The sequence below is a fragment of the Gadus morhua genome, chromosome 13, assembly GCF_902167405.1.
Source record: "Gadus morhua chromosome 13, gadMor3.0, whole genome shotgun sequence".
Classification (NCBI taxonomy): Eukaryota; Metazoa; Chordata; class Actinopteri; order Gadiformes; family Gadidae; genus Gadus; species Gadus morhua.
The window spans coordinates 27,556,603-27,617,550 of NC_044060.1; the positions used below are offsets into that span (position 1 = coordinate 27,556,603).

Consider the following 60,948-nt stretch of genomic DNA (forward strand, 5'->3'; position numbering starts at 1 on the left):
GTTGCACCCAGTACCGCGGGAAGTAGGGGTGCTGGGGGTGCTGCAACACCCCCTGTCCGAGGCCCTGTCTTATCACAGAAAACGATGATTTCTAAAAACTCCGGCCAAAGTGGAGATTTTTGAAAACGCCGGTTATGTGTTGTCGTGTCAACGGGGAGAAACGGGATTTTAGGTTCTGAAGCGTCACATTATGCACCAGGAAATGCTTAATGTCATGTGAGCGCCCGCTGTACCGTATTGGTCCGAATATAAACACAAACCCCATTGTAAGACGACCTATATTTGGAAAAAAGATTTGAAGACCAGATCCGTTTTTTATGAATAAATAAATTGTATTCATTGAAATAATATACGAAAATAAAAAGGCATCGAATAAAACACTGCATTGCCACTAAACAGTAGTGCAAATAGGCCGTACTGATGTGTACACCAAAGACTATTCCTGACACTCCTCTGCCCCGCTGTGTTCGCTCTGGCTGTGGTCGCTCCGAACTGTTTCGGCCCGTGGCAAAGCGAGGCATCCTCGCTGCTGTCCAAGGCATTTTGAGACGCAGCATTTATTTAATGCTCATATGACCTAGTGCTGAAAAAAGGTTATATGAAAAAGTGTGAGGGTAGCGGTGGTGCGCTAAACTTGTTCTGTGAGCAGCTGGATGTGAACGATCGATTTTCAACTGTCCGCGCATGCACTGGTGTAATTGAGCTGCGCTGCTATACATCTTTTTTTATCAATGTAACGAGTTGCGAGTCTAGTGCAGGCTGAGTTTTTTTTTTCCCCAGCACCCCCTGCTGAGAATACGTTCTCGCTGCAATGGTTGGACCAGATGTTATAAACATTAAACGGTCACATAAATCATTACTATTTTTAGAAAATGTATGTTTGTTTCATATAATTGTATTGGAAGTCCTGGTTTTCACTAGGGTTGCCGCGGTGTGGACATTTTCACACCGAGTAATACACTCGTCTCCACACCGGTATTACCGAGTATAAACGGTATAAACTTTGAAACTAGTCAACCGCCACACAAGCATCGGTTTTTAGACCCTTCTCGTCCTTCAGTTGCCGCCAACGTTCGAAAGCAGCGCCTAGGATTATTCTTGATTTCAGTTTTTCTCTTTCAGCGTTTTTATTATCAATTACTCTCTGAAAAGAGTTTTCCTTCTCTTTGCTGGTGGTGGTGGTGGTGGTGGTGGGGATGGTGGCGTCTTGTCTGCCATGGAAATTGTCTTCTACTGCTAGGTCCAAATGTGGATTAACTAGTTCCAGTAGCTACCGCAGGATAACAACAAACAGGAGCTTGCTCTGGGTCACGAGTACTGCACGAAGGGGTCGCGCGCGGGGCGCGGGGGAGGGGGAGTGCAGTACGACCGTTTGATTGACGTACTTACTGTCCAATGCAACTCGGTGGCAATGGAAATGATTGGCTGGAGTTTTTCGAGCCCTGCCCGTTCCACAGATGATTGACTTGTTTAATTTTCATGTCAGTACTTCTAACTCAGTGGCTGTAAGCGGGTTATGATAAGGATTTCAAGTAATTTTGCAAAAATGGCCAAAAAAGCAAATCACCTATACAACCTTTAAATACCTAGTTGGGCGTGGCCTATGTGACGTATAGCCTTGGCTTCCTCAGCTGTCTAAAGGTGCTGCCTTCTGTGGATGGAGTAGCTATTACAGCCTTCAGTAAGGTCCTGCTCCCCTTGTGGCTATGTACAGTATTTACGGCTTATATGTTCGGTCCTGTTTCCTTGTGGCTATGTGAGGGTAATACAGCTTGTGAGTTTGAATCTGCTTCCTAGAGGCTATGTGGGGGCAGCTTATGTTCTTAAAATACGTAACACTAATTAATGTATACGCACCGAACAGAGAAGCGGAAAAAAGGTTACTTTTTATCTCTCTTGGTTTGCTCTGCAATAGGAATTGTGTTCTCGTGGGTGATTTTAATGTGTTTTGTAGCAACTGGATGTTTATAGGGGAGATAGTTTTAGACAGGATTCGGCCCGGAAGGGTTTGTTAAAAATGATTGAGGATGGGGGTTTGGTGGATGTGTGGAGGGTTAGTATTGCTGCATTCTTCGAAGAAAATAGTCCAATCCCGGGTTGCTTTTAACTCACTTTATTTGTTATAAAGTAGGCATGTTTCGGTATGGTAACTATGAAGCTTAAGGGAGGGAATTGTATCTAACGCGTGGAGAGGAAAATACCGTGATCTACTTCAAGCCCCCCCGGTGGCTCTCTGCCGTCTACCTATTGATCTCTGGGCTCCTAGCTTCGAATCACCCGCTAGGGGACGTCAAGTGGCCGTGTCCTATGTAGTGGGCGTGGCCGGGGTGACGTAATGGCTTCGGCTTCTTCCCCTAACTAAAGGTGATGCCTTCTGTGGAGGGAGCAGCCTTCAATAAGGTCTTGCTCCCCTTGTGGCTATGTATAGTATTTACGGCTCATCTGTTTGGTCCTGCTTCCTAGAGGTTATGTGAGGGTAATGCAGCTTCTTAAAATACTTAACATTAGAAATGCTGCCAAGAGGGAATTTTCTAGGAGGCAGATAGTGAACGGGATGCTAAAGCAAAGTAGGATCGATTTATGTTTAGCACGGCAGGACATCGCTGATACTTTGAGCAGTGTACAGTATAAATTCACTGGTTATAGTGATCATGCAGCAATAATCTTTCAGATGGGTGACAGAAGTAGAGGGACAGGGGGGGAGTTTGGTGTTTGAATACAAGTGTGTTGGAAGAGAGCGAGTATATTGAGATGGGATCAGAGGGTGTGTTAAGGAGCAAATGAATTTTGTGGGGTATGATGCAGACGTGTGTGAATGGTGGGAATGTGTGAAGATAAAGGTGAAAATGTTGAGTATAAAATATTGTAAAAAGCGGAGTCAAGTAAAGAGGAGGACGGAATGTGTATTGAGAGAGCGAATGGCTGAGGAATTGAGGAGGTTAGATGACGTTGTGAATAGGGATTTAGCTGACTACATAGGCATTAAAGGGGAATTAGAATCTTATGAAAGGGAGAGGTGTAAAGGGGCGATAGTTAGGAGTCGGGCGCAGCATGTGTGGATGGGGAGAAATGTACGTCTTTCTTTTTGGGGCTGGAAAAACGGAAACAGGGTAGAACATACATAGCTCAGATAGAGGATGAGAGAGGGGAAGTGGTAAATGATTTTGTGGGGGTGTTGGAGAGAGTGCAGGGGTTTTACAGTGATTTATTTAGCAAAGGCAATGTAGATAAGGATAGTGTGGACAAGATATTAGGGATGGTTGAGCATGTGTTATCGGATAGTGATAGGGAAGTATGTGAGTGTGAGTTAGTAGAGTCGGAGGTGATGGCGGCCATCAGCAGCCTGTCCAATAACAAGAGTCCTGGCTCTGATGGATTGCCGGCAGTTTTACAAGTGCTTTAGTGAGTTGTTCTGTCCGATTTTATTAAAGGTATATTGGGAAATGGAAAGGTTAGGGACGGTTAGTAAGTCGATGTCGACGGGGTTGATAGCGGTAGTGTACAAGAATAGTCGTAAATTGCAGTTAGGGAATTACAGAGGGTTGAGTCTGTTGAACACTGACTATAAGGTACTGGCCAAAACTTTAGCTAATCGGATTAAGTCGGTAGTAGGGACCATAGTTTCATCAACGCAAGCTTACAGTATTCCAAGGAGAGATATAGCGGACACGATAGGGTCAGTTAGGGATGTAGTGAGGCATATGAAAGAAGAGGAAGGTGTAGTTTTGAGTGTCGATTTTAACAAAGCTTTTGATAGGGTAGAACATGAGTTTATGTTAAGGGCGCTAGAGAGATTTGGTTTTGGGGATAGGTTAGTGAAGTGGATTAGATTATTGTATAGTACTGAAAAGAGTAGGGTTAAGTGTAACGGGGTATTGACGGATAGTTTTAGATTAGACAGGTCAGTTAGGCAGGGTTGTCCGTTATCTGCATTATTGTACAGTATAACGGCTGAACCATTAGCCACCATGCTGAAAAAGGATCAGCACATACAAGGCATCAATATCCCTGGAGGAGGTAGGAGTTTAATCCATCAATACGCAGATGACACAAGCATTACAGTTAGGAATTTGGCCAGTGTGAAAAGGGTAATTGAGTTATTGGGAATATATGGGAGTGCATCGGGGGGAAAAAATTAACCTGGAAAAGTCAGAGATCCTTTGTGTAGGGGCAGTGGATATGAGCGAGTGTGACATTCCGCTGACTGTTTCTAAGGGGATGATAAAGGTATAAGGTGTGAATGTGGGTGTGGATGAAAATGAGGCAAGGGATGTCAAGTGGACAGGGGTTCTGAATAAAGTGAAGCAGAATTTGAATTTATGGAAGATGAGGAAGTTGAGACTGAGGGGCAAGGTGATTGTGGTGAATTGCTTGATGATGTCACGGGTGAATCATGTGCTGAGCACCCTGGATCTACCATTGTGGGTAGTAAAGGATTTTAATGGGGCTGTTAACATTTTTTTGGGATGGGAAACCGGCCAAAATTGCGCACAAGGCCTTGACGAATGGGTATGAGGATGGAGGACTGAAATTGATAGATGTGGAGGTGAAGAAAAGGGCGTTACAAGTGAAAACAATTAAGAAATATTTATTTGGTAAGGAGGAGTATTGTTGGATGTTTTTTTTTTAGGACTATTTGCACAGGTATGGTGGTTGTGGTGTCAATGGTCTTTTTATGATGTTTAACAAACCCAGGTGTCAAGGGATGTCGTATTTCTAAAGAGAGGTTTTTGAGGCATGGGGGAAATATGGAGTATATAGGGAGTATGTGAAGTATGAGTGTGTAGACAGAGCCGAGGTTCTGAATCAGCCAATCTTTCAGAACCCAAAAATACTTCACAATAACAGAATACTGGTCAGTAAACATTTTGAGAAAGCCGGTATGAAACAGGCCAAGCATTTAATGTTGGAGGGTGGAAGCGTTTTTAAGGCGGAACAGGTGATCATACAAGATACAATATCGTTTATTGTCATATACACAATGGAAACATAGTTTACACTGGGCAATGAAATTCTTAATTTGCAAGTTCCCTAGACACAAAATATACTTCAAATAAAAGTAGATAAATAAACTAAACTACTAAAAATCTGTACAAAGAGCAGAGTTTAGTTAAACAAAACAGTTAAAAATAAGGTGCTGTTTAGCATGTGCAATGTTCGCATACAGCAGAAGGCCCTGAAAGACATTATCATAAGGGATGTAAGGAGGGTTAATAGAGACGTGAGGGAGGCTGTGATTGTTGGGATGTATAGAAGAGTAAGGGAAAGTATTGGTACAGGGTGGATGACACTGCTGTTAGGACAGGGAGGGATGGGCGAGGAGAACAGGATGTTCGAGTTGGGGGTGGAGAGGGGAGGTAAGAGAGTTAAGTTTGAGGATGTCAGTACAAAAAGTGTGTATATGGATTTGATGGGTGGTGGGATGAAGAGGCCAGCGTCAGAGAAGGTGTGGGGAAGGTTTTTTGAGGGGTTTGACGCAAAGAAAATGTGGGGCAACTTGAATGTGAAGTATAACTCTATTGAATATGAGCACAACTATTGTAAGATCAGGCACAATAGGGTTTTCACGAATGTTGTTTTGCACCAAATTGATAGGAATGTGGGTAGAGTCTGCAATGTTTGTAAAGAGGTGGATGAGACCTTTGATAATTATTTCATTGAATGTTCAATGTTGTTTGTCTTTTTTGAGAAGGTGAAGGATTTGTTGAGTGTACACTGGGATCAAGGTTGGGAATGATGTTGAATGGAAGAAATTGTTGTTGTTTGGTGTGGTTGGAAAGGTGAAAGATATGAATGTAAATTTGGTGAACTTTACGTTGAGCACTGTCCGTCATGCAATTGTGTGTAGGAGGAATGTTGCGCAATATGAGGGGAGGGTGATACGGGTATGGGAGTTGTTTGTGGCAACTTTTAAAAAGAATGTAAGGTTGGTCCACACGCTTAGGAGGGAGGATTTTCACAAGTATTTTGTTAGGAACAGCACTTTAGTCATGGTAACGGAATCAGGGATGTTAGGATGTAGTGTGTAGTGTTGGCACTTTTTTTCTTGCTTGTTAAGGCCTGGCAGACTACTCCGCCGCACATGTTTGTTGTGTATGGTTAGGGTTGGTTGGTATCTGCCCTCCTAAGCGTATGGACTAACCTCTCTATGTGATTGTTGTATACATTTGTGATTATCCACTATCGGTATCTCTTGTGTGTGTCATACTGTCTGTTTAGTTATGACTGGAAAAGATTGTAAATTACTGTAAATACTGAATTTGAATATAAATTGTAAACTCTTTTTTGTTAAAGAATTTTTGATTGAGAATTTAAGCAACATACAGACACTGACAACGTCTCTCCAAACTCTATTTGTGAAACATGTGGACAGTGTAGTGACGCTGCTAGCAGGGAGCAGCAGAGAGCTGCAATGACGGCGGTCCACTGTAGACCATCCCAGGTTTTGCAACGCTACGTTTCTTCAAAAGATCACGCAAACGATGACGCCCAAGCAGTGTAATGCATTGCGTTCAAATATGGAACTCTGAGTCTGGAATAACATATTCATTCATTCATTAATTTATATCATTCATTATGGATCTAATCATTGTTTCTGTACACGTCCCGTCTCTGGTCAAGGTAGAACTCTCACTCCTTACGTGCTCCTCCTGTATAAAAGCTAATATGGTCCCGACAAAAATTCCTTACGGCCATACCACCCTGAAACACCCCCGATCTCGTCAGATCTCGGAAGCTAAGCAGGATCGGGCTTGGTTAGTACTTGGATGGGAGACCTCCTCGGAAGACCAGGTGCTGTAAGTAGTGACGGGATAAAAAATAAAAAGTACGCCTGATCACGTTTGGTCTGATACCGTTCAGGTGTGCGAAGAGTAAGACTGCACAGAGCAGTGTAGTGTTTGTTGGATCGTTTGTGCTTGAGAAGGTACTTTATTTATTTTTTTCTCTATACATCTCCCAGATCTCCCATTGTTTTGGCAAGGATTATCCCGTGGACGGACAAAATGTCAACGAAAAAGGCTTGAATGGAGTTTTTTGAATTGAATTGAAAAAGTTTTTATTTCAAACAAGTAAACAATAATAAAAAATAATAATAATAAACAATCAAATAAATGAAACAAGTGGACAGTTACAATAAAATAATGTTTACTCACAATGAAAACCACAAAAGAAGAAACTGTCTTACACTTGCTTTACCTGTTCGAAAAGGGGTGAGAAGAAGAAAACTTATTTAATCTCACCCCTTCTTCCTAATTTATTTATCTATAATGATTAGCTTCCTTATATAATAATCATCAAAAAATAATTGTATATTAATATACATTAGTTTACAATATGATACAATTCATTACTACCTGCGTATTTATCTAATAATATTGTCAAGTTATCTTTTAATAATATCTAATTAAACATTCAATATTCTAAAGTGATTGTCCAATATATACATACATGAAAACATATACACTATGTTAGACACCTTCTTCATCCCTGTACCGTGTAAAAATCAATTCTTTGTATTTTACTTTAAACTGATTAATGTTTGGACATTCCTTGATCTCCCCACTCAAACTGTTCCACAGTCTTACACCACATATTGAAATACAAAACATTTTCCTGGTCGTACGGACGCTGTTCACTTTGAAATTTAATTTTCCCCTTAAATTATAGCCCCCCTCACGATCACTGAATAATTTTTGTATGTTTAAGGGTAATATGTTGATTTTAGCCTTAAACATTATCTGTGTGGTTTGAAATTCCACCAGATCTGTGAATTTTAATAATTTTGACAGTATGAATAGTGGGTTAGTGTGATCCAGATATCTCACATTGTGAATAATGCGAATGGCTTTTTTTTGGAGAATAGTAAGTGAATGTAATGAAGTTTTGTACGTGTTGCCCCAGACTTCCGTACAGTAATTGAGGTATGGTAAGACTAGTGAACAGTAGAGAATACGGAGTGATTTTTGATCTAGAACCAATTTTACTTTGTTTAATACATAAATGCTTCTTGATAGTTTTGATTGTACGTGTGTAATGTGTGATTTCCAACTGAATCGTCCGTCGATTATATTCCCAAGAAATTTATTTTCGTAAACTCTTTCAATTTCAACTCCATTTATATTTATATGTATTTCTGTGTTTTTTCTGCAGTTACCAAATAACATTAATTTTGTTTTGCTTAAGTTTAATGATAGTTTGTTTGTATCAAACCATGTTTTTATTTTGCTCATTTCCTTAGTGATGATTTTTTCTAGTTGTTTTAAATTCTCCCCAGAACAGAAAATATTAGTGTCATCAGCAAACAAAACCAACCTCAAGACATTTGAAACATTACAAATATCATTAATATACAATATGAACAGCTTAGGACCCAACACTGACCCCTGAGGGACGCCACAAGCAATGTCCAAACATGTTGAAGAACAATTCCCCAACTTCACAAACTGCTGTCTTTTGCTCAAATAGCTTTTAACCCAATCCAATACTATCCCCCTTATTCCATACCTTTCCAATTTATCAAATAAAATGTCATGATTGATTGTATCGAAAGCTTTTCTGATATCAATAAATACCCCTACTGCATATTTTTTCTGTTCAATGGCGTTTGTTATTTCCTCAACTGATTCTATTACTGCAAGTGATGTTGATCTGTTGGTTCTGAATCCATATTGACTGTCATTAATTAATTTGTGCTTTTCTAAGAATGTATCTAGTCTATTGTTGAAGATTTTTTCTAATATTTTTGAGAACTGTGGAAGTAGCGAGACTGGTCTGTAGTTTGTGAAGTGATGCTTGTTCCCAGTTTTGTACAGTGGTATAACTTTTGCTGTTTTCATTTTGTTTGGAAATTTACCAGTTTGAAATGATAAATTACAGATAAACGTCAATGGTTTTGAAATCCCCTCAATGACTTTCTTGACCAATGTCATGTCGAGGTCATTAAGATCAGTAGACTTTTTGTTTTTAAATTTTGTAACAATATCCAATATTTCTTTCTCCTCTACTGCTTTGAGAAACATTGAGTAGGGATTTCTCTCCAATAATGTACTATAATCTTCACCAGATGTCCCTGGATCAGGAATTTTTTCTGCCAGTTCAGGTCCAACATTTACAAATAATTGATTAAAACTGTTAGCTACGTCATCCATATTATAATTTGCATTATCCTTATCAATAAAATACTTAGGATAACTTATTTGCCTAGGGCTATTTCTTACAATACTGTTTAGTATATTCCATATTCCTTTAATATTGTTCTTGTTATCATTTAATATTTTCTTATAGTATTCTTTCTTGCTTGTTCTTATAATATTAATTAATTTATTTTTATATATTTTATATTTATTCTCTGCATCTTTAGTTCTGTGTCTTAGGAAATCTCTGTAAAGTGTGTTTTTCTTTTTACAGGCATTTCGTAATCCCTTTGTGATCCATGGACACTTGGTATATTTTAGTTGTATAATAAAAACTGTCCAATTGAATTGGACAGTTTTTATCATATAATGACCTAAATATTCGTAGAAAATTTTCCAATTTTCATGTCAATGTCATTTGCTTGGTGTATTATTTCCCAGTTCAGAGCCACTAAGTCGTTTTTTAGGGCGTTGATGGATTCTTCTGACTTTACTCGTTTGTAATCTGTTTGTTTATCTAGCTTATTCTTGTAATTGCAGTCATAGATTGTAAAGACTGGCAAGTGGTCACTAATATATTAATCAATAATCCACTTATTGTGTTGTTTTTGATTTCATTCTACTGGGTCTGATGATTTTCGGAATTAGTCTCATACTGTACATTGTATTGACAAATTCCTCTGTAATGTTGTGTTTGTTAGGATTTAACAGGTCGATATTGAAATCTCCACAGATAAAAACTATTTTGCTATTTATTTGAGAAAACATGCCCTCTATCCATTCATTAAATATTTCAATGCTAGACCCAGGAGCCCTATATATACAGCTAATTATGACATTTTTGTGTTTTTCTTTACAGATTTCAATTGTTATACATTCCAGTAAGTTATCAACCACAGTTGTCATACAATCCAATACCCTAAAGTTTAACGACACATCCACATATATTGCTACTCCTCCTCCACCCTTGTTTTTTCTATTATTATACCTGAGTTCATAACCATTTAGTTCGAAGTCTATCCCTTTGTCCGTGTTGATCCATGTTTCAGATATGGCAATTATGTTGAATGGTTGTGTGAATGTATTTACATATTCCTTGATATTATTGAAATTTGCATACATACTCCTGCTATTAAAGTGTATAATTGATAGTTTGCCCTTTGAAGTAATGTCCCGGTTATACTGGTCATCTGTGTAGTAGCAGCATTTGTTGTCATTGTTAATATTCAAGAAGAAATTATTGTCCGGGTCTATGTCATGTTCCAAATCAGGTAGATTGTGATCAGAGTACTCGCATGTTTTTAACTCCAGTTGGTCTTGCTCGATTATCCTCTGATATATTTCGGTGTTAATTCCAGGTGTATTTGACTGCATTCCGTCAGTGTGTGTCATGATTGTGTGTGTGTCTGCATGTTACCTCATATTCCAATTGTTGATTATTGGTATTTGACCAGCTCTGCGACATCTCTAATTACCAGCACTTTAGCTTCCTCCGGTGGCCCGTTGAGTTTGATGAAAATCTTGCAGTTTGTGGTCCAGGTGTTTTGTATTTTTTTCTGTTTCTTGAGGTAGTGTGCGTTTTTGGCTATTTCGGCGTTACGTTTGGTGAGATGCTCGTTTAGGTATACATCCGTTCCCTTCAGACGTCTACCTTCTCTCAGCAGAGCGATCTTATGCTTTCTATTGACAAACCGGATGATTATGGCCGGTTTGTCACTGCTATTTCTCCTTGGCAGAGGGTGGCATACCTCGATATTATTGCAGTTCAGGTGTATCCCTTTGGACTGCAGGAAGGCAGCCACCTGTTGCTCCGTTGAGCCAACATCCAGTTCACCGTGCCCCCCCTCGCTGTCAGCTGTCACCGCCCGGGCGTATGACCGGGGTTTGACTTGCAGCCCGGAGACAATCACATTATTGATCCTGGTGTACTGTTCTAGCTCTTCTACTTTATTCTCCAGGTCGGCAAGAAAGTAAGTAAAGTTTTTACCTCTTTTACGAGGTCCAGAAAACTGCTCTGAAGCTTTCTGACAGCAGTAACTTCCTCCGTCAGGAAGTTGAGCGACTTCTTTATGTCCTCAACATCCTCCTCCATCTGTAAATTCTTTTTAGGTCCCATAACCTGATATCCCGATTGACTCTTGATTTATTTATTTTTCATTTTCGTAATTCGAAAATAGCCTAGATAGCTTAGCTACCGTCCGGTGGCGTCTGCGACTCTGTTCTTACAACTACGGAAGCCCATGAAAGACTAGTAGATCACAGAAAGAAAGACCAGAGGGGAGAAGAGGCTGGAGATAAAGAAAATACATATACTAAAGAACTGACAGTGAGTGTGGAACTGATCGGTGAAGACACAGTAACAATGATGGAAGTGATGAAAGCTACGAAGGAGCTGATGGCTTGCCGCAAAATTGGACTGAAAAAATATGAATTAACAATAATAATAATAATAATAATACATTTAATTTAGAGGCGCCTTTCAAAACACCCAAGGTCACCTTACAGAGCATATAGTCATCATACATTTTTTAAAAAATAAATAAATAAATAAATAAATAAACATAAGCAATAAGAAATAAATAAAACAAAAACAAGACAAAACAAAACAAAAAAACAATCAAAACAGTGATCAGTTAGACGTTGTGTGCGAGTTTGAACAGGTGAGTTTTGAGTTGTGACTTGAAGGTTGTAATGGTGTCTGACTGTTTTATGTGTGGGGGGAGGGAGTTCCAGAGCCTGGGTGCTGAACAGCTGAATGACCGGGCACCCATTGAAGTGAGTCGTGATGTGGGGATACATAGTAGTCCAGCAGAGGTTGAGCGGAGGGAGCGGGAGGGAGTGTATTCTTGGAGGAGGTCGCAGAGATAACTGGGGGCTAGGTTGTGGAGAGCTTTGTAGGTGAGGAGTAGGGTTTTGTATTGGATGCGGTAGTGTACTGGGAGCCAGTGAAGTTGGATGAGGACAGGGGTGATGTGGTCAGATGATTTGGTGCGGGTGATGATCCGGGCGGCTGAGTTCTGAATGATCTGCAGTCTGTTGATGAGTTTGGTGGGGAGTCCGGTGAGGAGGGCGTTGCAGTAGTCTATGCGTGATGTGACAAATGAGTGAACTAGGATTTCAACAAAACATCTCAATGTCAATGGGACATCTCAGTGGGAAAAAGAATTGATGGACGGTTTCAAAATAAGAGGGATTAGTGTAATTGCGAAAGAGCTCACTAATGACGAAACGGTGGTTTCGTTTTTGGAGCTGCCGCATACACCTCGGACAGGGACATTATCAGGAAACTACAAGGGTGGGGGGTCTCAGCTGTATCACCTATTAAAAGGAGAATGTGGGCCGGTACCAAAATAGCAGACGGGACCAGGTTTCTTAAAGTTAAATTTAATGATTTAGTGAGGTCACTGCCGTACTCAACGAAGTTCAACACTGCTACGGGCCCCAAATATTTCCGGGTGATCCACGATAAACAGGAGAAGGTGTGAAGGATGTGTATCCAACCGGGGCATATTCTGAGGGATTGCCCAGATTTCAGATGCCACAGGTGCCATAAACAGGGGCACTACGCAAGAGTGCAGAACAGAAGAGGAACAGAGGCAACAAGGAGGAGAAGGCGGGAGCCAGGAGATGGATGTCGGCGAGGAGGAGGAGCGACCGAGAGGAGAGGGAGAGAAGGAGGAAGCGGAGCTGAGGCGAATGGAGCGGAAGAGAGTGACGTGGGAGTCGGCGGGGAAGGAGAGCAGATGGATGAGGATGAGGAGCAGGAAGGAATGGGAGAGGACGAGACGGCAGCGGAAGAGACAACGGAGACGGGAGGAGAGAAGGAAAGGGAGGAGATCGGCAGCAGCGTGGACAGTGCTGCGAGAGGGACGGACGAGCGAAAGGAGGCGCGGCGGAGGGAGCTAAAGGAGGGGAGAAGAACAGGGAAAAGAGTGGAATGACTGTGGGGGGACATGAAGAGGGAAGTGAGGGGACAAGGGAGATTACGGGGGAGAGGCACTTAGGGTGGAAGTGGGCGACTTCGGACATAACAGACAGTGATGGGGAAAACTTGGAGGAGGTGGCTGCAAATAGGAAAAGACCACTGGGGAGGAAGCAGAGACAAGGTAAGGGGAAGAAAAGTGCAAATGATAACATAACATGTGGAATCTTTTCTCATTTATACTTGTAATGATCAAGATATCTTCTTTTAATGCTAATGGGCTAAGGGACAGGGGCACCCTCAAAGCGCTTCAGTTCTGACTTGCTCCCACAATACCTTGCGAGAAAACGGAAAATCAAGAAATATCCTAGACAAGATGGAGGGCGAAAAGATGCGACAGGATTTGAAAAACACAAATTTAAGTGTTTTCTCTGTAATTAACAATTAATTATTTTATTAATTATACTCTGCAGCCCGGCCGCGGGCTTCAAAGCCCGGCCGCGGACTCTCGGAAGATCTGGATATCATACGACATGAGCCCGGCAGCTCCCCGACCCTGGGCCGCCCGACCCCGGTCCACGGCCCCGGGGGAGCTGCCGGGCTGCAGGGGGAGCTGCCGGGCTCATGCCGGGCTCAAGCCCGGGGGAGCTGCCGGGCTCATGCCGGGCTCAAGCCCGGGGGAGCTGCCGGGCTCATGTCGTATGATATCCAGATCGTCCATGTTCTAGCGACTCCAGGTTAAAAATAAGCTTTACTAATATATTATATTATATTAGTAATATTATATAAGTGATGTTATATTTATCCCCTGCCAAGTAATGCAATAATTCGTTTTAAAAATGCTGGTGGATCAATGTGAGAATGTGTGTTCCTTTTATAAACCGGTGTTAACCGGTACAAACCATTTGAGAAACATTCTCGGCGAGATGGCAGCATGCGGGAAGGCACCGAGCCACAAATGTAAGTAATTCCTTCGTTAATAAAGATAATACAATTCTGATAACCATTGCATTATCGAAATGTAGTTTCAATGCATTATAGACATTCGTTATAACCAGATACATAACCGCCGCGGGTTGAATTGTCATGCACTAATCGCTAGTTAGCGAATTAGCTCGCGATCACCGCAACATGGATAGTTCCATGTCAACACTTGCCCTATTTTCATGTCCCATTTCGCCCATTTGATTGCATGTTTAGCGTGATCTGGATATCATACGATCCATTTATCGTTCCAGGGTCTCCTCAGGAAGTGAGGACATTGATAACGTTCAGGACCACCATCGACGCAAAGTTTCTCCTGTCCAAAAGTGCGTCGAAAGCACTTTGGGAGTGAGTAAAGTTGCTTTACCGCACACAACAGTCAGTGTTTTTTTGTCTTTTTCATTAATTATATAACTAACCCTTAATTGTTTTTATGACACAGGCAATTGGTAAAATAACTGGATTTGGAGGGACGTGTAACCCCACAGCAGGCCTCAAAGAAGTGGGAGAACCTGAAGAAACGCTACAAGGTAATTGTCTAATTGTTTTGAGGAGATGCATAACTTAATTTGACCATGATCTAAACCTTTTTTTCCAATCACAATTAACTGGAGGTGGTTTATCTTTGTTGCAGGACCTGAAGAATCCCAAAACGGGATCCGGGACAGGTGGGGGAGAGATGACTGCTGCCTCATGGCAGTTTTACGGCGACATGCATGAGGTGTTGGGGTCCAGGCCCTCATAGACCCTGGGGTGATAGTGGCCTCATTCAGTGAGGATCCCACAACAATGGTACGTTATCATATTAGCTACAATCACATTTGCCAAGTAATGCAAAATGAAAATGGAGAAAGGCACAGGACGCAATAACAAGAGGGGCAAAAGACGGGCGAACCTCCAGGGCACGGAAAAGGGTCGACCTCCATCGGGTCTTCATCATTCCGAACGCCCGTTCAATGATGCTGCGCCCTCTTGAATGGTAATAGTTAAAACGCCCCTGTACCTCTCCACAAACGGGCTCCTTGTAAGGGGTTATTAGGCAGATGGGCGTATTTAAACAGGGATAACCACCATCACCCAGAAGAATGTAACCAGGGGGAGGGTACCGTTTTGCCGTGTAAAAACTGCTGTTTTTCATTATTCGTGTGTCATGAACTGACCCCGGGTAGCCAACAAATATGTCAAGAAATCGACCATCTGAATTACAAATGGCCTGCATATTTAACGAAAAGAACCCTATATAATTCAAATAGTCGATTCTGTGCTGTAGAGGGGGTTTGATCCTGATGTGGCAGCCATCTATTGCGCCCACAACATTGCCAAAGGCTGGGCTCCCTGAAATCTGGGCAAATCCTTGCCCAATTGCCTGAAGCTCTCCTGCGTGTGGGAAACGATGGCTTGCTTCAGGTTGACCCATATGCTGCGTGCCACTCTGTGGATGATCCGATGGATTGTGGATCTTGGCACATTGAACACACTGGCTACAACCCGATAGGACAGTCCATGAGCCAGCCAGTACACATAGATCAGGACTTCCAGGTCCTGACCCCAACCATGGTCCTGGTCCCTCCTTAGAAGCCTCTGCATACCATTCATGGCTCGTCTAGTGAGGCGGAAGTCCCGCTTCAGCTCAAGCTCGACGTTGAACCACAACCGCAGTATGGGCACGTTCTGATTCAGCTTGCAGTACTGCGGACCCTCGGTCTGGAAAATGAAATAAGTTCACATAATTTACTCTGAAAATGGGTTTTTACGACTTGCAACTGCGGGGAAAACAATTCCAGATATACATGGCGTTTCCTTCCCCATCCCCAAACGATCCAAATAGTTTGGAGATCGTTTGGGGGGGGGGGATGAACCACAAACGCATTAGTAGTTACATACAATGCATGTGTCGCTATTCAGACAGTCTTTTTTCTTTAAAATTGCATGATGTATTACAATGGGGTTGAGCCAAGAAATTTACGTCAGTATTTAGCATGTTGTGGCTAGGATAACTACAACTAAACTTGTTGCACAGTCTGTTCTACATACCTCAAACCGAGCCACAAGCATTCCCATGCGTCGAAGACATCCTTGGTAAACTCTTCTTCTTCTTCTTGGATTGCTCCGATTGGCGTTCAAACTCAGAAAGATGTTTAACACCCAAGCTAAAGAAAACACTGCAGCTGAAGAAGGCATTGTGAAATGAACCGGCGTAATACTCGTCGCGTCTGTATATCCTCGTGGTCGACGACTAATGATGACGTCACAGGTTAGGGTTTGATGACGTCACAGGGTAGGGTTGTCCCATTTGGTAGGGGATCGGTTAGGGGGAGCAATGAGGGGGAGCAATGAGGGGGAGCAAAGAGGGTTAGGGTTCAGACAGAGCAAAGAAACGGGATTGGGCCTTAGTCTTGAGCACAAAGGGCATAGCAGGTAGGATAGGGAGAGTTGATTATAAGGTTACCGCACTCAACGATCACATGGTGTTAGGGTTTAACTTAGGTCAGGGGTTTGAGAGAGAGGGAGGGGCGTGTGGTGTATGAATGGTGAGTTGCTGAGAGAAAAAGTACAAAAAGAAAGTGAGAGAATGTATATTGAGGAGGAAGAATGAGAGAATGTATGAGGAGGACATTGGGAGGTGGTGGGAGAGTTTGAAAGAAGAGATAAAGGAATTGAGTATAGGTTATAGTAGAGGCAGGAATATGAAACAGAGAGAGAGAGAGAGGTTAAAGGAAGATTTAGCTAGAGAGGCAAAGAGAGCGGATGAGGTGGTAGGTTATGATTTGGGGAAGTATATTAGAATTAAAGATGAACTGAAGGAGATAGAACAGTGGAGGTGTATGGGAGCAATAGTCAGAAGTAGGGCTATATATGTGATTGAGGGAGATAAATGTACATGGTTCTTTTTAGGGTTAGAAAAGATGAAGCAGAAGAAGAATTATTTAGAAAAGGTGGAAGGAAAGGAAGGAGAGATGATTACAGATTTTGTAGGGATAGCTGAAAGAGTAGAAGGAAATTTAGGAAAGAAGAAGTTGATGAGGAGAGTAAGAGTCAGGTGTTGGATAGTGTGAAATATAGGGTGAGCGATGATGATAGGGAGATGTGTGAGAGAGGAATAGGGACGGGAGAAATAAATGAAGCTATAGGAGGGTTAGGCAGAAATAAGAGTCCAGGGATAGATGGGTTAATTGGAGAATTTTACGTTGAGTTTAGATAGGAATTAGTGCCAGTGCTAGATAGATTATTTAGATGGATAGAGGAGAAGGGTGAGATGCCGCTTAGCATGTCGATAGGGTTAGTTACTATGATATATAAGAAAGGGAGTAGGGATAGACTACAGAATTATAGGCCACTTAGTATGCTGAATAGTGATTATAAAGTTTTAGCAAGGGTGTTAGCCAATAGGGTCAAACAAGTAATAGGGAGGTGGTGGGAAGCACACAGGCATATAGCATACCAGGTAGGACATAACAGACACAATAAGCTGTATCAGGGACATAATAGAATATATGAAGAGAGATAAAGGGGTGTGGTGAATGGAGAAGGAGAGATAGAAATATGTGGGGTGAGTCTGAAGAGTTTGAAAACGAGAGATAATAATATAGATGTTTAAGAGGGAAAGAAGTGAGGAGACCGGCTGCGGAGAAAGTATGGGTAAGAGTGATGATTGATATGGATGTTAGGGGGGAATATGGAGGAATTTAAGAGTGAAATGGAACTGTATTGAATGCGAAAATTTTGACTTCCTTTACGGCACAATAGGGTGTTTAACAATTTAATAATAAGCAGGTTTGATGTGAATGTGAAGAAGGAATGTGATGTGTGCGGGGTGGGGGTGGAACGTGTATGCATGAGTTTGTTGAATGCTGTGAGTTGGAGGGATACTTTGTGAAAATTAAATAATTAATAAACAGATGTTTGGGGAGGAGGGTTTGTGGAGAGAATGGAATGGAGAGAGTTGTGGCTGTTTGGTGTGACAAGTAGGGTGGAAGGTTGTAATGTTAATCTGTTAAATTATGTTTTAAGCCATGCAAGGTTTGCTGTCAAGCACAGAAGAAATGTAGCCCATTATGAAAAGAAGCGAGTTGAAGTGTGGAGTGTTTTATGAGTATAATGAGAAGAGATGTAAATATGGTGTATAGTTATGTTTGGGAAGATGATTTCCTTAGAGCAGGGGTTCTCAAAGGTTTGACAACTGAGGGCCATTTAGGAACCCCAAATTTGACTGAGGGCCGCCAAGGAAAAAAAAATTGGCAGGAAAACGCCGTCAGCATCCCAGTGGTCAAAAAAAAACATTGCACCGTGGACCTCCGGGAGTGAGGTCAAGTGAGGTCTAAATCCACGAAACTGAGGTTCACCCTTTCAAAATAATGTACAGTCGGATTAAAACTAACAAATGTAAAAGGATTTAATTGAAAGCTAGAGAGAGTCGAATTTTCTCTTTATTTTTTTTATAACTTACATAATTATTTATGTATGTCATTGCGGGCCGCCAGGAATGATTCCGCGGGCCGCACTTTGAGAACCAATGCCTTGGGGCAGTGATCCTCACTATTTTTTTGACAAGAGCTACATTGGCATTGCAAAATCAAAAGGAGAGCCACTTTTATGACAACATGCTAAGTCACCTTTGCAAATGTGCATTTCTTCATATTAATTGGTGTTACGTCCCAGACTTAAGGGGATGAGGGGAGTAATAAAATTATGTTATTCCAGGACCTGGTCAGCGAAAGAGAGGACAAAGAGACATGTGCCTTGTTAAAAAACAGGAGTTTTATTTTATTTAACAAAATAAACAACAACACCGTCAGGTTGAACTCAAAACGCTGGCCTGCAAAAAGGTACCAGGATAGTCAGTCATGCAATCGGTTAACACAAAATACCGGTCTCCAAAAAGAACCAGGATACCAACAGAACAATGTTAAAAGATTCCCTGGCCACAGTCACCTTTCCACTGAAAGGGAGACATCAAGGCTTAAAACACACAGCTCACCCTTACCACTGCAAGGAAGTGACACACTGAACCAACCGAACTGCAGGCATCGGCCCACAGGCCGTAACAACAAAACAACAAAAAAGTAATAACAATGGATTTTCATTTAAGACCAGATTTAACTTAATACTGTGATGAGCGGAAGCTGGCATGCATGTCCTTGACTTTCTTCATGTTGTATTTGTATTTGGTTGTTGCAATCACAGTGAGGCATTCAAGATGACCATGGGTCAGTCGGTTTCTCTGTTTCTCTTGATAGTGTTCATGTCGAAAATGTTGACTCACAGGTGTATGTGCTCATGAAGAAAGACATCACTTTCTGTGCAAGTGGTTTCAAAGTGGGAAAGTCTGCTTCAGAAACCAAACTCCAGAAGTGGCCAACACCTGCTCTGAGTTCAACTTGGAGAATGTTGTTTGTTTGCAGCTCAATTATTTCACTCTCCAGAGCAGCACGATCACCAGGGCAGAGCTGTGTGATGTTTGACGTGAGGGAGGACGCATCCACATGGAAGGGGTTTTCAATAAAATTGAAAATCTCCTTATATTCAGTCACATCACTGAATCTGGATTCAAACTCACCCTTCAGCTCCTCCAAAACTTCAACAAATCTGCTGTAGCTGAAATGCTGCTGCAGAGATGGGTCACTTGTGGTTGTTGCTCTGAGTTTAGGGAAGTGGATGAGTTCTCTGTCAGGTATCCACAGAGCAGTTATTTTGTTTTGGAATGCTCTGACTGCCCTCAGCATGTCACTTGGAAGCTTGTCTCTTCCTTGGAGCTGCAAGTTGAGAGTGTTCAGGTGACAGGTAATGTCAGTAAGGAGGGCCAGCTGTATGATCCAGTGTGGGTCTTTCAGCTCTGGCTGGTGTTTCCCCTTGCTGTCCAAGAAACTGTTGATTTCAGGAAGGAGGCTCAGAAATCGCTCCAGCACCCTTCCACGGGACAACCATCTTACTTCACTGTGCAACACTAAATTGCTGTACTCTGTGTCATAGTCCTGGATTAACTGTCTGAATTGTCTGTGGTTTAGTGCTCTTGAACAATGTAATTGACCACATGCACAACCCTTTGCATCACATTTTGGAATTCACTGTTTCTGAGCTTTGATACCAGTGTCTCCTGATGAATGATGCAATGGAAGCTGATGAAATTGGGAATTTCATCTCTTTTTTTCATGAGGCCAACAAGACCCTTCTCTTTGCCTCTTATGCTTGGAGCACCATCAGTACACACACTTGCAAGTTTGGACCAGCTGAGATTATTTTCCTCAAAAAATACTAAAAGTGCATTCAGAATATCCTCACCTCTTGTTTGGCCATGGAGTAAGCACAACATTTCCTCTTGAAAACAGTTTTCTTTTGGGAACCTCACCCAAGTGCACAGCTGAGCAAACGTCAGTGACATCTGTGCTTTCGTCCACTGCGATGCTGAAACACGATGCAGCGCGCAGATCAGCCAACAACTGGTCACTTATGTCCTTTCCGATGTCTTCCATCCGCCTCATTATTGTTGAATCTGACAGCTGTAACCCTTTTATTGTTTAAGGATGGCGTCCTTGTTGTCAAAGTCTGTGAACAGTATTTCTGCTGAAGCCAAAAAACAGTCTTTCACTATTTCTGAGTCGGAGAAAGGTTTTTTAGCCCGCGCCAGAATCCACGCTATCTCATAAGACGCCTCTGTTAAGCGCTCTGCAGTGGAGGTTGTGCGGTGGATTAGATTTTGCTGCTCACACAATGAAGCAGTGAGCTGTGCAGTTTTCTTAATTCTTAGTTCACTGCCAGGCGGGTACATTTCCTTGAATTTTGGATGCGCCGTTTGAAATGGCGCTCCAGATTGCTTCGTTTGAAACCGGCACGGGTTTGTTTGCAAATCAAACATAGAGGGTTCATACAATGCAAAACAAACAGGAATTCGTCCGTCCACTTCTCTTGAAATTTTCTGTGCTCATCTTGTATGCTTCTTATTTTTCGTTTTTTAATTACACCTGCCGTTTCTCTGCCCGTCCCCTCTCCGATGTCTTCCTGCTGATTTTTGTCCTCAGACTTATTTCCCTCATCCACTCCACTAGCAACACTGTCTGTCTGTTCGTCTGGTTTTTGAGTTATTTCTGTCCCTTTTTTATTAAAAACCGGTCCATTTCGTATTTCAGCTGGCAAGCGGAGCGTGCGGAGCTAGCGGAGCTTACGTAGCCCGCCTTTAAATTTTGAGCGGGTCACGTTTTGTAAACAAATCCAAATCCGTGAGGACTACGCAGACGACAAATCCAGACATGCCGGTCACTTGGTGGCGCTATACCAAGAAAAACGCGTTTGATGCTATAACTCCCACATCGAACCTCCCACAGTCCAAAACATTAGACACACAGATTCACTGGAGCCTGCTGCATCTTTTGGCATAGGCCACGCCCATTTGCGTCCATAAATATTTTTTCGCAAAATCACGAAAAACGCTTAACTGTCTTTTCGCTACTCCTCCCACATTTCTTGCCAAATCGACACCAATCTTCAGACGCACACAAAAAAATAAATTCGAACACTTTTTTGATCCGACCTTCGACGACGAAACGGTAGCGTTTTGAATATTGGTTTATTAGCTAATTTAGACGTGGAAAATCAAAAATCCAAATAAATCCAAAATTAGACATCGGATCGAGTCCAAATTTTACACACATGTTGGTGCTAACCTTATTGTCGTTCGATAAAAGATCGGAAAATTTCGCCATTAGGGGGCGCAATAAACGAGGAAATTGTATATCTTCTACAAAATTTTCGCCATTAGGGGCCGCCATAAACGAGGGAATTGTTCATCTCCTAACTGGCCAAGGAATGTTCTGAAAACGCGTTTGGGGATATAACTCCCACACCGAACCTCTCACAGTCAAAACCTTTATAACCCTCAGGTTCACGGTAGCGTTTTGAATACATGCTTCGCGTTGTGCCGGCGAATGCACATATCTGGACCCCTGGATAACTGCTTGCAGTTCTAGTTGTGATTGGAGATGATGGGGATGTGAAGTTAGATTTTGGATAAAGTGTATGTGAAGAGGGTTAGGGTGCTTTGTATATGTTGTATGTGTAACTGTCTAGATTTGGATGAGTCAATGGGGGAGTGCTGGAGGTGCGGCTAAAAGGACAGCAGGGTGACTAACACATTTCTGTCTTGTCAATTAGTGTTTTAAATACATGATTTCCTTGATTTGGTGAGGGGCCAGTGTGTTGGAGGTTTTTCCAAACGCATGCTGGCTACCTCAGTATTATTTGTAGTTATTTTGGTTCAAGATGTATGTGAAGTATCTTCCTTGTTTTCTCTATGTCTGATGTTGTATTGTCATGGGGTAGAATGTCGAGCGGTCCTTAGGATCAGCACAAAAGGCAGTGTGTGCGCAACAATTCCTTTTATTTACATTTTCAGAGCATATACAGAGAGCATGGCCTAGCTTCTGCCTTTTAGCTTCCCCCCGTCGGGACTGACACGGCTCCCTTATATGGGCTGACCCGAGATTGGTGCATACCAATCCCTCAAATATCAGCGGGGGTGTTTACATATACTTTGGCTTTGACTCCCTCAAGAACATGAACCGCGACAAGGAGGAGAAAGGGATCGTTGCCGGGCAGTGCTCAGGCACCTCCGCCTCCGGCGGTGTTCCCCCAGCGGGTCTCAAGCTGGAGACATTCGCCGCCAACAATCCCTTTCTCCTCCATGTCGTGGTTCATGTTCTTGAGGGAGTCAAAGCCAAAGTTCCTTCCCCCCAATTCATTCTCAACCTTGGCTGAGATAACCACCAATACGAGTCTCGTTGTAGAAATACCAGAGACGAGAGTCCGACAGAACGGTTATCCAAATAACAAGGAAGTGTACAACACTTGCGTCACAGTCCTGGAGCTCTATATCTAAATAATATCATATAATACATAGAAATCTATATCATTTAATACATATTATCACGGCCAAAAGCTGTGTGCGCCTCCAGACGATCTAATGAATCACAAACGACTTTGTCGGGTTCTGCGACGTCTCTGGTTCTTCCACTTTCACATCAACCTGAAGTCGACTGAACCCTTCAGCCAGTCAAAGCCAAAGTTCCTTTCCCCCAATTCCTTCTCAACCATGGCTCAGATAACCCCCACAACAGTCTCGTTGTGGAAATACAAGACACGTCAAAGAACCGACAAGAAACACTTGCGTTACAGTGTGTGTATTCACACACACACACACACGCACGCACGCACACACACACACACACACACACACACACACCACACACACACACACACACACACACACACACACACACACATACTGGTTGCTCTGGTTTAAAAGGACACTTTTCCCATACAGGCCCAGACATGGTTTACGGGGTCCCACCTTTCCCTTTGTCCCAGAGACATGCAAGAAACATGAATATGGTCTAAAAAAAAATCAGAACATTTTCTGGCTATTTAAAATTGAATTACTGTTAAAGAATCTGAAGTTATGAAAACCTGACTTTTTAAGGACTATGAGGACGGGGGCGGGAGGAGGCGTTTCCTGACACAAAATTGATTTCTGAGGACCCCCCTGGTTTATCTGGTCATTACCCATACACACACACAATCAGGGCAAACCCTAATTATAAGGACCGCACTGGTTTATCTGGTCATTACCCATACACACACACAATCAGGGCAAAACCCTTAACTATAAGGACCGCACTGGTTTATCTGGTCATTACCCATACACACACACTCAATCAGGGCAAAACCCTTAACTATAAGGCCCGCACTGGTTTATCTGGTCATTACCCATACACACACACACAATCAGGGCAAAACCCTTAACGATAAGGACCGCACTGGTTTATCTGGTCATTACCCATACACACACACACAATCAGGGCAAAACCCTTAACTATAAGGACCGCACTGGTTTATCTGGTCATTACCCATACACACACACACAGACACACACACATTCAGGGCAAAACCCTTAATTATAAGGACCGCACTGGTTTATCTGGTCATTACCCATACACACACACACAATCAGGCCAAAACCCTTAACTATAAGGACCGCACTGGGTTTATCTGGTCATTACCCATACACACACACACAGACACACACACAATCAGGGCAAAAACCTTAATTACAAGGACCGCACTGGTCCAACTATTCATTACACCCATACACTAGTGTTGTATGTCAATCCATCAAGAGTTTTGAGAATGGTCAATTACCTGTTTTTTTAAAGATTAACACTACTACTGAACTTTGACTAATGTGTAATACTCTATGCTATCTATACACAATAAACATGTTTATTTTCTCTTGAAATTTAAATCTCATCTATCCACAGCAGCTAAAAGATTTGCCATTAAAATGACATGTCACTGTCATCTAGTGAATGGGTACCTTGAAAGGCGCTTTAAATAAAATGTAGTATTATTTTATATATCAAATTATTTCTTAGCACTGAATGCTGTTTAACTTTTAAATAGTAATTTTGTAATTGTCTGCTGCTTTTATGGAACCTTGAGAAGGTTGTTCCTTTTATGTACCTTCATGTCCTGGAATTACAGTAATAATCTTTGAATCAGTTAATAAATAACACAATTTTTATTTATTTTCTTTAACAAGAGTGTAAAAAATCCTTAACATTGAACTTGCGTTATATTGAACTCCACATATTGAACTCCACATAAACAAATCTGAATTATTTGAACATGAACATGAACTATGAACTATGACAGGCCTATTCAACTAGCGGCCCGTGGGCCAAATACGGCCCCTCTTAATTTTTTTCTGGCCCGCAAGAGGTTGCATGCAAAAAATAAATAAAATAAAGGAGAAACATAGTTGCATGCAAATCAGGTTTCCGTGTGTAGCCGGTGATACTAGCCAGTAGCAGTACCCCATAATCAGGAACTGGCATCACTTATTCTGACAATGTTTGGCTCAACCGATACGTTGAGTCTAGCTTTTCTCATATGAATGCCATCAGAACAAGGGCACGCTGCTCCATGACCTATGAGAAGCTGCATGAGTGTCTCAGGATGATTCAAACTAGGCAAAAAAGGCAGTGCAATCTTTCTCACTGACTCACTGGCTCAAAATGTCTCATATGTACAGTAGTTCTGTTTTGTGATGATTCAAACAACATTGTTGAATTCTAAATACGTGTCCAAAATATGTGAGAACAAAATATTTTCTAATGATACGATTAAAAGTGAAGAAGGAAGGAATGCGTTTGACAAGTTTATTCCATGTAGTAGTACTATATACATTAAGTTAACACTACTTTAAGTACGATTTATTTGCAGCGATTCATTGACATCGTTCTACTCTGTGTGGCCCATGAACCCCCAGTGGTTTTCCTTTTCGGCCCACTTGTTAAGGAGGTTAAATAGCCCTGAACTATGAACTATGAACTAACATGAACTAACACAAACACGTAATAATGCTCTGAGGAACCTTTGAAACATATGTAAAAAAATAAAACAAGTTAGAACTTTCTTTTAAACATAAGGCCCCTGTTCCTAACAAAGTCTCTTATATTTTGAGATCTGTCGCTCAAAACAGGGTGCTCAGAAACCTTACACCGCTCACACTCTAACTTAGTTGCCAAGTGTCCCTTTGAAATGTGTGTCTTAAAATGTTTCATGACAGCACCAACTTCAGTCTTGCTACATGGCCTTTTCACACATCTTCTTGATTTGAATTCTGTCAATGAAAAAAAAATTGATGTTAAGATAGTGAAGACAAGAACTGTTATAAGTTTAGTTTTGAGCTATAGGTAAATTATGTTATATACAAAAGTCACATATAGTAGCATTTGTTGAAAATTCTAGGCAAACTGCTAGGGCTGCCCCCTAATAGTTGAACTTTAATCAACGTTTTCATTGGTCCGTTGGTCGTAGGATTAAAAAAACAAAACAAAGCTTTTAATTTGAAATGACGGACACAGGAAGTGCCACTACTCGTCACTTGTAAACCTCAGTGTGAAACACACCTGGTCCCTGTGGTTATTAGACAGTTAATTATTATGAAGGGCTGGAAATATAGTGTGGATTATTTCAGAGGATAAAGGACCCATAGAAGGTGACATCATGCAACTCTGCAGGTAAACATGTCAACATCTAAAACACGCAAGTAATGTTAGCATAGCATTAGCATGACGATAGCGTCTTTTTCCGACTCTGGTAAAGACAAATCTAAAGTGATTAAAATTATATATAGTTATAAAGGTAAGAAGTTAGGCCATACTTGACTTTTACACCATTAAACTAGTTGGAAACATCAGGCTACATGATCATTTATAACAGCAGGCTAGTTAAAACAATATGATATTAGCAAAAAATATGTAATTAAATTAATATCAGAAAAGTATGACGATAAGTCGACTAATGACCTTAACTGGTCAACCAGGAAAATCTTTGGTCATTGACAGGCCTAAAAACTATAAATGTCACATTTGTCTGGCTGCCAGATTTCTGCATACCTTTTAGGCCAAAGATATACTTGCTTCTAACAACAGTGATGTGTACATAAGATGATGACACCATGTACTAAATTGAACTGTACTTAGTATTCTGTCAATATTTAATTATTTATTAATGTGTGCTGATTAAGCATATAAAAAATAAAGGAATGAATGGATTTAGTTTTACCTTTGGAGCTGGATGCCACACTCTGGGTCGCACACAGTTTGTTTCCCCCTGGAGAAGCAAGAAATTATTTTGTTAGAATAGCTAGTACAATATCCAAAGCACCTATGGAGAAGTTTACTTTTCACACAAAAAAATACAATTTGCTGAACTTCAGCTTGAACTTCAGGGTTCAATGTTAAGGATTTTTTTCACGGTCGGGCAAATTGGTCAGAAATCTACTTGCCTGAAGTTTGGATTTACTTGCCCTATGCAACCGTTTTAATGTGAAGTGCCATTTTAAAATGTCCTTGCTAGTCAGTGTGCCATAACAATTGTTGTAAATATGACACAATATCAAAATGTATATCTCTAAGAACTGTACATTTACTTACAAATTCAGTGTGTTCACTAAACCTGATTTCTGGAACACCCAGACCATTACTACCATTTAAGACAAAAACAAAAACCTTACCTTTGTAACTCTTGGCCTCACCCTGGGTCAATTCCATACTTTTTCTTTTCCCTAAAATAAATATATAAAAAGAAGGTTCAGATTTAAGAAGTTCAGAAGTTATAACAGCTTTGCATTTTGTCTGCTTTCTCCCCGTCAGAACACATGCAGCACAGTAGTACTGCCTACAATATAGCAAATTATGACTTTCCCGCACATTACCTGAGGAGCTGGTGGGCTCTACAGGCATCTTCATTTCTTGATTTTCTGGTGAAATGAACACAAAAATGGCCTTCAGCATCAATTGACGTTAAGTGATCAATGCAATACTTTGGTAGTCGCAATAGTGATTAGATGTGTGTTCTAAGTTTTATGAGTATGTTCTTGTTTCCTGTATGTGTACATAATTATAGTACACGACTACCTTTAAATGCGGCTCCATGGACTTGACCCTGATGGCCACATTTAGCTCATTGTTAGGTCAATTTATTGTGCCATATGCATGAACTCAGACAAAATTATCATAAAATGAAATGTGAAAAGCACGCATGTATAAGGGTCCCAGAGGTTAAAACATTAAAGTTAAAGTCAACTTTCAAATGAATATTATTATTGAATGATTTGAAATAGTTTTTTGAAAGCAATAGTGTTTGTTGTGAATTTCTGTTTCGGAAAAGAGCTGTCCCTTGCATACCTTATGGTTTACCAGGCCATTTTAAGTTGGGGAGAAGTTGAACAAACATAAACCCATGATAACTTCAGTGATAAAGCAAAGGGAACTTGAACATGGTTCTTAATCCACAAAATACCACAAATGTACACTGGAAGATATTCAAGACATACCTCTTAGTCCAAGGGGACAATCTGACTCTTCACCACCGCCTCCGTCGTCGCCTCCGCCGCCTCTGTCATCACCTCCGTCGTCACCTCCGTCGTCAACTTCGCAGCCTCCGCCGCCTCCGTCGTCACCTCCGCAGCCTCCGTCGTCACCTTCGCAGCCTCCGTCGTCGTCGTCTCCATCGCCTTCATCATCTCCATCTTCCAGCTCTGGGTCCAATTCAGCTAAAGAAAAGCACGATTGATGCAAAAATAAAAATCATTGTTGTTTCAAGTTTGTACACCTCACATTATTAAGAGTGTTGATACCACCACTTACCTTCAACCTCAATCTCGTCAAGAGACATTCCCTGGAATTTTGCAAGAGTTCCTTTTTCCATTGCAAGTAGAAGCTTTGTGATTTTTGCCATTTCTATAGTTGCCTCCGGAAGACGATAAAAGTCTCTGTGGACCCGAATGTCGTGGCCCAAGAAATTGGCAAGTTGGTCCAGCTCATTATTTTTGAGATTGAGAATTTGGGACAATGTTGCAATGTGCTTGCGAAGTTGCGTAGACCTCAGATTATCAGGATTCTTTGCACCGCACGCGTGTGCAAAAATTCGTATGCAGTCCTGTCCCCTGTAGTAGCTCGTGGGTGGGCACTGTGGACGTCCAAAGAGGAAGGGGTTATCCTTATGGACGTTACATGCGTCTCTTTTGTGTGATAGAAGTGTTGTTGCACTGACAACTTCCGGGTTTAATAGAACAGCAACTTTCCTCCCTCTTTTGCCCATAATTTCAACCCTGCTGAAGTGCTGGGCTAGCTTTTGTTCAAACGGTGACAAGCTAGCAGCTATGTCACTATGGAGCTCAGTCTGGTCTCTTTTTTTGAAGGACTCAAGTGTCATTTTTGAGACTTCTCCTGCACGGCGTCTATTAAAGACGATTATCTGAGTGAGTGTCACCCTAGCAAGTTCAGCATACGCCTGTGGAGAATCATGGTCTTTTAGGTTTTCAATGGCGTCTGCTGATTTGTCCTCCAGGTACTTGTGCAAGAGCTGCACATCCTCTGTGAATGGTATGGTGGATGGTTTGTTAAATTTTGCCTTGCTCAAAGTAGCCAGTGCAGTGTGGGAGACCTGTGTTGCCCACTGTTTTGTGCAGAGTTGTGTGAATCGTTCTGCTGCTTTAATCAAATCTTCATCCTCTGCTGCGATGGCCCTGCAGAGAATAATGTCACCGATCTTCTTGAGCGAGTGTCCCAATTTCAGGGCAAGGCTTGGTGTGCAATAGGAGTGTTTCTCTTCATCATATCCTGCAACTGCTCTGACAGCTCCAATGATCTTGTAAAAATGATTTGGCTTTACAGCTTCTTCAAAGCTAAATATAGAATATTTCTTTCTTAAGGTCAACAACAGTCTGCCCATTTCTCGGACCTTGGCTCTGATATACTCAAACTTTGTTGAATCACTCCCATGCTTGTTGAAGAGAGACTGGCCCAGTTGCAGAATGAGGAAGTCATTTCGTACAACAGATGCAATCTCATCTTGCCTCATATTTCTAAGGATTTTCCACAGTCCAGCGCAAATTGCTTGGCAGAATGTTGTCTCCGAGATATCAGCCGCAACTAAGACTCTATTCTTCCCAACAGCCTCACTCTCGGAGACCGTCTTTGATGGGCATCTACGCAAGTGGCGCCACAGCTCCTTACAAATGAACATGCCCTTACAATATGCACAGTGCACATGCGTTTGGGTTGTCACAGAGATTTTTGATCGTGATGGTCTTCTTCTTAATTTCAGTTGTCCTTCATGATTCCTCAAAACTTCCTGGTTGTGTTCGTAATTACCTCTGTTCCGCAACTTCTCAAGTAGTCTTTTTCTCTCTTTTGATTTCTTAGGAAACGAGAATGCTTCAGCAATATCAAGCTCTCCTTTTTCATGTTTTTTAAGATGACGGGATATTTTAGATTGAGGTGTTTTGCAAACATAGCAGTAATTTCTTGCAGTGCAAGGAGAGACTTCTGGCACCACTGCAGCCTCATTAGAAGAAGCCTCTCGATGTGGTAGGTTTACCCACTGTGGATCCTCACTATCACTATTTCCATCACAACTTGATTCAGTGTCAATGTGAAAGAGATCACCGGAGGAAGTGCCGTGACTACTTGCAGAGTCGGAAACATGCTCATCAACATCCTATGCAGCAAAAAAAAAGAAGCTTTGTTTAAAATAAACCCCCAAAATGTATTACTGTATAAATCACAATCCAACACGAAACATTTTAAAGTCAAATTTAAAATGGAATAGAAGACAATGAACATACCTGCAACGGATTCATCTTGATAAAGCAAGATTTGTGCCACGACCTTGAACACACTAAAAGCACATTTAAATGAAAAGTTAGCAAGTCTGGCTTTTATTTTAGTTTAACATAACTGCACCAAAGACAACAACAACAACTGTGTTGGTGTGATGTAAATACGAACATTTGCATGTGTAACCAAGCCATCTTAGAGCGGAGACAGGTCCATTGCAAGCTTCACAATGGTCCAAAGCGTTGACAAATGCGCTGGTAAGTATATGGTGGCACTGAGGAAGCAATAATGTATATCAGTAAAAATAAAATTGAGAAAATTTGTAAATATGCGATATAAACATTTACCCACAGGCTGCACTGGATTAAGTATGATATGGATTTGCTCATACCCCACGTGTTAAACTTGACGTTAAATCTTCAAAATGGCACGCTGTCTCCCCTTGCGTGATGCGAATACAGTGTTTTACGCCAATGCTTCAGCAAAGCATCTTTCACTCCCAGTCAGCCCCTCCCCCCTCCACTGTAAGTGCGCAAACACATGCACACTGGTGTATGGTGGACCCTGCCCTAATAACAATGCTATACACATACACTGTAGGCTATATTTATAATTGAATAACCTAAAAGTAAATGTTCATACCTACAGAATAAGTCATCACTTGTAAAAAGTTGGGATGATACTTTTCAACCTATGGCTTATTAAACATAGTAGAAACACAAATCCTCATCCTCCAATTTTTCAGTTTCTAAGCTATGCAGCTGCAAGGAGGCATTCAAGAAGGGAATTCATGAAAAACGGGGTCCTCATAATTACACTTACAGTGGCGTCTTTTGATGTTGCGGGAGTTGAACTAACCGCTGCCATCATATCAACCCCATCACAGACGTCCTGTGAATGAGTCAATGACAGAAACAGAGTTGACATTTGAACATGAACCAATTCATTTTCATTTCACAAACATCGTGTCACGACACCAGCCATGTGTATGGCAGAAATGTTAGTTAATAGTCAGCAGAAAGAAGGAAGACAGGAGTAATGAACCCAAACTACCGTATTTTCCGGACTATACGTCGCTCCCGAGTATAAGTCGCATCAGTCAAAAAATGCTCCATGACGAGGAAAAAAACATATATACGTCGCATCGGTGTATAAGTCGCATTTATTTTTAAACATTTAAACAAGAACGTTTAGTCTGGAGAGACTGAATAAAATTGCAATAGCAATATAGGTGTGTCGGCCCCTCGTAGTTCTGAGAGTATACCGAATTCAGTGACACCGGGATTCCACCGGACGCGTATGCGCCGCGGTCCTAAACCTGAGCGTAGATGCCTTCACAAGTCCAGCGGAGGGCTCCAGTTTTCGCCGGCCAAGTCATGCGCTGTGATATGTGTGACAGCTATGTTGCACAGGGCGGAAGTAGCTCAGGAGGTAGAGCGGGTTGGCTGGTAACCTGAAGGTTGTTGGTTCGATCCCCGGCTCCTCCTAGCTGAGTGTCGAGGTGTCCTTGAGCAAGGCACCTAACCCTGACTGTTAGCTCCCGACGAGCTGGCTGTCGCCTTGCATGGTTGACTCCGCTGTCGGTGTGTGAATGTGTGCGTGAATGGTGAATGTGAGGCAAAATTGTAAAGCGCTTTGAGTGGCCAATGGTTAGAAAAGCGCTATATGAATGCAGTCCATTTACATTTACAAAATTGCAGCTAAGGCTGGGGTAGCTTTGGTTGAACCGGAGGACATTGAGGACGATGACGACGAGAATATAATTTATTCGGTGGTGCAGTAGGCTTGCAGCGTTCAGTTGTAGGCCTAATGAATGACGGTGCCATCTTGCGGCCGAGGATTATGTACGCACAATTTTGGCATATAAGTCGCTTCGAAATATAAGTCGCAGGGCAAGCCAAACTACAAAAAAACCGCGACTTATAGTCCGGAAAATACGGTATTTGATATTCTATGACTTTTTCAGGTTTCCTATAAACCGTAGTGGTTTCCTATGACCATGGGAATCCTTAACATAACACATAACCAACTTGTGAAACGTATTGTGTGAAGAAATGCAGAATTGAATTCATGAAAAACTGGGTCCTCATAATTCAGGTCTGAGAAGTGCCCATCCGACACACAAAATCTCAGTTTGAATGTTTACAGGTTTGCTTCTGTCCTTACAACACACTGTGTCCCTATAATCCTGTCAGGACAGTGTGTGTGTGTGTGTGTGGACTCTGAGCACCATCATAACATCAACTAACAGTATTATGCCTGGATTAGGGATGCACCAATCCAACTTTTTCAGTTCCGATGCAGATACCGATGCTGGGGCCTTGCGTATCGTTCGATACCGATATCGATCCGATATCAGTCAGCCGTTTACATCATCATAATAGTAATAGTAAGTAGTACAATAGTATAATACATAATAATAGTCATAATCGGGTAACTAAACAAATAAGATCTCAAAGGATTTGTAAAATGCATGTAAACACCTTTATCCAATCTACTTCGCACAAAAATCGGCACGTGAACGGACAAGCTAAATCGAATAATAAATAAATAATAAAAACGAGAAACGGCGAGTTTATTAAAAGGTGGCGAAGAAGATGGAGGAAGCCGGTTAATGTAGCCCCCATTTATAAGAAGCGTATCCCTGGCCGCGGGAGCACGCATGGCATGCATTCATTAAAGGTGGAAGCACACAGACGCTACGCTTCGACTTAACCCAATGCTGAATTAAAGTACATGTTTTCCTAAACGTGGTCATCAATGAGGTTGTTAAGTAGTAACTTAGGGCACATCTGTCAAAATAAACGTTTATTTCTTCCGACGTCTTTATGATCTTTATTCATTCATTGCGCCGCGGCCCGAACTGGACGTTATTGATATTATGAATCTAAGGCCGCGTCGGGTTCTCCGACTCTCGGGTATCCTACATCCACAACAAGTAAAGACCTCGTAGTGTGGTTATCTTGACCATGGGGGAGAATGAATTGGGGAATGCCGTATACGGACGGGCGGCGGAGGGGCTGCTCCGGTGGGAGAAAGATGTTTTCAGCAGACAGCTCTCAACTCACTTCGGGTCGGCGATTTATTTAAAAAGCTGGCGCAGAAAGATGGAGGAAGCCGATGTCGTGGCAATGTAGTTACCCCCTATAATAAGTGTATAATCATCAACATGCATTCAGTACAAACTAGACGCTTCGATTTCACCCAATGCTGAATTAAAAGTACATGTTTTCTAAATGTTGCTCATCAACGAGGTTGTAAATTAGTAACTACGATCTTTATTCCTTCATTGCGCCGCGGCCGAACTGACGGGGGTATTCTCTGATATTATGAAACGCGACATGGAGGAGAGAAAGCAATGTTTTCAGTAGACAGCTGTCAGTTCACTTCGGGTCCATATCATTTCTCCGACGCTCCATTGTGCGACCTCTCGGTCGTATGCCGACTTCTCCGCCAGCAGAGCCAGCTCCTCGGGCTGGACTCCGCATACGACCGAGGCAACGCTCGCTTTTCACGCATTGCAAACAGCCTTGGAGCTAGTTTGGTGTGGTGAGGCTGAAATATCTCCAAATCACAGACCCCTTCCTGCGACCCATGCTGTCTGTCGCAGCAACTCCACTCAATGCTCCGCGTTGCGGCATGCATGACGTAGCCCGTATCGCGTAATATGTTTTAAAATATTAGTTAAAAGGCACGGATCGGTCTTACGGATCGGTTTGCTTTTACAGATACCCAATCCAGCTAAAATGTTGATATCGGGGCCGATATCCGATCCTAATATCGGATCGGTGCATCCCTAGCCTGGATGTAAAAATCATATTACAGGAATACTGTCAACTTACAGTGTCGTCTTTGATGTTGCGGGAGTTGAACTAACCGCTGCCATCATATCAACCCCATCACAGACGTCCTGTGAATGAGTCAATGACAGAAACAGAGTTGACATTTGAACATGAACCAATTCATTTTCAATTTCACAAACATTGTGTCACGACACCAACCATGTGTATGGCAGAAATGTTAGTTACTAGTCAGCAGAAAGAAGGAAGGCAGGAGTAATGAGCCTGTCATATAGACTTTGAAGGACCAGAACCATTTATAACGTATTGAAGGTGATACAGCAAGTGACTGTGGTGGTGCAAATCACAACTTGCCTTTTCTGAGACTGGCTCACTTTTCGTCAAGTTTGGGTCAGATGGTTCTTCACAGGGTGCCTGAAATAGTACATGAGGAAATTTACTAGTCACTTGTCTGGCAGCGTTTTCACTTAGTAGTCATTAAGAAAAAGAAGATGGGAGTAATGAGTCATGTAGCATAAAATGTGTAGGTCTACAACCAATTTCTACAATCTCAACGTTTTCACAGTTATGCAGATTGTACACATTCTCATGAATGATTAATTTAAGTGCACACCTGTCCTTTATAAACTAAATAAAGAAATAAAACAACATCTACAATGACCCAGCTGACCTTCTACCTCACCTAATGCTGTGAACCTGTTCAAATATTTGTTAATTAAGCAATATCACACTCGTGCTCTTGCTCTTTGCCTGTGGCCTCATCTCTACAACCAAATCGCAGCTGGGCTGATATTCAGGACAATAACAGGTCCACTAATGCCATTTATTGGTTAACAGTAATAAAAATAACATACTATGATTTGTTAATTTTATAAGAGACCCCGTGGACCTTAACTCACCACTGAGCGCCATGGCCAAGAGGAATCACCATAGTTAAATGTTATCTCCTTCGCCTGGAAAGATTTCCTTGATGGAAAATAGACACAAGTGTGGCCTTCCTTTGACCATTATCCTCTTGACTTTGCAGTTGGGATGTATGTGATCATCATTCACTAGTCGTCCCAGTGTTCCGTCCTCTTTTGAAGCATCTATGCTGTGAGAAATAGAAATTATTAGTACAAAAATAAAGGTTTGATTTGGTTATATTTCTCTGTTTTTTGTGCTTCTACTGTGGGTAAGTAGGGCGGTAGTCTGCACATAGCCTAGTGTTTTATTTTTGAAAATTGACCGGATGCTTTGTGCCTTTCCTGTGTCTGACTTCCTGCCAGTTAAAAAGGCTTGTCCATCTGTCATCTAGGAAAGCACACGTTCTTTGATTTTATTTATTTTTTAAAAATAAACAAGAAACACACTGGTTTCAGATGAGAGTGGTTGCTGTCTAAACAGCAAGATTAATAAAGCCTGCCTGGTCGGGAGCAGGCTAGCTGCACAGAACAAATCTCCATAGTACCTTACGTGCCTTTGCTTTCATGAAACTGAAACACAGCTAAATTCATCCAGGATAACCAGAGAATCCCAGCTTAATCCCTTATCTTAGTTTTGTGAAATATCCCACTGGTAGTATTCGTCGGTTAGTTATTGGTGAACAGAGAGCAGAGGGATGACATCAGGAAGTCGCACATTCTATTTGCTCTATTAACATTCATATTATCCAGGAAAACCTATGCATTTTGGACATGTAAACAGTTTGTAGTGCATAAAGTTGTTGATCAAAGTTTATAATTAAGTTCACTTGTCTGTAATTGCCTATCCCTGTATATCTAATTCAACACTGGGTGTAGGTTGATAGGTTTGAACCACCACTGAAGATAGTATGTAACAGGTCAGATTAATAAGACTTGATTGATAAATTTAATCCAGGGTTTCAGAAATTCAAATATGAAACCACAGACCAACCCATAAATTAAATAATCATACAATTTAAATCTCTCTGTAAAGCACCTTTGGTCCAGCTTTGTTGTTATTGAATGTACCCTACAAAAAAAACACAACTTCTCTTTGAACAAGTAAGACGTTGATGAACAAGCAGCAATCTTACCAATAGTGCTTCCCATTCCACATGAACTCAAATGCATATTTGCTGTTTTTGTCATCTGCACTGTCGCTCAGAGACAAAACTCCACGATACTCCACCACAAAACTTTTTGGTTCAATGTAGTCTTGTGTAAGCACACCTCTCCCTGAAGAAAATAAAGAAAACAGCAACATCAGCTCCTGTTAGATAACCAACTTCATTTATGGCTGTATTTTCAAAGAGATATTCAAGGAATAGTTCACTTTAAATGAAATTTCATTCATGCTGATGAGAAGTCTGGTATAGTTTTTTAATCCGTAAAACACTGACTGAAGGGAAGAAAAAAGTTTGCAGTATTTTTCCAAACAGTGACCAGTTGTAAACGTAATAAAACAACCCCTAATAACCTTTAAATGCTTCCAAACTGCTTGTGCACCTTCATCCAAGTCTCCTGAAGCTGCCACATGCAATGACTTGAAAAAATGTAATTAATGCCATGTTATTAATCTTAATACTCACTGTTGAAGGAGAGATAAAGTCTTGCAAACATGCACCGTCTGAACTGGTGTGTGAGGAACATGCAATGTTTGCTAGGCTTTAGCTCTCCTGTAATGGTGAGGATTTAGATTAATCACATGCCGTAAATTACATTTTTTACTAGAAGATTAAAAAACTACACTTCTCATCGACATGAGGGTGAGTAGATAATGAGAGGAAGACCGACAACAATTAAGTGCTGTGCAATACAAAAATAATTAAACAAAATGCAAACAAATCCAGAACTTAAATATAAAGATACATATAATTAAAAGTTATGACAATTACAGTCAGTTCATATAATATAAGTCATACAATGAAAAGAGTTAAAGGAAGACAATGCTTGTAAAAAATATGGCATGTAGGTGGCAAGTTGGTATACACCAGTGGTGCCCAACCCTACTCCTGGAGGGCTACTGCTCATTTTCTTCTGGCGTTTTAACTACATCCGTTTATACATTTTTCTCAAGCACAGATGGAAAAAAACAAACCAGATGAATCGATAGACATTCACTGAAGAAATGAATTATGTTATGAGTAAGAAATTAGTATTCAGTTAACTCCAGAAATCAGATAATGATGAGTTTATTTGCGTGCATCTAAACCCCATAGTGAACTACAGCTACTGTAAGGTGACTACACTAGAAACAAACATAAATATACTGGATGAAAAACGTACCTTTATGTGTGTTAATAAATCTTCCTTCCAGGAAAGATTTGTCTTCTCCAATGGTAATGTGGTCAATAGCATCCTGATCAGGAGTTTTTCTCCTCCCTCTCCTTCTCTCTGTCATCTTTGCTGTAAAAATGCCCAGACAATAACATTACATTTCAAACTACCTGTCACATCACATGTAACCTATATTTCATGCCAAATCACGTTAGATATTCTGTCTCAACATTTAACATGGGTTTCACTGAATGACCCGTAAACTGAAAAAACTGGTGTCACGTCTCTTCTTCAGTGTTGGATCCTCTGAGACCAGTGGTGAGCGCGTTACTTTTCGCCACATCAAATCGTCGGTAACGGCGTGGAAACAATTAGATTATCCGTCAATGAAAAAATAACGCCCTTAGCAACGCCGTTTTATTTTAACGCCGTTAGTCACATCACTGGTTGAGACGCACAGCACAGGTTATAAACAGGCTATAAACACAGCTGGCAATGTGCGCCGCGCCGCCGTCACACGCCGCCTCGGTGCTCACCGAGGCGGAGTGTGGTACTCGGTGAGCACCGAGGCCGCGGCCCCTTCACACGCCGACTCGGTGCTCAACGAGACGGCGTGTGTCAACACCACGTTGTCGCTGTCAAAAATATCGGATAACGCTAACGTTACCGTCTAAACAACTAACTCTCGTCGACTACATTAACTCGGCGACTACATTAGCTCGGCGACGACATTAACTAACGTTACCATTAGCTGCAGCAGACGAAGCCCTGAATGTGTCCTCTATTTGTCACAGAAATGGCTTTGAGTATTTAAAACCTAAACTAAGGTTTTTAAAAGTGTTTCTTACCTGTTCATGAATTGCTTAATCCGCTTCACCTCGTTGCCGCAGTTTTATGAGATTTCCCGCGAAACGTATAGAGTGATCGCTGCAGCCAATCACTGATCAGAACCTGCTTGATTGACATCACTGCAAGCGAATCACTGATCAGAACCATGACTGACGTCTGACTGCAGCCAATCACAGTCGAGGGATTTTTAGCCAATGAATTACGCTCATTCAGTGTGTGGAATGGCGGGGAAATGTGTGTCGGCACGGAAAATAACCACACACTGGCGACGACACACACACACACACACAAAAGTTGGGTTTGTGCTTATCGGGACTTTTTGAGAAAATTTGAGAGCAGCTTGATGACAGCCTCCTGAGGGCCGCTACACTGTTTGAATTATGAGGACACCAGAGGTGTCCTCATAATCCGGTGGTGTCCTCATAGAGTAAGTAGGTATCCGACAAAATGTCCCTTTAAACCACAGGAACAAACACACACACCACACACACACACACACACACACACACACACACACACACACACACACACACGTGGCACTCGCACGGTCGAGTCTCATTGGCGGGCCAACGTCTCTGGGCGGGCCAGGCAGAGTAAGGGGAGGAGCTGAGATTCCTGATGACGTCATGAATACAGACATTCCAAATCAGCGCACTTGAGCCTCCGTTTTTTTCAAAGGCGAGCAGAACAGCTAGTGCTCGTTTTACACCAAACGCAAGTTTTAGCCATTGGGGGACCATAGGCAGGCTAGGGGAACTCATATTTACGTTAGAAAAACCTCATAAAGTGAGATTTTCATGTCATGGGACCTTTAAACAGATAGCTCTTCTTTCAGACAGTCCGTACTCAAGTCAGCGGGAGTACATGGTTAGAAGGGAAATGACAGAGTAGTTCTATCTTGATGAACTGCTTCTACTCTTGGAAACAAAGTCGATTTTTTCGCTTAACAAAGGTTACAGGTTTTGGGCTAATGGACATCCTGGTGGTCAGTTAAAATTAGCTCGTCCCTGGGTGGGCTTGAACCACCCTCTATTAACAGTCGAACACGCTAACCAATTGCGCCACAGAGACCAATGAACATATTCATTCATATTAAAATTGACAACGCCTCCCTTAGAATGTCAGACACCGTCCCTCTCTGTAATCTCTGACCTCAAACAAGGACTATAATTCTTGCACCTTTTGCATAATACTGTACAATTATTTTTGTATTTTGTGTATGTATGTGTATGTATGTATGTATATATATATATATGTGTATGCAGGGTGCGATTTGTGAAAAAACCAGAGGGGGGGATAATTTTGAGAAACATTTTATTCAGGAAAAATAACCACACGAAAGTGTGAAAACTTATGAAAACAGTTGATCTTGTGACTTTGTGTATCTAAACCTTACACTTAGGCTTCATAACGTAGGCGGTAGGCCTATTTTGAACGTGAACTTAACCACTGCATTTGCAGAAATATTTTCTCATAGCTAATATTGTTTTTAAATGTGCCAAATAAAAAAAATTATATATTTTTTCCCCGATATCAGTTTCAACAGAAAATATGGAATACCACAATGTGCTGTCAAGACGTTTTTTTTTTTATGGGTTAATCGGGTAGACTATAGGTCAGACAACGAAAACAGTCCGCTCTGATGACGCACTTCAGCCTCTTTTTTTTGCTTTCCTGTTGGCGGATCGATAGCAGCGTGGTGACCCTGCTTCAACCACATCTCTGCAAATCTGCGGGCCGGGAAGGCTGGATAGCTCTCCCAGAGAGCTGTCACTGACGTGCAGGCTGAGGACAGCCAGCGCACATCAAACACTCTCCCAATCCTACGAGCCTGGATGCCCAAATCAAAAGCCGCAGACTCAAGCTCTTTCAAATATGAAGATATGCTGCTCTGTATTATTTTCATTTTTCGTCCATTTGGTTTAAACTTTTGTTTCGGCGGGGACAGGAAGTTGACTTTTGAAACCATAGAAACGCAAGTAAATCCGGTTGGTTTTCAAAATAAAACTGCTTTCTGCGAGCGCGACGCCTCTGACTCGCTCCCGGTAGATCAAAATCACAGCACAATCAAAATGAAGACGGACCCTGTGTATTTTGGTTGTTAATTATTACGATGTAATGGTGGAAATACTTTGGGTGGGGGGGATAATTTTTATCCCCACCGAGGATAAAAATAATTCAGCAGAGGGTAGGACGTGTAAACCAGAGGGGGGGATAATCCCCACCATCCCCACCGGCAAATCGCACCCTGTGTGTATGTATATATGTATGTATGTGTGTATATGTATATATATATATGTATGTGTATATATGGTGTTGTATATATATTGATATTGTCCTTAAATTTGTTATTTTGTTTTTCTTAGGTTGTATCTTTTATCTTTTGTGTATGTATGAGTATTTATGTTGTATGTATATGTATATATATATATATATATATATATATATATATATATATATATATATATATGTGTGTGTGTATGTATATATATGGATATGGATATATATATGTTATAATTTTTATTTTATTCTTAATATTTATTTATTTATTTTTGTATGTATATCTGGAGTTCGTGACAAAAATAATTTCCCTCTGGGATTATTAAAGTATTTATCTATCTATCTATCTATCTATTCACATGTGTCTTGTAAAAATGGGAACATGTCTGCATGTCAGCTATGGCAAAGTTCGCAACAAATGAATCTCACTCAACCATTGAAACAGTCAATGGCAATGAGATTGTATTATACCCCGGTATGCTAGAATACCATCTAAGGGGAATAGCCATGCTTTCAAAGTCATGTTATATTGCTTATTGGCCCTTTGAAATTATCAAGACTTTAATGGTTTGCCGCCACAAACCGTAGTTGCAGTTTATTTTCAAACTTTCTAGCTGACTCCATAGCAATGCAAAATGTTGTGGGTCAAACACGCAACCTGCTGACCGGCTGACATTTAGTGTGGCTCTATGATCGAACAGAACCAAGAACTACACATTTCCTTTTTTGTTCCATCAGATGGGCTAGGTTAAAAGTAAATAGCGCCCAACGTGGGGCTTGAACCCACGACCCAGAGATTAAGGGTCTCATGCTCTACCGACTGAGCTAGCCCGGCTTACAAAATTCAATACCAGACAACATTAAAAAAAAAAACACACACAAAAAACCCTCTGCGTTAAATCTCCTCTACATTGATGTCTTCAACTGTTGATAGAAAGTTGCCGTTACAGGTTTGGGCTAATGGACATCCTGGTGGTCAGTTAAAATCGGCTCCTCCCTGGGTGGGCTTGAACCACCAACCTTTCGATTAACTGTCGAACGCGCTAACCAATTGCGCCAAAGCTGGGGAACAATAGACATTTAGGGCGGGGGGAAAAGGAAGGAAAGGGGGGAGAGGGGGGGGAGAAGAAAAGGAAGGAAAAAGAGAGGAAAAAGGGAGAGAAAGGGAAGGGAATGAGAGAAATTTAGGCCTCCATTACATAAAAAACAAATAAAAACGTGTGAATGTGGAGTTTTGTGTGCAATTGTTCAGCCTTGGAATGGAACAGAAGGTCGGCGGTTCAAGTCCCACTGGTGACAAACATTTTTTTTGGTTCATTCATGGATGTAGTCAAGATCTCTTGCGCAAATATAATTACCCTTGCCCTCCATTGACAGACACATGCACTTATTTTAATGGGAATATTCTAATTACTATGGTACTTTCTATTCCACTATTGTTGTAGCCATACAGCTATTCACAGCACACCTGTGCACTCTTTAGCAAGCTACTTGTTTAGTTATTATTTGTATTGTGACCTGTATGCTCAATTTAGCGTCATCTTCAACCTACAAGTATTTCAACTATAAATCATTTTGTGTGCATATTATATTGCAATATTAGTATGGTGCTTCCTCTTGTGGAGTGGATCTGGCTAATGATTCGAATAAGATGACCAGCAAATAATTCTTAAAACATTTGTTAATATATAAACATGTCTATTTTAAAATATAGATTTAACACGGGTGATCTTTGTTCCTCCTCTCCGCCAACCACTGCTCCTTGGTCAGGGACTCGGAGGAGGGGCAGGGTGCATAAAAAAGCGGTCTGGTGACGGGACCTTGTTGTAGATGAGGGCAGGAACTGGTGGCTCATACCAGAGCTGGACGTCCGGGCGCAGCCGCTGGTTCCTCCACAGCTCGGACGCAATCCAGCGCTGGTCCTGCTGGGGAATGGTCTTCCTCATTTCCACCGGCAGCCAGAACTGATCTGGAGCAGCAAGAGGAGGAGCAGGGAGGGGACCAGGAGGAGCAGGGAGGGGACCAGGAGGAGCAGGGAGGGGACCAGGAGGAGCAGGGAGGGGACCAGGAGGAGCAGGGAGGAGACCTGGAGGAGCAGGACTCATATCTGATACAACCTACATAAAGAAAATGAAAAAGATCATAAATCATCTATCCGCTACACGCTACAGTATGTAAGACCTGTGTAGAGGTTATTACAGTTGCACTAACCAGAGGGGAAGAGCTGGTCCTCACCGCCGACATGACAGGGCTGGATGGAGGCAGAGAGAAAGGGGAGACAGGCCTGTAGAAGCTGGGACTGGAAGGGGGCGTCACTCGAGGTGGGGTAGCGGATGGAGTGCTTCTCCCAGACGGGACAGTGGCAGGGCTGGAGGGACGCTGGGAAGAGGGGGAAACTGAGCTGATGAAGTACAATTACAAAACAAGGATAGTGTTGGCTGTATGGCTGTGTTCTAAGGCATCAGGCACAGCTATAGGTACATCAATTACCTCAACAGGCCTCCTAGTCAGATTGACATTCGGCTTGGCTGCAGCAGACAAAGTCCCACCGAACCGCGATTTCTCAAACTGAAAATCAACCAAGAATAGTCTTAATAAAATAGTCTTAAAAATAAAAACATTATACACACCAGTGATACGCATGAAAGTTATGTAAACACACAGATCTGAGATGAGTTGATCATGGCTACCCAGGTGAATGACATGGTATTTAATGTGATGGAAATATTCACCATCGCCAGCGTCAATGCATGCCTCCCAGGGCTCCGTGCAGGCGCAGCAGAGGTGGAGGCAGAGGTAGCTGCAGGGCTTCTCACAGACTGACAGACAGAAACAATAAAACCATTAAACAAGCATTAATACTAATGGGATTTTGTCCACATCACAAGTTGTAAGCCTACAAAATGCATTTATTTCACCAGGCTCTCAATATTACCTGCTGGGGGTGAAAGCCACAGGTACATGTCTGCGCTACCCTTAAGATAGAGGTTTGCCCACGCAGCATCGTGGGACACTACTCAATCTGTAATTAATTGAAATGAATGATTTACTTGGACACAATCGGTTCACTTTGGAGTTTTGGTTTACTGTTGGGGCAAAGTTTACCTTCTGGTAGAGGTTGGGCCACTTGGCCTGTTTCGGAGATGGCCTGTTCCCTGCACTGGAGGGCCAAGTGCCAGAAGAGGCAAATGCCCTCAGGCGGCTCACCCACTCCTCAGACCCCATGGCTCGATGCTTCTTAGTAGACATCTGAAGACAAGGGGAAGAATGGCCAAGTTACCATACATTGTCAAAGACAAATGCTATATATATATATATATAAAACCCCTGATATATATATATATATATATATATATATATATATATATATATATATATATCAGGGGTTTTTCTCAAAAAAAAAAAAGTAGCAGGGAGCAGAGCCCTGCGCAAAGCCGAGGGAGCAATGCGACCGAGGCGGGGGATGGTGTGGAACGGGGTCTCCCCCTTCCACCGCGCGAAGCCTTTGAAAAAATAATGATTAAATGGTACATTCTGAGGCTATCTTAGAGAGAAATTCTAGCTCTTGTGGTCATCCTGAAAAACTAAAATACTATCAACTTTTGGTAGACTTGTACAACTTTACCCTGTAAATAAACACGACAAATTTCAAAAATATTGGCTAAACTTTTATTAAGTAGGACAAATCACAACAGCAGCCGTCTGCTCCTGAGACTGCCCCAACGGCTCACTGCCTTGTCAAAATCAAATTGATCAATTGCAGGCCCCTCAATACTGATCCTGAGGAGGTGGTTCAGGGTAGCGTTAGTCATGGTAGACCTCCTGTGCCATGTCTCTATGGAACAAGTTTTGGGGCTCTAGAGTCAATAATGGCGACGCTATAGAAATGTTACTATTGTTGTCGTTTTCAGTTTTGCACTTTGCAGACGGTCCCTAAGCTCGCGGCTGAAAGCCGACTGCTCGTAGAAGCCAATGCAATTCAGTTTTGCACTTTGCAGACGGTCCCTAAGCTCGCGGCTGAAAGCCGACTGCTCGTAGAAGCCAATGCAATTCACCGTTCGCTAAAGACGGCTCGTTTGGATGAAACTATGTTGTAGCTGGTTCTCTGGGTTACTACACTTTTATTGGGCTAATTCGGCCGTGCAGCTGCCATTTAGTTCCCTGCTACGGGTTCCCTGGTAACAGGGAACCCTGTTCGACTGTTCGACTGTTCGTTTTGCTCTCGCAAAACTCTTGATCAACACTCAGCATTTGTTTATTTCTGTCGTTCATTGAAACCGCTTTGTGCAGAGAGAACTGGAATGGTCTTGTATACTTGCTTAGCATCTTAGCGCCTAGACCAAAAACCCATTCAAATACATAGTAGCTAGCTAGCTAGCTGCTAATAACTTTAACGTTAGCATGTCGACTCGGTCTGGGAAACTCCAATTCGGATCGGAATATTTTTGGAGTAATTATAAGTTATTTGAGGATCAGACACATTGTCAGGTGGTGGTGTTGGGATATTTTCGCGGAGAAAAGATCGTTTTGAGAAATAGTGTATGTTGTACAGCAGCATGTAAGTACAGATCCAAGTCTGAAAGGTTCAGTCGGCATTTCGGTAGGATGGCGCACGCCGGGAGTATCGGGGCGCAGCGCCCCTGTTCCCTTGTTTAGAAAAAACCCTGTATATATATATATATATATATATATATATATTCGTGTGTCTGTGTGTGTGTCTGTGTGTGTGTCTGTGTGTACAAACTAGGACTCATCATATTTGGTATGGGACCGTTACCTTTACCTACCTTGACACTTCATGAATCATATGATACATACAAAATAATCCCTAGTATATCCCCATGTAATTTAAAATGGTTGTTTACCGTACAGGTGAATTAAAATGGTTGTTCACCGTAATCGTACTACTAGTTCCTACTGAGGCTGACATGCAATAAGTTAACAAGAAGTTGACCCAAGTTAGTAAAGTTAAACCGATGCTAACATGCTAGTAAATTAACCAAAGTCATTTCAAATGATAAGGAAAATTAGTGACATGTCCGGTGTTTCAGTTCAAGTCGTGACCGGGTTAACTGGTGACCCTCAGCCGAATGCTTCGCTTGTTGTCGTGGCTACGCCAGATGTTCGAAATCGGGAACAGACACGTAGCTGTCCTTCCGAATGCCTCTTTGATTTGTTATTCAATAAAATGTCAAAAAGATTCTAATCTCATTCATTTTTGTAGTGTAATTGGAAGAAACTTGTCACGTAGAACCGTTCTAAGCCGAAATAAATGGAAAATGAATGTTTAAAATATGATACATTACGGGATTCGAATTCATACCATTGCGGGGAAAAAATATAACAAACTGCAATTCCATTCCATTGTGCCGTTGACCAACTGGGGAAATATCCGCCGTAGTATATTAAAATTCACAAATTCTTCTTGAAAACACGAAAGGCAGCCAGATCAACTTGTGACCCTACTATCCATGTTGTTAAGACCATGCATTGGTCGCGTTTCCAAAAAATAAGACGCCTTTACATCCAGTTAATCAAAACCTAATGTTTCCCCCCACTGCTTGAAACTAGCCAAAAACACTGTTATGCGCTCATTCTATCATTTCGGTCGCCTGATGTGGTGTTGTTGTCCCCTTTCACTGGATGTCTCTGTAAGCAAAGCAGCGACTTCGGAAATGAATGCGTTTACATGCATGACAGCTAGATCGGATTAATCTTAATTGCATTAAAAAACGCAATGTGACGCAAGGCGGTATCACTTTGAGACATAACGTTTATTCAGATCAACAAAGCATACATTACGGGATTCGAACTCATAACATTTTGGGGGAAAAATATTTCAAATGGTGGCTCCATTCCATTGTGCCGATGAGCCGGAGACTTGGTCAGCTGCAGTACTAAAATACAGAACTAGTCTTCTTCCTAGGAGCAGGAGGCAGCCAGATCAACTTGTGACCCGACTGTCCATGCTATTATAGACCATGGTATTTAGATATTATCCATTTCACCTTGTCTTACGATCATAACATGTAAATCGTTTTTTTAATAAAAAAAAACATACACAGAGAATCTGGCAACCCATAAGAATCCCGTCATCAACCGTCCAGTCTAGTTCACAACATTTAATGGAACCAGGGTCAGAGTGGTCAGGTGTGAATGTAAGTGCTTATATCAAACATATTTGAAACATATTATCCTAAACATCCATTCGCCCATCTTCTACCTCGGGGAACAATGCTAGCACGCTAGGCCTCAATTGTAGTCGTAACGACAGCGGCCAATGCCCGCCACGACATGCTAATGGGCTACGAACCGTCCATTGCATGCTAGACGATCCAGGATGAGACGGTTACCCCAGAAGTCCATGCTGGAGAGGTGCACGGAGAAGACTCAGTAACGCTTGGCAAAACAGGAAAGGAGGTTGATACCCAGACACTTCTAAGAACTTCTCACAACTAGAGTTAGAGTTTAACTTTCATACAGTCTATGCTCTCAACTGCGAGCGCTAAATACAGATACTTTGACCATGTTTCCGCCCGGTCTCGAACCGGGGACCTTTCGCGTGTTAGGCAAACGTGATAACCACTACACTACGGAAACCAGTTCGATTGCGCAAAACCCTAGAAAATTTGTCATCAGAAGCTCACGCATGAACAGGTTTTCAGCGCAGGTTTAAACACTTAATAATATGACGAGGCTATCGGTTGAAGAGGTGGCGTGGTGCCCAATAGTCGCTGCTGAAGGTCCTGCTCCAGACAGACTTTTCCCGAATAGATGCTTGATAGTAAAGCAAGACAATTTAAACATTAAATTTGTATACATCTAAACAGTAATGCTGCTTCCACCTGGTCTTGAACCGGGGACCTTTCGCGTGTAAGGCGAACGTGATAACCACTGTGATAACCACTAGTATACACTAAACTAACGCCAGGCAAAACAGGAAAGGAGGTTGACACCCAGACACTTCTAAGAACTTCTCACAACTAGAGTTCGAGTTTAACTTTCATGCAGTCTATTTTCTCAACTGCGAGCCCTAAATACAAATACTTTGACCATGTTTCCGCCTGGTCTCGAACCTGGGACCTTTCGCGTGTTAGTCAAACGTGATAACCACTACACTACGGAAACCTGTGAGATTGAAAAAAAAACTAGAAAAAATTGTCATCAGAAGCACCCGCATGAACAGGTTTTCCGCGCAGGTTTAAATACTTAATAATATGACGAGGCTATCGGTTGAAGAGGTGGCGTGGTGCCAAGAAGACGCTGCTGAAGGTTCTGTTCAAGATAGACTTTTCACGAATAGCTGCTTGATAGTAAAGCAAGAGAATTTAAACATTAACTTTGTATATCTCAAAATTGAAGTGCTGTTTCCGCCCGGTTTCGAACCGGGGACCTTTCGCGTGTGAGGCGAACGTGATAACCGCTACACTACGGAAACACATACACGGACAATATGGCAACCCATGAGTATGCCGTCATCAACCGTCCAGTCTAGTTCACAACATTTAATGGAACCAGGGTCAGAGTGGTCAGGTGTGAATGTAAGTGGTTATATCATACATATTTGAAACACATTATCCTAAACATCCATTCGCCCATCTTCTACCGCGGGGAACAATGCTAGCACGCTAGGCAAGGGCGTAACCATGGTTTAGACATTGGGGGGGTCCAATTTTTTATTATTATTTGTTAAGTGCATTGCCTACAATTCTATATTTATTCATGAAAATGTGGACATTTAGAACATAGTTTCGAGGACTACATTGACCATTTGAATTCACATCTAAAGGAATAGTGTAATAATGTAATGTCTGCCCCGCCCCCCCCCCCCCCCCCCCACACACACACGCACACTTTGTTTTGGTTAGCTGCTTACTGACCTTAAACACACCTACCAATTACAATTATGCTCTTCCAGTAGTACTGTAGCAAAAAGGATAGCTTCCAATGGAAAAATACCACATACCCATGACCACATGTCATTATGTTATCAGAAGAACAGTGGCTGACCTTCGTGATCATTTAGGTCTATATATTCTGCTTGTATTAGAAGTAGGCTACTTTTATGTATTGCTGACATGTAGGCCCAGGTTATAAACAATGTTGTAAGGCTGTCTAGTCTCATATTCAAAATTCTCACCTTATCACCTGCATGTCCAGAGCATGTCCCTGTCTGGCCACTGCTTTCAGCATGCCTGTCAAGTTACTTACTGTCTGAAAAAAAACTGTGTATGCTTGGCTGTTGGTCCAGTTTCTTCTGCTTTTTAGGTAACCTCAAATCCTCCATTACTCAACTTTACTTTCTTGGCTCTCACTGAAGAAAGAGTGTGGGGTAACCATGACAACGCAGAAAGTCGCGAGGCGGTTTCAAACTAAATCGCACAAGTGTACAATTAGGAGGGGGGATTCACACACTCAACAAACGGAAATAAATTGAAAATAAATAAGACATAACCAGTGATGTTGATAGGTTTTCAATGTAGTGAGTCCCCGGGACCCACAGGTGGCGAGTTGGGTGGGTCCCTGAGAAATTCAATGGGTCCCGACTCCCCAGTTTAAAAAATGTGTTTCTTTTTTATTATTATTCTATTTCTTAAATTAAATTAATAGTGTTAAACTCCTTGATGGTGGTATGATATGGTTAGAGCTGGAGTACTCAACCGTTCATGTTTAACACTAGAAACGCCGGGCCATTTTTACTTACTCCTAGCGCCGCAAGAGGGGTCAAATGACCCCTAAGTCATTTTAATGAGAGGCTGTGCATTTGCACATAATGATCACTAGGTGGCGCCAATGAGCTATTACCGCGCGAGCGCCACATTTGTGTGTGTGTGTGTGTGTCACAAGCCTAGTCCTCACGATTTTGTCATAAATGTACATATATTCAATCAGAAGGATTGCAAAAAAATCCTGTTTGATTTGCTCATTCGACACGAATGAGCACAGCATCGAGCAGTGGAAACGTGGGTTTATTTACTATGAAGTTCGTATTTTTAATTGTTGAAATGAAATCAGCGGTGACGAGCTAGTTGTTTTGGTAGCGGCTAAATTAGCATGTCGCGATACCTTGTACAGGGGATCACATCTGCGCCGAGTACATGCGCAGAGGGTTGAAACAGCGCTTGTCCGATCTGCTCACAAGAAGGTTTCTTTGGCCAGTTACTGTGATTAAACACGAGTTGTTTAATGTTCACAATGTATCGTTTTTCATGGGGAAAATGAGATGCGTCCCCGGGACGCATGGATAGTGAGTTTAGTGCGTCCTTTCAGATTTTAATGCGTCAGGGACGCAGGACGCGTACCTAGCAACATCACTGCATAACAAGAGACCGATCCATTGACAGGGTTCATAAAAAGAGAACATATATTTTACATTTTAACCTGCTGTATATTGGGGGGGACAGGTTAGTATTTTCTCAACATTGGGGGGGACACGACCCCCCCAAAGAATGCGTGGTTACGCCCTTGACGCTAGGCCTCAATTGTAGTCGTAACGACAGCGGCCAAAGCCCGCCACGACATGCTAATGGGCTACGAACCGTCCATTGCATGCTTGACGATCCAGGATGAGACGGTTACCCCAGAAGTCCATGCTGGAGAGGTGCACGGAGAAGACTCAGTAACGCTTGGCAAAACAGGAAAGGAGGTTGATACCCAGACACTTCTAAGAACTTTCTCACAACTAGAGTTAGAGTTTAACTTTCATACAGTCTATGCTCTCAACTGCGAGCGCTAAATACAAATGCTTTGACCATGTTTCCGCCCGGTCTCGAACCGGGGACCTTTCGCGTGTTAGGCAAACGTGATAACCACTACACTACAGAAACCTACGGAAGAGGATTAGGGCCACACATGTAAAAAAAAATTAAGTTCTGACTTTATTCTCAGAATTCTGAGATTAATGTCAGAATTCTGACTTTAATCTCAGAATTCTGAGAATAAAGTCAGAATTCTGACATTAATCTCAGAATTCTGACATTAATCTCAGAATTCTGAGATAAAAAGTCAGAATTCTGACATTAATCTCAGAATTCTGAGATTAAAGTCAGAATTCTGACTTTAATCTCAGAATTCTGAGAAAAAAGTCAGAATTCTGACATTAATCTCAGAATTCTGAGAAAAAAGTCAGAATTCTGACTTTAAAGTCAGAACTACGGGTATCTGTAAGGACCAACCTCCGTGGGAGAGACACTTTGCTTTATGCAGTAGGAGGAAACCTATGGAAGTCCAAGAAAGCCACAATCCGGCCCTAGAATGGCGCGGTAAAAGTGCACGTCCCATAGCCAACTCACCAAGCTCACCAAGTCCAGTATTCAGAATTCAAAGCATTTATTCACAAATACGTTCTATTTTTTTGACAAGCGGAGCCGACAGTCCTGTGCAAGTATGCACATTAGCCATGTGCGCCAAACAGAAGATAGACGCAATGTATAGAACTGATTGTTGTGCATTGTTGTGGATATGTAGGCTGGTTAGTTGTGGTTGTTTGTGGTCTTAGTGAAACAGCTTTGCCTTGGAGTTGGAGAAGTTGGAGTGATTGTGTGAATGTGCGAGAGAGAGCGCACCTGCCGTGGTGATGTTGGGCTTGTTGTTGGCTTATATGTGATCAATGATGTATCTGTCTGATCGTATTAGCTGTAGATGGATGGTTAAATAATGTCACAAGAACGGTCATACTGCAGGCTCTTATTTGCAAATGCACTGATTGTGTGCCTGTCTCCGATATGCTATATACCTGGCATTTATTCAGTTCATGTTCTTCTGAGTGCGCAAGAACTGTGCCAATTATTGTCGTGTTTGCATTGTAATGCACAACTTTGCCCCTCCCTGTTATAAAATAACGTGCATCCCAACAACTTTAGCCAATGCAGGCTCCTATTGCTATACCAGTGTGTTTAACATGTGTGCGTGTGTGTGTCTGTGTGTGTGTGTGCGTGTGTTTGTGTGTTGTCATGTAGGCTATAGATATAGATTGATTGTCTTGGCTTGCTTGCATCCATGAAATATTGTAATGTTATGGCCTAGCTGGCTACTGCATATCGAGAACAATCTGGGGATGAGGGCATCCCCGAATATTGACGGGTATTTCGAACACTGCCATCTCAATATATAGCCTAACATATACAAATATATCAGTGTACTAGACACAAATGTATTTTCCACTAGCTAGTGGTGGTCATTACATTGTAGTGAAACTAGTAAAGACAACACAGCTTTATGTTACGGCGAAACATGGAGGCACTGCAGCTCTAGTCTCGACAATGCGTTACTTTAGTCTGGTATTTCTCTTCACTGATTGGTTAGACAGCCTTCAAACTTAGTGGTCAAGCAAAGAAGAGGGAGGGCTCGTTCTGCATACCTAATAGCCGGAGTGAATAACTAATAGCCGGAGTTAATAACTAATAGCCGGAGTGAATGACTAATAGCCGCGGCTATTAGTCATTCAAAACCGTACGGAATTCTTGCCAAACCGCACAGGTTTTACACTTTTACCGCGCCATTCTATTCTTTCCATAGGTTTCCTCCTACTGCATAAAGCAAAGTGTCTCTCCCACGGAGGTTGGTCCTTACAGATACCCGTAGTTCTGACTTCAAAGTCAGAATTCTGACTTTTTTCTCAGAATTCTGAGATTAATGTCAGAATTCTGACTTTTTTCTCAGAATTCTGAGATTAATGTCAGAATTCTGACTTTAATCTCAGAATTCTGAGAAAAAAGTCAGAATTCTGAGATTAAAGTCAGAATTCTGACTTTATTCTCAGAATTCTGAGATTAAAGTCAGAACTTAATTTTTTTTTACATGTGTGGCCCTAATCCTCTTCCGTAGAAACCAGTTAGATGGCGCAAAACCCTAGAAAATTTGTCATCAGAAGCTCACGCATGAACAGGTTTTCAGCGCAGGTTTAAACACTTAATAATATGACGAGGCTATCGGTTGAAGAGGTGGCGTGGTGCCCAGTAGTCGCTGCTGAAGGTCCTGCTCCAGACAGACTTTTCCCGAATAGATGCTTGATAGTAAAGCAGGAGAATTTAAACATTAAATTTGTATACATCTAAACAGTAATGCTGCTTCCGCCTGGTCTTGAACCGGGGACCTTTCGCGTGTAAGGCGAACGTGATAACCACTGTGATAACCACTAGTATACACTAAACTAACGCCAGGCAAAACAGGAAAGGAGGTTGACACCCAGACACTTCTAAGAACTTCTCACAACTAGAGTTCGAGTTTAACTTTCATGCAGTCTATTTTCTCAACTGCGAGCCCTAAATACAAATACTTTGACCATGTTTCCGCCTGGTCTCGAACCTGGGACCTTTCGCGTGTTAGTCAAACGTGATAACCACTACACTACGGAAACCTGTGAGATTCAAAAAAAAACTAGAAAAAATTGTCATAAGAAGCACCCACATGAACAGGTTTTCCGCGCAGGTTTAAATACTTAATAATATGACGCTATCGGTTGAAGAGGTGGCGTGGTGCCAAGAAGACGCTGCTGAAGGTTATGTTCAAGATAGACTTTTCACGAATAGCTGCTTGATAGTAAAGCAGGAGAATTTAAACATTAACTTTGTATATCTCAAAACAGTAGTGCTGTTTCCGCCCGGTTTTGAACAGGGGACCTTTCGCGTGTGAGGCGAACGTGATAACCTCTACACTACGGAAACACATACACAGACAATATGGCAACCCATCAGAATGCCGTCATCAACCGTCCAGTCTAGTTCACAACATTTAAAGGTCCCATGACATGCTATTTTATGTATTCTTTAATATAGGTATTAGTGGGCAACTAACACAGTATTCAAAGACGTTCCTGAAATTCAGCCGTGGTGCAGAGTTACAGCCACTCCGAGCCAGTCGCACGTTCAGCTTCCCCCAAATGCGCTGTTTCGGTGGGCGTGTCAAGGAGGAGGGTGGGGGTGTGGCCCTGAGCAGCTTGCAGCCAGGGACGGTACCATGCGCTCTGTTTACAGTGGATGTATCGCAATGGCGAGGCGCACACAGCCTTTAGCCGTGTTCTGTAAATATTCTAGAACACACGGGAGTCCTGGAGCTCTATATCTAAATATTATCATATAGCCTACACAGATATCTATATCATATAATACATATTATCACGGCCAAAAGCTGTGTGAGCCGATATTCCGACGTTCCTGGTTCTTCAACGTCCACATCAATGTGAATACACACACTGTAACGCAAGTGTTTCTTGTCGGTTCTTTGACGTGTCTTGTATTTCCACAACGAGACTGTCGTGGGGGTTATCTGAGCCATGGTTGAGAAGGAATTGGGGGAAAGGAACTTTGGTTTGACTCGCTGAAGTAGGCTACATGAACTGCGACATGCCGCGAGGCACCATCGCCCGGCAGCGGGCAGCCGGCAGCAGGCAGCGCGCAGTTCAGTCGACTTCAGGTTGATGTGAAAGTGGAAGAACCAGAGACGTCGCAGAACCCGTCAAAGTCGTTTGTGATTCATAATATCGTCTGGAGGCGCACACAATATGTTATATGATATAGATATCTATGTATTATATGATATTATTTAGATATAGAGCTCCAGGACTGTAACGCAAGTGTTGTACACTTCCTTGTTATTTGGATAACCGTTCTGCTGTTGGTGTGATGGCGCATAACGCGTCGGACTCTCGTCTCTGGTATTTCTACAACGAGACTCGTATTGGGGGTTATCTCAGCCAAAGTTGAGAATGAATTGGGGGGAAGGAACTTTGGCTTTGACTCCCTCAAGAACATGAACCACGACATGGAGGAGAAAGGGATTGTTGGCGGCGAATGTCTCCCGCTTGAGCCCCGCTGAGGGACCACCGCCGGAGGCGGAGGTGCCTAAGCGCTGCCCGGCAAAGATCCCTTTCTCCTCCTTGTCGTGGTTCATGTTCTTGACTTGAGGGAGTCGAAGCCAAAGTTCTTTCCCCCCAATTCATTCTCAACCTTGGCTGAGATAACCCCCAATACGAGTCTCGTTGTAGAAATACCAGAGACGAGAGTCCGACGCGTTATGCGCCAAATAACAAGGAAGTGTACAACACTTGCGTTACAGTCCTGGAGCTCTATATCTAAATAATATCATATAATACATAGATATCTATATCATATAATATATTGTGTGCGCCTCCAGACGATATTATGAATCACAAACGACTTTGTCGGGTTCTGCGACGTCTCTGGTTCTTCCACTTTCACATCAACCTGAAGTCGACTGAACCGCGCGCTGCCTGCTGCCAGCTGCCCGCTGCCGGGCGATGGTGCCTCGCGGCAACCGGCGGCATGTCGCAGTTCATGTACTTCAGCGAGTCAAACCAAAGTTCCTTTCCCCCAATTCCTTCTCAAACATGGCTCAGATAACCCCCACGACAGTCTCGTTGTGGAAATACAAGACACGTCAAAGAACCGACAAGAAACACTTGCGTTACAGTGTGTGTATTCACACACACACACACACATGTGGCGCTCGCACGGTCGAGTCTCATTGGCGGGCCAGGCAGAGTAAGGGGAGGAGCCGAGATTCCTCATGACGTCATGAGCACAGACATTCCAAATCAGCGCGCTTGAGCCTCCGTTTTTTCAAAGGCGAGCAGAACAGCTAGTGCTCGTTTTACACCAAACGCAAGTTTTAGCCACTGGGGGACCATAGGCAGGCTAGGGGAACTCATATTTATGTTAGAAAACCTCACAAAGTGAGATTTTCATGTCATGGGACCTTTAATGGAACCAGGGTCAGAGTGGTCAGGTGTGAATGTAAGTGGTTATATCATACATATTTGAAACATATTATCCTAAACATCCATTCGCCCATCTGCTACAGCGGGGATCAATGCTAGCACGCTAGGCGTCAATTGTAAAGTCATAACGACAGCGGCCAAAGCCCGCCACGACATGCTAATGGGCTACGAACCGTCCATTGCATGCTAGACGATCCAGGATGAGACGGTTACCCCAGAAGTCCATGCTGGAGAGGTGCACGTAGAAGACTCAGTAACGCTTGGCAAAACAGGAAAGGAGGTTGATACCCAGACACTTCTAAGAACTTCTCACAACTAGAGCTAGAGTTTAACTTTCATACAGTCTATGCTCTCAACTGCGAGCGCTAAATACAAATACTTTGACCATGTTTCCGCCCAGTCTCGAACCGGGGACCTTTCGGGTGTTAGGCGAACGTGATAACCACTACAAGACGGAAACCTTTCAGTTTGAAGAAAACCCTAGAAAATTTTGTCATCAGAAGCACCCGCATGGACAGGTTTTCAGCGCTGGTTTAAACACTTAATAATATGAAAAGGCTATTTTTGAAGAGGTGGCGTGGTGCCCAGTAGAGATTGCTGAAGGTCCTGTTCCAGACAGACTTTTCCCGAATAGATGTTTGATAGTAAAGCAGGAGAATTTAAACATTAAATTTGTTAGTAATGCTGTTTCCGCCCGGTCTTGAACCGGGGACCTTTCGCGCGGGAGCCGAAAATGGTTAAGCTCCTCATCCTCATCCGCTTATCCGGGGTCGGGTCGCGGGGGGAGCAGCTCAAGCAGGGGGCCCCAGACTTCCCTTTCCCGGGCCACATTGACCAGCTCTGACGGGGGGATCCCGAGGCGTTCCCAGGCCAGTGTTGAGATATAATCTCTCCACCTAGTCCTGGGTCTTCCCCGAGGTCTCCTCCTCACTGGACGTGCCTGAAACACCTCCCAAGGAAGGCGCCCAGTGGGCATCCTTACCAGATGCCCGAACCACCTCAGCTGACTCCTTTCTGAGTAAAGGAGCAGCGGCTCTAATCCGAGTTCCTCACGGATGGCTGAGCTTCTCACCCTATCCCTAAGGGAGACGCCAGCCACCCTTCTGAGAAAACTCATCTCGGCCGCTTGTACCCGCGATCTCGTCCTTTCGGTCATCACCCAGCCCTCATGACCATAGGTGAGGATAGGAACGAAGATCGACCGGTAGATCGAGAGCTTTGCCTTGCGGCTCAGCTCTCTTTTCGTAACGGTGCGGTAAAGCGAACGCAATACCTCCCCCGCTGCTCCGATTCTCCGGCCAATCTCACGCTCCATAGTACCCTCACTCGCGAACAAGACCCCGAGGTACTTGAACTCCTTCACTTGGGCTAAGGACTCATTTCCTACCCGGAGTAAGCAATCCACCGGTTTCCTGCTAAGAGTCATGACCTCAGATTTAGCGGTGCTGATCCTCATCCCAGCCGCTTCACACTCGGCCGCCAGCCGATCCAGTGAGTGCTGAAGGTCACAGGCCGATGATCCAATGAGGACCACATCATCTGCAAAAAGCAGTGACGAGTTCCTCAGACCACCGAACTGCAACCCCTCCCCACCACGACTTCGCCTCGATATCCTGTCCATGTATATCACAAACAGGATTGGTGACAAGGCGCAGCCCTGGCGGAGACCAGCACCCACTGAGAACGAAACTGACTGGCTGCCGAGAACACGAACACAGCTCTCGCTTTGGGAGTACAAAGATTGGATGGCCCTGAGGATAGACCCCCTTACCCCATACTCCCGCAGCACCTCCCACAGTTTCTCCCGGGGGACCCGGTCATACGCCTTCTCCAGATCCACAAAACACATGTAGACCGGATGGGCATACTCCCAGGCCCCCTCCAGGATCCTTGCGAGAGTGAAGAGCTGGTCCGTAATTCCACGTCCGGGGCGAAAACCGCATTGTTCCTCTTCAATCTGAGGTTCGACGATCGGCCGAACCCTCCTTTCCAGCACCTTGGAGTAGACTTTACCAGGGAGGCTGAGAAGTGTGATACCCCGGTAATTGGCACACACTCTCTGGTCCCCCTTTTTGAACAGGGGAACCACCACCCCGGTTTGCCACTCCTTTGGCACTGTACCCGACTCCCACGCGATGTTGAATAGGCGTGTCAACCATGACAGCCCCTCAACACCCAGAGCCTTTAGCATTTCTGGCTGGATCTCATCAATCCCTGGGGCTTTGCCACTGCGGAGATGTTTGACTACCTCAGTGACCTCCACCAGGGAAATTGACGACGAAACACCATCAACCTCGAGCTCTGCCTCCAACATAGAGGGCGTGTTATTCGGATTCAGGAGTTCCTCAAAGTGTTCCTTCCAACGTCCGATGACCTCCTTCCAACAGAGTCCCATCCTTACTGTACAGAGCTTGGATGGTTCCCCGTTTCCCCCTACTGAGGTGCCGGATAGTCTTCCAGAAACACTTTGGTGCCGACCGAAAGTCCTTCTCCATGGCCTCTCCGAACTTCTCCCACACCCGCTGCTTAGCCTCCGACACGGCAGCCGCTGCAGCCCTTCGAGCCTGTCGGTACCCTGCAACCGAGTCAGGAGTCCTCCAGGATATCATATCCCGGAAAGCCTCCTTCTTCAGTCGGACGGCTTCCCTGACCACCGGTGTCCACCACTGTGTCCGAGGGTTACCGCCCCTTGAGGAGCCTAAGATCCTGAGGCCACAGCTAGCCACCGCAGCTTCAGCAATGGAGGCTTTGAACACCGCCCACTCCGGCTCAATGCCCCCAACCTCCACAGGAATGCCAGAAAAGCTCCGCCGGAGGTGTGAGTTGAAGATACCTAGGACGGGGGCCTCCTCCAGACGTTCCCAGTTCACCCGCACTACTCGTTTGGGCTTACCAGGTCTATCCGGAAATTTCCCCCATTCCCTGATCCAACTCACAACCAGATGGTGGTCGGTTGACAGTTCCGCCCCTCTCTTTACCCGAGTGTCCAAAACATGCGGCCTCAGATCAGATGACACGATCACGAAATCGATCATCGATCTTCGGCCTAGGGTACTCTGGTACCAGGTACACTTATGAGCACCCTTATGTTCGAACATGGTGTTTGTTATGGATAATCCATGACTAGCACAGAAGTCCAATAACAAACGACCGCTCGGGTTTAGATCAGGGAGGCCGTTCCTCCCCACCACGCCTCTCCAGGTGTCTCCATCGTTGCCCACGTGGGCGTTGAAGTCTCCCAGCAGAACTACGGAGTCCCCTACTGGAGCCCCATACAGGACTCCATTCAGGGTCTCCAAGAAGGCCGAGTACTCTGAGCTGCTGTTTGGTGCATACGCACAAACAACAGTCAGAGTTTTCCCCCCTACAACCCTTAGGCGCAGGGAGGCGACCCTCTCGTCTACCGGGGTAAACTCCAACACCGCGGCGCTCAGCCGGGGATTTATGAGTATCCCCACACCCGCCCGGCGCCTCACGCCCTCGGCAACTCCGGAGAAGAATAGAGTCCAACCCTTATCCAGGAGTACGGTACCAGAGCTGAGACTGTGCGTGGAGGTAAGCCCCACCCGATCTAACTGATAGCGCTCCACCTCCCTCACAAGCTCCGATTCCTTTCCCCACAGCGAGGTGACGTTCCACGTCCCCAGAGCCAGCTTCTGCCGCCCGGATCTGGTCCGTCGAGAGCCCTGACCTTCGCTGCCACCCATGTGGCTGCGCACCCGACCCCAACGGGTCTTCCCACAGGTGGTGGGCCCATGGGATGAAGAGAGGGGGGGTGCCAAGTAGTTTGTTCGGGCTGTGCCCGACCGGGCTCCGTGGCAAACCCGGCCACCAGGCGCTCGCCATCGAGCCCTCCGTCTGGGCCTGGCTCCAGACGGGGGCCCCGGGCTTCCTCCGGGCCGGGTCACATCTCCTCTTTTTCCGTTATTCATTGGAATTTTTTGAACCATTCTTAGTCTGGCCCCTCACCTGAGACCACTCTGCCATGAGAGACCCTACCAGGAGCACAAGGCTCCAGACAACACAGCTCTCAGGTTCACAGGGACACGCAAACCTCTCCACCACGATAAGGTGACGGTTCCAGGTGACGGTTAAGCTTAACTTCCTTAACTTTCCCCATTCATTCTCAATGGTAGTTCTTAACAGTACGGATGTAATATATTTCCTGCCACTGGTGGACATTTGGCGCTGTCCCGAGTTTCCGTTATTTAGGTTAGGTTATTACAATGGTCTTACCTGTCAACAACACTTATCGCGGACCTTCATATAGGATAGGCCTACACTTTTTAGCTGGATGGTAAAACGCAACGCTGCTTCAAAACTGAAATGGTATGTAGGAGAATATATAGTATTTTCGATCGTCAATACTATAGAGAATATATAGTATTGACGATCGATTTGATGTACAGTAGTCATATGCAACGTTAACGTTGTAAATCAATCTACTTTTGGTCCATTATTTGCTGTGTATAGTACTACCAATGTATGTCTTTTAATGTTTGAGCCAGTTTAACTTACTGTCTATTACTATCAGACATCACATCAATCAATGACATGGTGTCATTAATTATTAGTATTATCATCTGTTTTGTTATGTTTAATTATTTTTCTATCCTCTTCTTTCCTTCTCTCCTACTATTTTTCTCCATCTTTCTAGCAGCCTTTGCACCCCTTAAATTGTGTGCAGCTCCTGCAACTCACAGACACAAAGTAGTGTTTATTTCAGCCAGCATGAAAGTAAGGGTTATTTTCCCGGGAAACCACCCTGACCCTGGCTTCTCTACCGCTGTTAGCCTAGCGCCGGCTTCTCTACCGCTGTTGGCCTAGCGCCGGCTTCTCTACCGCTGTTAGCCTAGCGCCGGCTTCTCTACCGCTGTTAGCCTAGCGCCGGCTTCTGTACCACTGTTAGCCTCTCTACTACCACCACCTTCCTGCACTTCCTGGTTATGCATTCCTCGGCCGCTGACTTCTCGAAAGATGAACTGCTCATCGGGAAGCTCAAATCCCTGGCTGGAGACACTGAGACAATGACCCTCTTCGACGCCTACCAACACGACAAGCCATTCCAGCGGAATGTTGGCCTATTTGGTAGCACAAGTACCATCCTCCTGAAGCATATGAAGGCTGCGTTTAAGCTCCTTCTATCAACGGCTCAAGTGGATTTCCCAACCCTTGGAGCGCTACTATCTACCTTCAAAGGCACCACGAAACCTAAATTTGCTACAGCAATCGTTCAATTCATCCAAGATGCACGTACCATCACCTGCCTCAAATGCAGCCAGGACTACTCCCCCTACAGCTCTGAGAACACCACCAGCGAGGTAGTGTGCCTCATGTGCTGTAGACCCGGACATCTAGGGTGTTATGCAGACACCTTGATAGACGAAACTGGCATAGTTTTTCTCTGCAGCATTTGCCTCCCTGCTAGGAAGAACCCGGCTCCAGATTCACAAGTAGCTCCCCCTGTCGAATTGGAACCTGCTGATAACGAAAAGCTCAAAACAACTGCCCCTCTCAGCGAGCGTCTGGCATCTGATAGCGATCCCAGCGACAAGAAGCTCCTCCAGGACTCCGAGTACGATCGCTCCAAGCCAGTCTGCCCCCTGCTCCTGAAACATGAATGCTCCCATGGAATAACAGGACTAACAGGCGGTCCATGTGCTAACTACCATCCCACGTGGTGCAAGAAACACATGAGGAACGGTCCCGAAGGCAAACGGGGCTGCAAGAAAGGAGATAAGTGCCGTTATTTCCATGCTTCACTCTGCCTGAATGGTCTCGCCACAAAAATGTGTCTCAACGAGAACTGCAAGCTGATACACATCCGTGGTGTGAAGCGCTCT

The 60,948-nt window shown here is 43.1% G+C and overlaps 1 protein-coding gene, 3 long non-coding RNA genes and 8 other non-coding genes across 13 annotated transcripts; 1 reads left to right on the top strand and 11 right to left on the bottom strand.

The window, feature by feature from the left end:
* The first annotated feature begins 6,684 nt into the window (after positions 1 to 6,684).
* On the top strand, positions 6,685 to 6,804 carry LOC115557893 (5S ribosomal RNA). Its single transcript, XR_003979275.1, has one exon. It is a non-coding gene; the product is annotated as a 5S ribosomal RNA (ribosomal RNA).
* An 18,438-nt stretch (positions 6,805 to 25,242) lies between these two features.
* LOC115556667 (uncharacterized) lies at positions 25,243 to 28,074 on the bottom strand. Its single transcript, XR_003979106.1, has 5 exons — positions 27,932 to 28,074; positions 27,311 to 27,355; positions 27,110 to 27,160; positions 26,659 to 26,706; positions 25,243 to 25,711 (listed from the first exon to the last, which is right to left on the bottom strand). It is a non-coding gene; the product is annotated as an uncharacterized LOC115556667 (long non-coding RNA).
* A 1,915-nt stretch (positions 28,075 to 29,989) lies between these two features.
* LOC115556673 (uncharacterized) lies at positions 29,990 to 30,486 on the bottom strand. The gene is made up of 3 exons (XR_003979112.1): positions 30,390 to 30,486; positions 30,227 to 30,279; positions 29,990 to 30,099 (listed from the first exon to the last, which is right to left on the bottom strand). It is a non-coding gene; the product is annotated as an uncharacterized LOC115556673 (long non-coding RNA).
* Positions 30,487 to 34,997: 4,511 nt separating this feature from the next.
* Positions 34,998 to 37,584, bottom strand: LOC115556672 (uncharacterized). Its single transcript, XR_003979111.1, has 3 exons — positions 37,249 to 37,584; positions 36,057 to 36,198; positions 34,998 to 35,111 (listed from the first exon to the last, which is right to left on the bottom strand). It is a non-coding gene; the product is annotated as an uncharacterized LOC115556672 (long non-coding RNA).
* Positions 37,585 to 41,909: 4,325 nt separating this feature from the next.
* On the bottom strand, positions 41,910 to 43,669 carry LOC115556657 (vegetative cell wall protein gp1). Of its 2 annotated transcripts, XR_003979096.1 has the most exons (6): positions 43,474 to 43,669; positions 43,304 to 43,390; positions 43,101 to 43,176; positions 42,859 to 42,936; positions 42,604 to 42,747; positions 42,251 to 42,485 (listed from the first exon to the last, which is right to left on the bottom strand). XR_003979096.1 is itself a non-coding variant. In XM_030373829.1 (4 exons), the coding sequence occupies exons 1-4, from the start codon at positions 43,101 to 43,103 to the stop codon at positions 42,135 to 42,137; spliced, it is 600 nt and encodes a 199-aa protein (XP_030229689.1). In that variant the 5' UTR covers positions 43,104 to 43,176; the 3' UTR covers positions 41,910 to 42,134. The 2 variants fall into 2 exon arrangements, 1 of the variants encoding a protein (XP_030229689.1); XM_030373829.1 differs by lacking the exons at positions 43,304 to 43,390; positions 43,474 to 43,669 and having other exon boundaries at positions 41,910 to 42,485; positions 42,580 to 42,747.
* Positions 43,670 to 46,895: 3,226 nt separating this feature from the next.
* On the bottom strand, positions 46,896 to 46,968 carry trnav-aac (transfer RNA valine (anticodon AAC)). The gene has a single exon. It is a non-coding gene; the product is annotated as a tRNA-Val (tRNA).
* A 455-nt stretch (positions 46,969 to 47,423) lies between these two features.
* trnav-aac (transfer RNA valine (anticodon AAC)) lies at positions 47,424 to 47,496 on the bottom strand. The gene has a single exon. It is a non-coding gene; the product is annotated as a tRNA-Val (tRNA).
* A 237-nt stretch (positions 47,497 to 47,733) lies between these two features.
* On the bottom strand, positions 47,734 to 47,806 carry trnav-cac (transfer RNA valine (anticodon CAC)). The gene has a single exon. It is a non-coding gene; the product is annotated as a tRNA-Val (tRNA).
* A 2,316-nt stretch (positions 47,807 to 50,122) lies between these two features.
* trnav-aac (transfer RNA valine (anticodon AAC)) lies at positions 50,123 to 50,195 on the bottom strand. The gene has a single exon. It is a non-coding gene; the product is annotated as a tRNA-Val (tRNA).
* Positions 50,196 to 52,653: 2,458 nt separating this feature from the next.
* On the bottom strand, positions 52,654 to 52,726 carry trnav-aac (transfer RNA valine (anticodon AAC)). The gene has a single exon. It is a non-coding gene; the product is annotated as a tRNA-Val (tRNA).
* Positions 52,727 to 52,960: 234 nt separating this feature from the next.
* Positions 52,961 to 53,033, bottom strand: trnav-cac (transfer RNA valine (anticodon CAC)). The gene has a single exon. It is a non-coding gene; the product is annotated as a tRNA-Val (tRNA).
* A 2,459-nt stretch (positions 53,034 to 55,492) lies between these two features.
* trnav-aac (transfer RNA valine (anticodon AAC)) lies at positions 55,493 to 55,565 on the bottom strand. Its single transcript has one exon. It is a non-coding gene; the product is annotated as a tRNA-Val (tRNA).
* Positions 55,566 to 60,948: the final 5,383 nt, after the last annotated feature.

What these genes read in the sequence shown, in the direction of transcription:
- LOC115556657 (XM_030373829.1), bottom strand. An exon ending in TGACTAGGAGGCCTGTTGAG is followed by an intron (nt 42,748 to 42,858) that starts GTAATTGATGTA and finishes CCCTCTTCCCAG; the next exon opens with CGTCCCTCCAGCCCTGCCAC. An exon ending in GGACCAGCTCTTCCCCTCTG is followed by an intron (nt 42,486 to 42,579) that starts GTTAGTGCAACT and finishes TTCTTTATGTAG; the next exon opens with GTTGTATCAGATATGAGTCC.